The sequence below is a fragment of the Mustela putorius genome, unplaced genomic scaffold (genome assembly GCF_011764305.1).
Source record: "Mustela putorius furo isolate JIRA1106 unplaced genomic scaffold, ASM1176430v1.1 tig00000460_pilon_pilon_pilon, whole genome shotgun sequence".
NCBI lineage: Eukaryota > Metazoa > Chordata > Mammalia > Carnivora > Mustelidae > Mustela > Mustela putorius.
The window spans coordinates 17557433-17629521 of record NW_025421389.1 but is presented as its reverse complement, the minus strand read 5'-3'; positions in this window follow the sequence as shown (position 1 = coordinate 17629521).

Sequence of the window (72089 nt, the reverse complement as noted above, 5' to 3'; positions counted from 1 at the left end):
CTGTGTTTACAATACACGGAGAAAGGATCCCATTATTCATTTGATAAATATGTGTATGTCAATAAGATAGACATGAAGAGCACTCTAGGTAGGAGGTACAAAAAGAAAGATTTGGCCTTCCAAGAGCTTAAAGCCCAGAAAAAAAAATTTTTTTTAAATCATAAAATGAAAATAATCGCCAAGTGTTAAGTGAGAAGAGGACTGCAGGTCTTGGCATAAATTTTGTGGCCACTGGTATCTGGCATCTGCAGTACCAGAAGTATTTGTGAAGGACCCTTCTTATTACATTGTCATGACAGTTATTATCTAATGAGATGAGACAGTAGATGAGGAGCTTAAAATAGTTGCTACAAACACGAAGCTCTATGAAGACGTCAGGCTCATTATCTATGCATGGTTTGGATGGAAAACATTGGGAGGCTTCTAAAGACTAAAAATTTATTTCAACAGCTATGGTTAACTAAAGAGGATGTCTGCTGCTTTTTAGGGAAATAATAATGGTAATGATAATAATGATGATGATGATAATAATTAATAATAATAATCGTCACTACTTAACATAGCATTTAAGCAGTGCCCAGCAAGCTGCTAAGTGTTTTGGGCCTGGTAACCCACTTAATCCCCACAGGATCCCTATGAGGTACATCCTATTGTTATCATCATTGTTTTACAGATGAGAAAACTAAAGCACAGAGAAATCAAGCGACTTGCCCAAGATCACACAGCTAGTACATGGCTGCCACCAAAGTTCATACCCAGGTAATGTAATGCCTGAGCCCACTCTCTCGACCAGTTTGCACTTAATCGTCTTTCATCTTTCATTTCCTTTGTCCTTATATTCTCATCAATTCTAGCTTTCAGTACAAAGTGGGATGGAATGGCCAGCAAGCCAAGCCTCCTTTGGGTGAGCTCTAAGAGAAAAAGGGAAATAAAACATATGTTCAAGGAAAACACAGAAAAGAAGCAAAATGTATGAGTGTGAAGCTGCTAGAAAGCCTGCCTTTTTTCTCTAGCTTCATTTCCCAGCACACACACTGGTGAATTTATTTATTCAGAAAATGCCGCTGCGCATGACTACCTACCAGACACAGCAGGCTCCCACCCCATCGAAACTTACAGGCTGGTATAAGAGACTGCCATTAACACAGTGACAACACAGGGGCCTTAGCAGAAAAACTAGAATTGAGAAATCAGAATACTGGTTTTCCATCCGGGATGCTTTCATGAGATCAGAAATGTGTGGTTTGAGAAATTTCTCAGAGAGGAACACATCTCAGTAGAACTTTCTTCTAGTATAGGGCCCACCCTAGTCCCTTCTTTTTTTTTTTTTTAAAGATTTTATTTATTTATTTGACAGAGAGAGATCACAAGTAGGCAGAGAGATAGAGAGAGGAGGAAGCAGGCTCCCCGCTGAGCAGAGAGCCCGATGCGGGACTCAATCCCAGGACCCTGAGATCATGACCTGAGCCGAAGGCAGCGGCTTAACCCACTGAGCCACCCAGGCGCCCCCTAGTCCCTTCTTTTAATTTGCCTTCATGTTCTCTGTCGCAGTGTGATGTGCGCTACTCACCTGAACTCCCTCCGAACTACTTTGAAGATGCAGGTCCTCTGCTTCTCAACCTACCCTAGTCCCCTACTACAAGTGAGGGAAGGAAGACACCTTTCCCTCTGCCTCTCTCCCTTGATGTTTAACAGACACCCAAAAACATTTTTTTTTTCAAATAATGCAGGTATGCACATTTTAATAATGTTTATGACTTTTCCTGGTTATAACAGTAAAATGTTTGCTACCAAATTTTCATAAGAAAATAGCAAAACCTAAAGATTACAGTTAAAAATTATATTCTACGTTGGCTAACTGAACATAGTAAATAAATGAATAAAATGATCCAAAGTAATAACAATTAAAGATAACCACATTTGCTATTTCATCAGATTTTCTTCTATCTTTTATAGATTAGAACTTGTAGAACATTTGGATCATAATGTAAATAACTTTGCTTCCCACCCTTTTAATTTGACATCATTTTTGGTGTTTAGTATCTTTTGTAACATTATGTAATATTGTAATATTCTATTCTAAAGAAATGTGAGGGGTGCCTGGGTGGCTCAGTTGGTTAAGCAACTGCCTTCAGCCCAGGTCATGATCCCAGGGTCCTGGGATGGAGGCCCACATCAGGCTCCTTGCTCAGTGGGATCCTGCTTCCCCCTCTCTCTCTGTCAAATAAATAAGTAAAATCTTTTTTTAAAATGTGATTTAACTATTTCCCCAATATTTCATATTTAGGATATATTTTGGATTTATATTATACATAAGGTTGTAACAGACATCTTTTTTTTTTTTTTTTACAAAACTATTTGACCATTTTCCTTAGTACAGATTAGGAGTGGGACATTGGATCAAAGTGTTTTCTTTTATGTCTTTCAAAACCACTTTCCAAAAAAGTTTTGCCAATTAGCATACTTAACTATCGGAGGAAATTCTCAATTCTCTGCAGTATCACAAGCCTCAAGTTTTGTTTTATTTACTTTACTATGTAGTATTTGCTTAGCAATGCTGTTTCATTTTTTATTTCTGTGAATCTAGTAAGTTCGGATTGATATTTTAAGAACTCATTGACCATTTTAAAAATTTTATTAACTACCTGTGTCTTTTCTATACACATATATATGTATATCTTACACGCACACATTGTCAACTATTGCAAATACATTTTCCAAGTTGCTTATGACGTTTTAGTATACTGAACTTTAGTATTCTATATACAAACTGATATTTTCTTTTGTGATATCAGCAGATGCTTTTATATTCTGAGGTATGTCCCACTCAAAATTAAACACCTATGTTGTCTTCAAGTTATCTTACATGTAATCTGCCTAAAATATATTTGGGTGCATTTTGTAAGATAAGGATATAACTTGAGGGTTTTATTTTCCTTAAACTGGCGATTTTCCCAGTATCCATCCCCATTTCTATCGATATTTTAAGTATGATAAAGTACAAATTTTCAAACCTATCTCAGAGCCACCTTTTCTGCTCAGATGTTTATGCATTTAAATTCTTTCCAGTAAACGAGCTATCAGAGTATTTTTCTATTTCATCATCTCTAAGACTGAAAGACTTCTGCTCTCAGGGTGAGAGACAAAAATAGCCTATTATTAAAGACTGGGCTGAGTTGTATGGCCGATTTTAGGTGTGATAAGAACGCTGCTAAAACTAGCTGGCTCTCAGGAGTGGCCTTGATGGCCAAAGGGCTGAAATTGAATTCGAAGGAGTTGAGATTAGGGCAGAAGATTCCACCTTAAGGCAACAGGGAAAGGCAAGAGTCAAAGGGGTTAATCAAATAAAAATCTACAGGAGAAAGTCAAGACCCAGGCACTGATAAGAGCACTTTAAATTAAAGTTTGAAGAGACCAGACCAGGCTTGAGCTCATTCTCGCAGAACCAGATGAAGTCAAGAGGCAAAGCATCTCCAAGAGAAGAAGATAGAATATGAAAGTGTGCAGGGATGGGGGCCCCGGGCTGACATCCCAAGATGGCCCAGGGACAATGCACGGACAGTCAGAGTGGGTCACCTTCACTACAGTGAGTATTTTCCCCAAAACAAATCAATGTATTATAGAGAATAGATGGGTCATTTACATTCCCTTCTCTTTCTTCGGTACCAAGATTGAGTTTGGATGGAAATAAACAGAGGGGATTCCTGCCTCAGTTTACCTTCTCCCCGTGCAGGGCCAGAATCAGTTCCAGCGGAAAGCAAGAACAGTGAGCAGCTCATTCACCTGAAGTGTACTGGTATTGCAAACATGAAAGTTTCCGGTGGGGGGAAACAGGTCAATTTGATGATGCAAGGTTGTCAAAAGAAAGAACATTTGCCTTTTCCAAGGTACAGGGAGGAAAAGGCTGTGGCATAATGGTGGAAAAACTTGTCAGCTCTCTACTGCAGTTTTGACGGACCATCTGTCTGGCACACAATTAACTAGTCCCCCATTGCCACCTCACTGAATGGTCCACACAGGGCTTCTCTGGACGTGTGGGGGGCAGGTAATAAACTGTGGCTAGAAACATGGCCTCTAGAGTGAGCTGACCAAAGCTTGAGTCTTACTATAGTAGTAACTTGCTGTGTGATCTTTGTTTTTTAAGATTTATTTATTTGAGGGGCGCCTGGGTGGCTTGGTGGATTAAGCCACTGCCTTCGGCTCAGGTCGTGATCTCAGGGTCCTGGGATCGAGTCCCGCATCGGGCTCTCTGCTCAGCAGGGAGTCTGCTTCTCTCTCTCTCTCTCTCTCTGCCTGCCTCTCTGTCTACTTGCAATCTCTCTCTGTCAAATAAATAAATAAAAAAAAATTAAAAAAAAAAAGATTTATTTATTTGAGAGAGAGAGAGAGAGCAGGGGCAGAGGGAGAAAATCCTCAAGCAGACTCCCTACTGAGCACAGAACCCGACGCAGGGCTCGATCTCACAACCCATGAGGTCATGACCTGAGCTGAAACCAAGAGTCGGATGCTCAACCGACTGAGTCACCCAGATGTCCTTGCTGTGTGATCCTGAGTAAGTTCCTTAACCTCTCTGAGCATCAGTCTCATCACCAGCAATGTGAGCATAGTACTGCTATTCCCCTCACTGGGTTATTGTAACAGTAAAAAAGAAAACACCTATCTGTCTCTGATATGAGACAGATAACTGAATTGCATTCAAATTAATATTAAACCATATTAGGAGGCAATACAGGGAATGCAAGCTGCAGAACTAAACCTGAGTTCACCAGCTCTCCCACTTGTTTGTTCTGATCCATCCCTCTGTGCCTCATCCACCAAATGGGTATACACATACAGCAATCCCGACTCCACAGGCTGCTACAAAGGTTAAATGAAGTGATACATTCACACAGGCACTTGGAACAGTGCTTGTCTCTATAAAAATTAACTGTTATTGCTGTTGTTTTAGGATCCAGAATGTACAGCTGGATTCCCCAGGTCAAAAGTCAGCCAGAGACTGAAAACGTGAAATAAGTGGAAATGTCTTCCCTGCTGGAAATACACTATAACCAAATCTGATTTTTTGAGTCGATTCTCCCATCCCTAATGGAAAATCCACATTGCAATAAAACGGATTCCTGTGGCAATGCTAGAGGCATCCAGCATGTAATCACAGACGAGGCAGCACCTCTAAAACAGCTGGAATGACAGTTCCAGGAGTCTACTGAGTTCATCCAGAGGGCATAGAGATGTCTTTATGCTAGACTGTCACAGCAGGCATTCTCTCTCAACTGCTTTTGGGGAGATCCTATGGGTGGTCTCCCAGCCAGAAGCCAGGACTTGCCTCTAATAATAATCCCAAGGAGATCCTACAATGTCCTGACTATGCATCTCTGCCCACACTTTTACTTTAAAATTCATTCAACTATCCAACTATCAAGCATTTATTTCCATGCCTAGGCTAGGGGCTAAGTATATAAAATGAGCAAAGCAAACTCGGTTCCTGACTTATGGAGCTTACATTCTAGCGGGAGCACCAAACACGACTCTGGTAACCGCCCAGCTAAATACGTAATTGCAAATCAAGAGCGAGGTTCAAGTGAGAAGAGGAAGAGCCAACATGGGGATCTGCAGGGGAACATCTCCCTGAGCAAGTGGCACCTAAGCTGATGTGAAACACGATATAGAAGAAGCAACAGCAGCTTTGAGAATAAAATTTTCATAAACACTGGCTCAAAGGAAGCAATCCACAAGGTTGAAGAAGTTACTTATACTGCCCACCGGAAGTTATGCTGTCACTAGTGAGCACAGGTTCAAGAATGCAAGAACTCCGATGACTTGAGCCTACCAGCCCTCGGATGAAAGAGATAAAGGGAAAAGCAGACAGCAGCCTAGTACCACCGACCTCGAGGAAGGAAAAGCAAGGTGGGCAGACGTAGAGGCTTTGCCATAGAGACAGTTCCCCCCTAGAGCCCCTGATCTGTATCCCAGAGACACAGGGTCTGGTTTGGAGAACCAGCAGCACAAAGCACTGTCAATGTGAATTACAGAAGCCATGGTGGTTCAAGAAGGTTGGAGACCTGGGTCATAGGTAGATGGGACAGTCCCCATAGCTTGGCTCAGAGCAGGCTTGGAGGAAGAAAGGAATGGAAGCTTAAATCCCTAGGTAGTCTCCATAGAAGTTAAGATGTTCCTTCCAAATTCCTTTCATCTTCCCCAAAGCCAATTTATGACTGGCCTCGTTCCATGAGATTCCCCACTCCCCTGAGCGTGTGTCATTGCCCCAACTGTATCATACTTCCATGGTACTGTGCTGCCTTGCTCTCCAGTCTCTTCATGACTTCTTTTCGTGCCCACTCAATATAATATACTTCTCAAGGACAAGGACTATCCCTTCCCTTCTTTTGTGCTTTCCACAGTGCCTGGTTTAGTATTGTGCCCACTGAAGGCACTTAACATATCAGTGTCTGTTAGAGAAATGAATGGTTTAATTAATCCTTATATCGGGAAGATTTCAGTATGTTAAAGGAAGAAAGAAAGAGAGAGAAAGAACAAGCTTTGCATATAACAAAACCGAGCCATCCCTTGCTAGGGCTGGATAGTCATTTCTGAGAGTGTTTAATACTGCATATTGGTTATTTAAATGGAGGGCACAAGGTCCTATAGGTGGAGATTTTCACCTATTTAGGGTAATTAAAGAGCTTCTTCACCTAGCAAGATGTGATGGACAAGAAAGACCTTCCAAAGTCTTTCCATTTCTAATTCTGATTCTATGGATTCTGACTTGTCACCATCTCAATCCAACAGTCCATGGTATGAACGTTAGGCGGCCCTTAGAACAGGCCCTGAACCATCTCACTCAAAGGACACTCTGAACACATCAGAGCCTTCTAGGCTCTAGAACAGAACCCCCACTTTCACCACCTCCACCAGCGCTGGCACTGGGACACCCACCAAACCAAAGTGCATACTCCCAACCCACCAGAGTACAGCCATTGGTTTAATTTCCTTACTGCTGGGCTTATGTGGCGGGCGGGGGGTGGGGGGGGAGAAAGAATTGCCACCTTACACAATTTGTTTAAAAATAGAACAAGGACCACTTGGACTGCTGTGCAATGCCGTTTTACTCTCTTCCCGTCCTAATAAAGGTACTGTATCAGGAAACCTTTGGAAAAGTCTTGCAGGGGGTGGGGGGGAGATAAAAGTGATTTTATTGTAGTTGTGTTATTATTATTCTCATTTAAAAGTTTTAACTTTTACTCCCAGGTAGGCTTTAAGCACTCCTTTCTAGTTAGCTCTAACGAGCATTAATAAAAAACATCAGAACATAAAACTTGCCTCTCAAAAGGTGCCCATGGCCATCAACTCTGATGTCACTGCTTCAAGAAGCCACTGAAACAAAAGGCCAGGCTTCTCCGAGCCAGTCATGTCACAGGGTCCCGTGGCAGCCAGGCTGCAGGACAGAAAGGTCTGAGTCTCCATACAGAAAGCATCCATCACTCCCTGGACTCGTGCCCCAGCACAAAGGCCTCGGTTCTCTCTCGTTAGGCAGCACAGTATGCCCTCTCACAGACCCCTTGTCACACTCCGTGACCTCCTCTGTCGGTGTATTCTTTGTTTCCTTCTCTTACTTCAAAATAACTCAGCCAGGACAGAATTGAAGCCCAGCCAAGTTTTCATTTTACATGATGCCCCTCTCTCTTGAGAGTCTTGGATGAGTTTTCTGGTTAGGCAGGAGCTAGGCTTTCACATTGGAGGAAGTCATTGTTTTTGTGTGGAGTGTCTACCTGTAGCAAGGGGGAAAAAAAAATACACACAGCCTCGCCACAAAGAAGCAGAAGTGCATTTTCCCAGGACAGCTGCTGGGAGTCTACCAGTGTGGAATTATTTGACTCCCTTAGACTGTTCTAGTCCTGCTGAGTACCAACTCCCGTGCTCATGCACCCTTCACCCCCCACCCAACAAACCCAAACTCCAGTCAGAGTTCAACGAAATCAATTCACAGATGAAGGAAGAAAGTATTTAGAGAGATAGATTGCCCCCACACAGCAGAAACTGGCAGCATAAATCACAGGAAATGATTCGAAGGGGCCATGAAAAGCCCAGTGAGCTTCTTGGTCCATTATGCATTCAGCCTGGAATAATGACCCCTGATTTATTTTAGCCACATTCCTCTTTGGTGGGGATGCCCTTAATCTCACTCTGAAGATTTCAGAACACTTTTCTGTTGTTCTTCTTGCCTTTAAACCAGGGACTCTGGCTCATTTTCTAGCTGTGGAGTAGTTAATCTACTCAAACGTTTACCCCTACATAACCATCTGTTCTACCTTGCATTTTCTACCTTTTCACGCTATCTTGGCCTCAGCCTGCTCTTCCGGCTCATTCGGTGTTCTTTAATTTCTCCTCTGCCTTTATGTCTGGTTGCTTATGTTTTGAGACAGACAATGGAGGTGATATAGGCCATTATTCATGAGTAGCTTCAAGGGTAACGTGAGAAGGGCCTCATCTCCTGACCCCTCTTAGCATAAGAATTGCTGATAAAATTCTGAACTCAAAAGACAAGTTCTGAGGAAAATATCAGAGCAGTACTCACTCTGGAGCAGCTTTCTAGAGAAAGAACCTTGGGGAGAGGAGTCAAAAAAATTTTTTTTTCTACTAAATTTTAAAAAGCTTGCCTCACGCAAAGTTGCAAATGACTATAATCAAAACCGCCATTTTTCTACCAACAGCCAACTGTTTAATGGGTTCATCTCCAAACCTAATAAACTGTGGGTCGTTCCCACGCAGCCAAGCGGACTCTTTCGTTTTTTCCCTCCTCACCTTTGCTTGATTCAGCCTCGAATGCACAGTGACACGGCAGAAGGTGAGCAGTGGGGAGGAGAAAGCCTAAATCACCTACTCGCTACCTAATCGCTTTCTAATTACTCAGGAGTTGCCAGTCAGAGAAGTGTGGGGACCCTGTGAAATGCCTGGAACTGTGGTTCTTTGAGGAGCTTCATCCAACAATTATCATTCATGTGGTAATGCCCCTGGTCTCTGTAAACACAGGCAAAAGAAATGACTCCTTGCTACCCATCTTCCCTGGGGCATCTTTTCCAGAACAGAAGCTTCAGATCTTCCTACTTCAATGTTATCACATATTCATGTTCCCTTTGCCATCTGGGTCTCTCTCTGGAACAGCAACCAGATACTGCGGAAGTTTTACTAGACTTCTCCTGGTGCTAACAGTGGCCAACTATCCACCCTGTGGTCCAATCCAGAAACCTGGGAGTTACCCCAGCTTCCTCCTCGAAATTACTCTCATGCCCAAGAACCAATCCTCCCAAGTATGTCCAAATGCATCACCCACTTGGGTCAATTTTCCAGGGCCCTGCTGCACTCTCAAACCATATCTGCAGTTCTTCTTGCTTAGAGGATCCAAACTCTGCTTCTGATGATCGTATTCTCCAATCCTTCTCCACAAAAACACCAGAATGTTCTCTTTTAAAAAAATTTTAAAAAGAGCCTGCCATTTTGTTGTTATTTAAAACATGCACTATTCCTTGGTTACTTTGAGATGAATGTCCATCCCCTTAGCGTGGCATACAATCCCTTTACAATCTGACTCCTACCCACTTCCTCAGACTCAATTTCTGTCAACCCCTCAGACTCTCACTGAGGTGCAAACATATGGAAGTACTTGCATCCTCTGCGTGCGCCATGCTCTCTCACAGTTCTTTCCTGTGTAGACACTGTTCCCTCTATTCATAATGTCCTCTCTTCCTTTGGCCTTCTGTCTAGCTAACACCAGCTCATCAGTCAGGACTCGGCTCATGCATAACGGTCAAACTCCCCTGGGACTTAGGGGCCTCCTTCCTTATGTGTGCCAAGCACCTTGTACTTTCTTTCATTATTCATCTGAAAAATGTCTATGAAATGCCTGACACATTGTTTTTTATATACTCACCACACCCACTAGATGTGCACTCTCTAAGAACAAAGGTTGTGCTACCCTTGTGTTTTAGGATCTTCAATGAGTAGCACAGTGCCTAACCCAGAGTAGGTGACTCTCAGAGCCCAGTGGGTGAATATACTGGGCATGTATAGACCCAGTATTAAAGTCAATGGTCTACTCTTCCCCCAGAAGAAACATTCCTTCTAGTTTTCTTATACACCTTCAAGAACAGTACAGTGTATTAACAAAAGCACTCTTCTTTGAGTTAGAACCCCCAGGTTCTAGTCCAGCTCCATTATCAGGAAGGTGTGAAATCTGGAACAAACCACCAAAAAACATCCAACATTCATTCAACACTGATGATATGGAGGCTCCCGGCTAAGCATGTTACGGGCGTGATTTTCTTTTTTCCTCACAGCCAATGGAGGAGATAGATATTAATATATACACACTTTATCGAGGAAGAATTTAAGACACTCAAACCCCTGTTTGAAATTGCCCCTCTTTATCTAGGTTATTGAGGGACAAATTGAGACTTGGTATATAAAGGAGTTTTACCAACTGTTGAGAGCTATACACACATAAGTCACTGTAATCATGGAAAGCAATGAAGATTGTCTAAGTATAATGGATGTTCTATGACTCTAGTGGGAAGCCAGATTCTACCAGGTGAAGATCCAGATTACAGAGCTGAATGAAGAAGACATAGCTGAAACACACTGCCAAATCTGAGATACATAATAAAACCAAGGAACACAACGTGCCCAACCCCTTTGCATTTTGTGATGGTAGAAAACCAATGTTGAAAGCTGCAGAAAGCCACACAGCTCATTTGTACATAGGTTGGGACTCCTGGGTCAACACTGAACTATTTTTAGCCCACTTTGTGTGGAGGAAAGTTCGTGAATATGAATATGAAGTTTAGAGAATGATACTGATGGATCTGAGTGTTCCCTTTAGAGAGCACCTGGGTACTTCAGAGCCAACATTAAACTCACAACATGCTCCTGACCTCTCTCCTCACGGGCATTTTTAATTACCATGTCTGTCGTTACTAGGCATCCAACAGGTACCAAATTCAACAGGGCCAACACATAAAAGGCAGAAATAACATTTATCCAGGAAGCTGAGCTTAATAAGAAGCATTAGGATGTACTAGAAAGAGAAAACTCTTTCGCACCAAACAGATGTGAGGGGAAACCCTAAACTCTACCACTTCACTGGGTTGCCGGTAATCGAGCAAACCATTTTCCTGAACTTTGGTTTTCTCACCTCTGAAATGAACAAATGATGCCTCGTTATCGAAGGAATAAAATCTTTGCCACAGTGGGCAAATACAGGATGGCTTCTCTTCTGTCCATCAGCGATGTTCAGGTGATATATGAAGAGCCTTGACCATTTTGCCAACTCTACTTACCTCCCTACTCTTAAGAAGTGACAACAATGTTGGTCTGCTCTCACTCCATGTAAATATAGAACCATCAAAGACATAAAACATGTTTCTCCTTTTCTTATCACAAATAGCAAATCTACATCTGGGCAACTTGAGGTACCCTGAGGAATAATGGTACCCTTATTGAATAATGGGTTTAGTGTGTGTTGAGTGGTGCTGAGTTCTCCTGCATGGCTCTTTTCAGAAGTCTAAAGGGGTTGATCGAATATGGTGAAGAACATTAACATCGGTTGGATACGCTTTGAGGCCAGATTGTACGGACTGCAGGGCCCTGAAATCAGACTGACGGAATTCAAATTTCACCCCAGGTCTTGGGAAAGTTACTTTTCTTCAGACATGGAACGTGTCGTCTGTAGAATGGGCAGAATAATGGAACCTATTTACAGATACACAGTAAGAGTTAAATAAATCATTGCAGATAAAGTCGTTGGCACCAGGCTTCATGCATAGTTAAGCACTTAATAAATGCAAATGGTCATCAATACTCATGTCACATGCATCCTTAAGTGGGGAAGAAAAATCAAAATAAGAGAAACATAGGCTTGATTTTGTGGAAAGAGTTGTATTTTTGTCATCCTTTATTTGTATTATTTGGCAGCTGATACCGTAACTATACGTATTTTGTATGGGGAGTTCTTCAAGAAGTTAACTTGTTCTCATGTCCTCCCACGTTTCTCAAATTACATCCTTTGCCTGGGAAATTCCCAACCCCCGTCTACCTTTCATCCATTAGGAAGCCCTTAAAATGCCTCCCAATGACTCCTCGCTCCACAAAACCTTCCAGGAATCCCCAAAGGAAAACAGCAGCTGGTCCCACTTGTGTCTTATCTAAAACTGACGTTCTAGAGATCAACCACTCCCTTATCACAGCCCCATCAAGTGCACTTGGCTTTGGTATTGAGCCCTGTTTGAACCACCCATTACTTTCTCAGCTTAAGTCACTGGATCCATGGCAATAGCATTCCAGTTGGCATCAAGAGATTTGGAGTTCAAACCTTGGCTCTCTGCTCACTTTGACTTTTGTATGCTTTATCTCACTGAACCTTGTTTTCATCAAATGAAAATGAACATCATAACATGCAGACAATAGAACATTACTCAGTGCTAAAAAGAAAGATGGTATCAAGCCATGAAAAGACATGGAAGAAACATAAATACCTAAAGTAAGAGGAAGAGGCTAACCTGAAAAGGATACACACTATACGGGGCCAACAACATAATATGCGAGAAAAGGCAATACTGTGGAGAGAGGGAAAAGATCAGGTGCATAGGTTAAGGATGGAGGAAAGAACAGGCAGAGCAGAGCAGAGCAGATTTTCAGAGCAGTGATTCTCTGTCTGATACCCAAGTAGTGGAAGCGCGTCATTATATATTTGTTCAAACCCTCAGAATGTACCATCCAGAGTGAACCCTGATATGAACGATGGGCTCTGGGTGATGACGATGTGGCAATGGAGGTTCACCGATTGTAACAAATATGCCATTCTGGTGGGAGATGTTGACCACAGCATTCTAGAAAACACTAACAGAATTCTAAAAACAATTATTCCCTAAATATTGATAGTATGAGGATAACAATTATTCTGTGACTTTCCAGGATATGTTGTTTAAGTTCATTATCTTCTCCATCAAGGAAGCAGGCACTTTTTCTATCATTGAGACAAGTTTTTTTTTTTTTTTTGGCTTGGTTGGGGTTTTGTTTGTTTGTTTGTTTTCTATAAGGCACTTGCTACCAGTGCACACACAGATACACAGATTAAAATCAAGTGAATTAGGGCTGGGACTAGGGTCACAATCTGTGAGGCACTTGCCTCAGGCACAGATTTAAGGTAGATAAAAAATCTCAATAATCAAGATAAATAATGTATTAATGCAGCACGGTAAGAAGTAAAATTAATGCAAAAATTCCTATAGAAAAAGACAGGCTTAGTATTAGTGATTTGTCTTTTTGACTTAGGTCCTGACATGTCTTGGCACAGAACTGAAAAACCCTTGGACACCTGCCTCTGCTATTCCACAAAGGTAAAACTTAATGAGATCTTATTCAGGCATCCCAGCGGCATCACTGTCCTTCATTTGAGGATCTGTTCACTTTTATAATAATGTCCAGAACTACTCTTTAATTTTGGCAGTGTTGTTCATTAGAGGGCACATTTTAGGTGGTGATTTTAGTACAACACTAAAAATAAGAGCTGCAAAGCTAACTTCCCAATTTCTAACTTCAGCTCTCTTATTCTCCCTCCATAACATCCTGGAATAGTTCACTGGCCTTCGTCACTTTTGCCATAACCAAGAAAATATGTTCAGTCCGGTAACACATCCCAGGTCTTTGACTTGGGCAAAGGGCCCAGTGGCTTTACCACACACAAGCACTCAAGGAAAATGAATAGCAGACATTCACTATCCTGCTTTCTACTCTCTACAACTCAGTGACAGCCAGGAAGAACTAGGAACAAGCAGGTGTGGGTGTGAGTGTATCAGGGAGGTTGAGGGAAGAGAAACTTGAAAGGAGAATGGGGGCAAACCTCCATGATCTCGTATTTCTAGATGATCCCTAGTTTCATTTGTCAATAAACAAACCCTACAAGGACAATGAGCTGGCCCACTCTCTTTCCTGTGGAGATGATTCATCATTCATTCAATGGATACTTCCTGAGCACCTGTGATAAGCAGGGCACCAAGCTTTAAAGTGTTGAGGATACAAAGGGAAAGTGTTAGGTACAAGAGACAGGTTTGCCTTTCATAAGCCTAGCAAACCGACATAAAGGATAAAGTGTGTAACAAGAGCCTCCTTACTGTTTACGATAATTTCACACAAATACCATTTTCATATTTGATCTTTATCATCCTCTAACAAAAGATCGGTAAGTATCTATCACCACCCCCATTTCAAAGATGAGTAAGTCACTTTCACTTATAAAGAGTGAAGCTAGAATTAGGACCCAAATGTTCTGGCTTCTGCAAGATAATGCATATATGACAAGGTCCAGGGAGGTAGTATAACGCACCTACGTGTTGTAGAAGGAGATTAGAAATGCTAGAATTACTTCCGAGTGGGGTACAGAAAGAGGAACCATGAAGAAGAATGAGGACAGGCAAAAGGATATGGCAGAAGAGTTACAGCGAGATGAGAATGGACATGAAAGACAGACACTCTGAGCAAAAGAGTTGGTGTGGGCAGAGGCGAGCAGGTAAGCAATCGAGGTGCACATCGGCTCTAGAAAGCCACACCGATGGTACAGCAGGAAAGGCCTGCTTGGGAAGTGTTGGCTAACGTGGAAGAATAAGGTCATGGAAGTGGTACATATAGGGCTAAGGAGTTCGCAGTTTATGAGGTAGAAGAAAGGAAGATTAAAGTTTTATACAGATAAGTGGAATATAAGGAGAATGATCTAATTTTAAGAAGAATGATCTGCTTGTGGATGGGATGCAGGGTGGTTTGGTGGAGAGAAACTCTGGACCCAGGAAGCCCCGAAGGAGGCCATTTCAGAGGTCCAAGTAATAAGATCCTCAGCTGGTGATGGAAAGGGAGAAAAATCAAAAGGAGTGCTTGTCAGAAAACCTGGTTTCCATTCTCTTTTACTGTATTCATTTCCCAAAGGACTGGGGAAAACTAATACGGGCATGTCATTTGATGTATATTTTTATTAATCAAATTTCATAATGTACCACATGCCAGATGTTGTAGTAAAGCATTGGGATACTGGGGTGAAGAAGACAAGTCCTTGCCTTTGAAAGGCCAAGAGAGAAAGCTCAAGAAAAAGCAGCCAGCTGTCCCAGGCGAGTCAGGGAAAGCTTTATAGGATTGATGCCTGAACTAAGATCTAAAGCATGTGTAGGAAGTTTGTTAGGCAGAAAAAAAGGAGTGAGTATATTTTGTAAAGAAGGAGAGAGACAGGGTATATGGAAAGATATTAAAGCAGAAACAGCATAGGGAGTTTTAAGGAATCCAAGTAATTGGGTAGGGCTAGAATAAGGGTGACTTTGGGGGATTTTTTTTTTCAGCTTTATTGAGATAGAATGACATGAAACACTGTGTAAGTTTAAGGTATACACTGCGATGATTTGATATATGTATACACTGTGAAATGATCATCACAATAAGGTTAGTTAACACATACACTAGCTCACATAGTTACCTTTTTCTTATGTCTGGTGAAAATATTTAAAATCTGCTCTCAGCACCTTTCAAGTATATAATACGGTACTGTTACAGTCACCACACTGTCTGAAAGTCAGATCCCCAAAAGATAATCATCTTATACCAGAAGTCTGCACCCGTTGACCAGCATCTCCCCATTTCCCACGCCCCCCCCCCCACTGGCTCCTGCAACCACCACACTGCTCTGTTTCTAGGAGTTCAGCTTTTTTAAGATTCTCCATGTAAGTGAGATTATACAGATTTAGGGTGAATTTGGGCAGATGAGAGCAAGCAGGAGGAAAATGAGAAGTGGCTGTAGTGTCCACAGAGTATTGGGGCTTGCTTCCGAAGAGGAAGTGTAGCCATTAGAGCATTCCAGTGGGGTGATGGCACGACCAGGGCGGGGGCAGAGAAGGGTCAAGGACAAGGCCATGAAGAAAGGATGAGAGACGATCGCGGCTGGAGACACAGAGTCTGTTAGGGAAAACTTATCAATTTTCTGGGCAAAAAAACAGAGGAGAGGCAGGGCAGTAGAAGCAACAGTGACGGAGTGATATTTAGAAGGAAGAATCACTATTCCTCAAGGGACATGGCAAAATCCACTAACCATGGAGGACAAACACCTTCTAACTTGTATCCTACCTTCAATTGCTTGAAGTTTCCTGAATTTCCTGAAATCCTGTCTTGATTATCTGGGACCAGAGCAGGCTTCCGAGAGAAAGAGCACAGGGTGATCGGTTGTGCTGGCTGCCGCGGGTGTGGCACAGGGGACTGGTGACAGGCATGCCAGGTGTATCTGTCATTTCTGATGGCCAGGACACTCCCTGGGGACAAGATGAACCTAAACTAAGATAGATAACACAATCTGAGCTTTTTTTAAATCTGAGGGTCCTTTAAAAAGACCCTCAGATTAAAAAAAAAAAGCATGGTGTCACACAAAATCTCATTCTATGGTCTCACAATTTTGATTGTTCAAAAACTTAATCTCAGGGAACCTAGGTGGCTCAGTCGGCTGAGCGACCGACTTTTGGTTTCGGCTCAGGTCATGATCTCAGGGTTCTGGGATCGAGCCCCATGTCAGTCTCTGTGCTCAGCAGGGAATCTGGTTAAGGGTTCTCTCCTCTTCACCCTCTGTCCCTCCCCCAACTCATACTCTCCCTCTCTCTTTCTCAAATAAATAAATAAATGTTTTTTTTTAAATGGGTAGGAAAATACCTATTTTATAAGATTGCATGAGGACTGACTGAAACAATGCACAAAGATTTTAGTATACAATAAATTACATTAGCTCTAGCAATAATTGTATTGTTATTATAACCCAATACTGTCTTGGAACTAAAGGAACTTTATTTATTTTGTAAAGAGTCTGGAACTGCAGAGACCCTTTACTCCAAACTCTTCATCTTGTAGAGGGCCTGTCTCTGAGAAAGTTGACATGGCTCAGCAAGGCTCCCGTTCAGCCAGGAGTCAGAACGAGAATCTAGTCCCTCAGACCTCCAGATCTTCTTCCCACTCTATCCCATGGGATTGGCTATTTGCTTTTTTTTTTTTCTCCTCTGCATACCATGTAGCCCCTTCTAAACAATATAGTGCACCAAAACCTAGAACTCTTCCTCCATACCTTTGACGTTCTCAGGTCCCTGTCCATATCCTCTCACCACCCTCTAGAGACCTACAACCGTACTCGGGGCACAGCATGGGCGCAAGCAGTGTGATTGCCTCTCTAATGTTTTAAAAATGTTTCCTTTTAAGTCCTGCTACACAGGTGTGAATGTTTGTAATAAAAATTGCTGTTTCATCTGTGATAACAACAACTGACCAAGCTTTTAGTGCAACATTTGGTATTTTCTGTTTCGGCTCGTTGTTTTCCATGAGCCATATAGTATTTCGTGTCTGAGGCCGTGAAGCAGCTAGTGAGGGGTGGTTTCATGTCATTTATTTATTCAGAAAAGTTTACCTCGACAGCTATAAATTGAGTAGAAGCAGCAAAGACCAGTTTCAGTCCCAGAATAGCGAGTCAAAACAAACCTTGTAGGTCACAGTCTTTGAGGCTAATGAGAACCGTTCTTTTTTTTTTTTTTTTTAAGATTTATTTATTTATTTGGAAGAGAGAAAGAGAAAGGTGGGCATAGGGAGAGAGAATCTTCAACCAGACTCCCCGCTGAGCGCAGAGCCCAGCATGGGGCTTGATCTCAGGACCCTGAATGAGATCAGGACCCGGGGTGACATGAAGAGTCACTTAACTGCCTGAGCCACCCAGCTGCCCCAGAGGCTAATGAGATCCTTCTTGAGCAGACTCTCTCTTTCTCCATATCTTGGCATCATGGTGCCAATCCAGGTGGCAGCCTGGATTCAGGCATCTAACTACGGGTTTCATTTTATTCTTCTCTCCTGTTGCCTCCCCTCTCAGTCTCTGATTCTATCCTTTGTTTGTTTCCTCCTTCCGTCCAACCCTCTCCTCCGTCCTGCCTGCCTGCCTTCGCTATGTCATGTTTTTCAAAAAGGCCTCACCTTACATGTGTAAAGTTTTTCAAGTCATTAAGATATTTCCAAATGTTTCCTTGGTTTTCTGGCTTGATCCTTCCCCTCAGCCCCAAAGAAATAAGACAGAGCAGCCATTTTTACAACTATTATAAAGAAAAGCCTAGGAGGTCATCCAATGAATTGGTAACAAAGCTAAGGAAAAGGACCCACGTCATGGATTGCTTCATTCATATTGAGATCTGCAATGTAAACTTTATTATGGAAGTCAGACTCTGTCTAGGCCAGATTTCTACACCAGGACACTACCAGCAACAGGTGCTCCTATACCCCCAGCACTGGGAAGTCAGCAAGGTGGGATGAAGGCTTTTCCTAAAAGTTAGTAAGAAACACTAAGGGAATTTCTGGGAAAGTACAAAGTGCTTCTAAGAGAACACGAGACTTTCCATTTCTATCTTAATCCCTTGGTGCGACCAGGCATAGTGTACCTTTCATCAATCCAGAGATCACCCATTTCTCCCCATCATTCCTACATATTTTTAATTAGAGTATATACAATACTTCTGTCTAACTTCTTATGTCTATGTTTATCCTAAACTCTATTCAGGAGCCAAACTCTTAGCTCTTAAATAGTGAGACTTGGCCTGGCACCTCACATACTATGAGCACCTAGACAGTGTTTTGAATGAGTAAGTGGATTAACTGATTAATTAATGCACTACTATACCACACCATACTTCTTCCAGGGTAAAGCAGGAAGCTGGAAGCAGAAAGAAGTTAGGGCACAGTCTGAAGTACCCTCTTTCCTATTGAAGTCTCAAGTATTGAAGTCTCAAGTGAATGGCAAATGGACTGATTTTCATCATCAGACTTAGCAAGGGACTCAGTGGGACAATGCCAGAGGACAGCTTGCTGTTTGGCTCTTTGCTAATGTGGAGACAAAAAGGCAAAGGGAAAGAGTTCTTATCAGAGTATTTAATTATCTAGACTACCCCAGGACGTATATTATTCTTCCACAGATCTCTGAACGCTTCAAAAATGTTCAGTCACAGATCTCCACTTAGAAGCTAGGAAGTTTGAAGGGGCGCCTACATGGCTCAGTCCGTCGTTAAGTGTCTGACACTCACTTTCAGCTCAGGTTATGGTCTCAGGGTGGTGGGATCGAGCCCTCCACCGGCCTCCAAGCTGGGTGTAGAGCCTGCGTAAGAATCTCTCGCTCTGCCCGCCCCCAACTCACATGTGCAAGCAAGCTCCCTCTCTCCCTCTGAAGAAGAAGAAGGAGGAGGAGGAGGAGAAGAAGAAGTTAGGAAGTTTGAGAATGTTCTGGTACCTTCCTGGGTGTGAAAAAATTAGCATTGATTCTAAAGGAAATTAACTTCTTCTAGAAAAATATCTTTTACACTGGGGGACTCTATCCCCACTCTTAGGGCAATGTTTATGAAAAATCATCAAGCTAGAAATAACTCTGGAACAAAAAGAAGAGAGGATGGTTCTCAGGATTGGGGATTAAGGAAGGCTCTGCCAATGAACACTTCAGCCCCCTTCCATTTCTTCTGGCTCTCAGTTCAATTAATTTGAAATGTGGGGAAGGAGGCTGGTGGATGTACAGAAAGATACCTAACATGTCATCCAGTGCAGTTCACTTCCACTCTGACCACAGTCAAATATGTGACTTACAACAGACACGGGCTGCAGGGCTGGAGAGGAGAGATGTTATAACTCCCCAAGACAGTCCTGAGATGAGCAGGAAGCAGGGAGATAAATGCTAGAGAATGCAAATGAGATTGCCTGTGTGTTGAAGCCCTGGGAGAACAGGAAGGGATATGAATTATAATTTTTTTTGGCTTAATGCACAAATCTCTCAGATGAGGCAGCCCTGAGACATTTCCACAAGCTAGTGAAGGGGAAAATAAAAAAAGCAACTTTTGCGGAAACCCACAAGTGAATACTTGATCTTGCTCAATTTCAATCTGTTTCTTTAGGAACTTTTTTTCCATAAACGCAGGCCTAGGAGCTGAGCAGTACGTGCATGGGCCACATCTTCCAAGGGCTCAGAGAAAGACCTCCATGTTCTATACCCAAGCCAAGGAAAACAGACTGAGAAAATGATCCTTTCCAAGGAGCTGCTTTCCATCATCTTGTACTTTATGTCAGGGGGAAACATGCTTTCACAAAACCCCAGGGACCCAGACTGTGTATTGCCATCCTCCCTAGCAGAGTCCAAAAAGAGTCGAATCAGGTTTGGTTGAGCTACAGTTAAGCTTCCAACCCAGGTAACTAGACATGAAAATTTTAGGCACTGCCTATAACCAAAAAGATTGCCTTGTTGCATAATTTCATTGGCACAGATTTCCCATCGGCCCAGCCCCAAGATGACATCCCTGACAACAGACTGTTCGAAGTGCAAAAAACTTTGTCAGCTAAAACACTAGAGTCCTTGAAACTGAGGAGTAATGGATCATAGAAACAACTCCAGGGTTGGAAAGGGCTTTAGGAAACGATCTAAGGACACCTGAGGCACAAGCAACAAAATAAAAAAACAAATGGCACTACAGCAAACTAAAAAGCTCCTGCACAGCCAAAGAAACCATCCACAAAGCAAAAAGACAACCTACAAAGTGGTAAATAATATGAGCAAACCATATATCTGATAAAGGGTTAATATCCAAAACATACAAAGAACTCATACACCTGAATAGCAGACAAACAATTAACTAAAAAGGGTGCAAAGGACCCAAATAAACATTTCTCCAAAGAGGACATACAACAGGCCAACGAAGACATGAAAAGATATTCAAGATCACTAGTTTTCAGGGAAATGCAAACTCAAACCATGAGATGTCATCTCACACATCAAATTGCCATCATCAAAAAGACAAGAGATAATGAATGGTGGTGTGAACCCGGAGAAGAGAAAAGCATCATGCATTGTTGGTGGGAACACAAAGTGGTGTCGTCCCTCAAAAAATTAAAAACAGAAATCCTATATAATCTAGCTGTTCCACTTTCAGGAATAGATCCTAAAGAAACAGAACCCTCAACCAAAAAGCTATCTGCACCCCATGTTCTTAGTGGCATTATTCACCCACAATATGGAAACCACCTACATGTCCATTGATGGATGAATGGATTAAGAAGTCGTGTTGTATGTGTACAGTGGAATATTACTCAGCTGTAAAATAAACACAAGGAAATCTCACCATCTGCAGCCACACGGATGGACCTTGCTATTAAGTGAAATAAGTCAGGCAAAGACAAATACGATATGATCTCACTTATATATGGAATTAAAAAAAAAAAAAACCAAAAAGCCAAATTCATAGAAAAAGAAATCAGACTTGTGTTTACCAGAGGTGGGGGGGGGTGGGGAGAGGGGAAGTTGGAGGAAAGGTGGTCAAAAAGTACAAACTTTTAGTGATAAGATAAATACATACTGGGGGTGTCATATACAGCATGACAGCTATAGGTAACACTGCTACATGATATAGAGGAAAGTTGATAAGAAAGTCCTAAGAGTTCTCATCACAAAGAGAGGTTTTTTTTTCTTTTTTTCTTACTTACTGTTGTTTCTATTTTATCTCTATGAGAAGATGGAATTTAGCTGAACACACTATGGTAATCATTTTGAAATATATGTAAATCAAATCATCACGCCATATACCTTAAACTTGCCCAGTGAGGTATGTCAATTATTTCTCAATAAAACTGGGGAAAAACAAAAACAAAAGAAATGTAATGACCTAGGTCAGCACATAACATCTCACTAACATGGTGTCTAAGCAACACCCATGAGCTGGATGTTAGTCTAATTTTAATAGTCCTTTACGGAGTGAGTTAAGACCGACAAAGTCACTTTCTTGGCTGTCATCTTGCATTCACTGTGCATCTTTCCTTAGATAAACGCAACCTTGAAGGGTTCACACAATTGAGATCATTCAACCCACCTGAATAGGACTTAATACCAAGTTACACTAAGAGCTATTAATTCTTTTTTTCTTGACTTCATACAAAATAGTTCAAACAGAACAAGACCCAACAGAAAAGCTTTAAAAATAAATACATAAAATGATGTTTGCTGCAAATGAACTCTCCATTCTGTAAGAAAATGCTAAGTGAATATTCTTTAGAAGGTCATGCTATAGAGAAGTAATAAAAGGGAAAGGAACAATTTTGTAAGAGACATGCAAAATTGATTGTCAAGGCATTATTTGAAACCTTCCTTGACTTTAGGATAATATCAAACAGAACATCTCCTTCATGGTGATACTAATCTCTTTTAAAAAGAATCAAAGTAAAATCCCATTAATTTGGGTCACACTAATTCAAATTGAGGATAATTCAAACCAGACAGATAAACATACTTTCATATTGCCAATTCTCTTTAAAAAAGTCAATTAGAGGTTTCTGCACAGCAAAAGAAGCCATCAACAACAGAACAAATGAGACCTAAAGAATGGCATTCTTTAGGTCACTGGCAAACCACATACCCAAAAGGGGTTAATAAGCAAAATACACAAGGAAAGCTACAGCTCAATAGTAAAAAAAAACAAATAAACCAATTTAAAAATGGGCAAAGGAACCGAACAGTTGTTCTTCCAAAGAAGACAAACAGCCAAAAGGTACATGAAAAGGTGCTCAACATCACTAGTCTGGAGGGAAACGCAAATCCAAAAACACAATGGGAAGATCATCTTACACCTGTTGGAATGACTATCATCAAGTAGACAAGAGATTACAAATGCTATGAGCATGTGGAAAAAAAGGAATCCTTGTGTGCTGTTGGTGGGAATGTAAACTGGTACGGCCATTATGGGAAAAAAACAGTATGAAGTTTCTTTAAGAAATTTCTTTAAACAATTAAGAATAAAACTACCATATAATTCACCAATCTCACTTCTGGATATATATCCAAACGAAATGAAATCACTATGTTCAAGAGATATCAGTGCTCCTATATTCATGGCAACATTATTAGCAACAGCCAAGATATGGAAACAATCCAACTGTCCAACGATGGATGAATGTGTAAAGAAAATGTGATGTATACATATAATAGAATATTATTCAGCCTTTAAAAAGAACGAAATCCTGCCATTTGCAACAACAGTAATGACCTTGGAGGGCATTATGCAAAGTGAAATAAACCAGACAGAAAAAGACAAATACTAGGTGGTATTGCTTTTTTGAGGTATCTACAAACAAACAAAAACAAAACAAAACAAAAAACAAAAAGTCATAGAAACAGAGTAGAATGGGGGTTGTCACGGACCAGAAAGGGTGAGGAAAATAGGGAAAGTTTGGTAAAAGGGTACAAACTTCAACTATAAGAAGGAATAATGTCTGAGGATCCAATGTATAACATGATAACTCGTTAATAATACTGTATTGTATAACTGAAATTTGCTAAGAGGTTACAACTTAAGTGTTCTCAACATACACACACACAAATAAGGTAAGTATATAAGGTAATAGATTTGTTAATTAACTCCACTGTGGGAATCTTTTCACAACGTATACGTTTATCAAATCATCAGGGTGTATACTTTAAATATGTTATAATCTCTGTCAAGTAAATTACACTTAAATTTTTAAAAAGTCACATAGTACTAACAAGAAAAAACTAAAACCCAAGTTGGTTTAAAGCACTTTTGCAGCACCAATCACATACAAATGAGTGTCCCATCATACATTTTTTTTATCCATTCATGAAAAGTGACACAAAACTTCTAAATGGTGGTACTTCGTTCATTCTCAATACAGCACAGAGGGGAGCAGACAGCTTTGTTCTAGGAAGACAAGATTCTGGCATGACTTGGGCCATGTACCAGCCGCACACCCTTGGAGAAAACCATTTGATGTCCCTGGGTCTCCATTTCTCTGGAAAAAGACACCCTAGTCTTGCGTGACTCGGGGACCAGAAGCCTGCTTGAGCCCTCCAGCTTCTAGATCTCTAGTACAAACTGCCTGTGAGTATCAAAAATGTATTTCTTTTAGATCCCTTCTTTGGTTCAAATTTCATATTCCTTCAGATTGACCTTCCCACCAATTAATTTGAGCTAACAAGATTTTGTTGGAGTACATACACATCTCTCGGGCTGTAATGTGATGCACAGATTGACCAAAAGGATGTATTTCTCTTCAGTGCTTCTCTGAGCACAAAGTGATCAGCAAGCTAAACGCTGTTTGGTGACGATAATGTTCTTTCTTCTCTTCATTTCTGTGGTAATCTCCGCCATTTGGAATCTAGCGGAACGATTTTCCTTGCTGGTTAGCACTTATCTCTTTGCTATGTCATAACCAACTTAGAGTTGACATTTGAGAAACCTCTTCGTAAGTCAGCACCTATATGAATAATTCAAGTGAAACTTCATGCTCAAAAATCTCATATACCAGAGCAAGATTTACTATAGGTTAAAGCAGGTTTCCCATGTATATGATAGTATGTAGTGAAATTCTCACTTGAACCAGGAAAATTGATGCCACAACATGACTTACTTCTCACAGAGGAGAGCCTCTACATCCAATGAATTATAGTGTAAATAAGATGGGGGGGGGTGGAATTTGAACCACAAAAATGTCTTTGAAATCTAGTTGCCAACTTCTAACTGAATTTGTTAACTCTGCAGCTTTGGGCTAATTCCTTAAACTCTCTGTGCTTTAGCTTCTTTACCTATGAAGTGGGCATAATTACACCTGACTCACGGTGAAATTAGGGACTCGATGAGATAAGAGATAAGACAGCGCCTAGCATGCTCTGCCCCAGAAGCAGTATTTTTGAATAGTACTTCCCTTTCCTACAGAAACCCAGAAGCCTGAAGAATGTACAAATATTCATCTGCAAGTGTGACGGGTAGGAAATGACCCTCAAGTAAGGATTTTTATGAAGTTAGGCATTTTCAGAAAGCTTTTCTTTGATGTAATCAGAAGAATTAGACATATCCACAATGCGCAAAGCCAAGAAAACAAGTTTCCTGACTGTTTTCAGCCCCGGGTGCTGGTATTTGTTTCATTCCCTCTACTTGACTATTGGCTCTTAAAGGGCAGTCAGGAGCGTTATCTTGTCTCCTGCTGTGCCTTGCAGAATCCTTACATACAATATGTGTCCTGTGAATATTTGTTGAAATGAATTTATCTTAGGAATCTTCTGTCAATCAAGACCTAGATTGTTTCTAACTAATTTGGTATTTGGATAAAAAATGGTCAATTTCCATGACCCCGGATGGGTCAGTAGACCAGACACTACACAAAGAAAATACCTGATATCTGTGAATTCCAAATAAAATATTCATATAGTTTGGCCCTGTGTCAAAATACCTTTGTCTAAATAGAAAAAAAAAAAAAAAAAGGCTAGTGTTCTGAAGGCATGGGGAGGTTTCCTAATTGGTCCCTCTCCAGCTCACAATGGGTGCTCCATTTGCTGTTGACCGAAGACTGGACTAATTTATTACAGAATTCTGACCTACCAACCACTTGCAAGAGTCGTGAAACCTATGTCTTCCCTTGGCCTTTCAAGCACCCCCTTCCAAAGGAAGAGCTTCCACCCCTGGCCAACCAAATATCCTTTCTCTTTCAAGTATCATCAAAATTCATATTAATGAAATTTTGTGATGTCTGAAGATCACGCATTGACTCAATATAAATTTGAGTGACTACTGCATGCCAGGCCATGTTCTAGATGCTGGAAATTACTGTATGAACAAAACACACACAGGTGCACACACACACATACACACCACGCCCTCTTATGATGTACATTCCAGCAGGGCAGGGACAAACAGCAAATAAATAAGTTAAGTATGCAATAAATCCAATGGTGAGATGTACTTTACTTAGAAGAAAATATAGCAGGGGAGAGGGACCAGAAAAGCAGATGGAAAGTGAACTCTTATAAATGGCAAAACTACAGTCAGAAACAACAAAAACACTAGACCTCTATACATATATAATACACATATATATACATGTGTGTGTTGTATGGAACACACATATATATACATACATATGTATTATTTATGTATAGAGGTCATATGTATAGAGAACATACACCATATACATGTATATACATATGAAGATATATAGACTACTCTGTGTGTGTGTGTGTGTGTACTTATAAAACAACCCCTGGTGATTACTGCAACAATTATTATTCCTATTAAAATCTTTCTAAAAGGTGTAACAACTAAGCTTAAATACAAAGATAAGCAGAAGTCAGGCTAATGATTACACCTAACACTTACTGAGCTGAGCATCAGGCTTTCTACCAAGCAATTACATGTTACCATATTAATCTTCACAAGACTACAAAGAACTCATGTTCTCTTTTAATCTGCAAGAATAAGAAAACAGCACCCATGAAGCCATTGGCCTAAAGTCACAAAATTAGTGGCATGGTTGGATGTGACTCAAGGCCCCAGGTTCTTTATACCAAACTGCCCTTTGCCCCAAGTCTGCTATTATTTGACAGATTTAAATAACCATCTCCAAGATCTGTAAGAAATTCCCTATTTTCCACAAGATAGAGTATATTTTTGACGTTCCACTTATGGAGAGAATCCCATCACTTCATTCTAAATTACAATACATGATATCGTATTTTCTGGGATGAAAGCACACAGCATGTCACAGCTTTGAATTCTTCCTTAAGCTTCTCTGTTTAAAAAAAAAAAAAATCTGTTGCAATTTATGAAGACAAGATAAGACAAACCCAAAGAGTAAATGAACAATGAACGCAAGACAAAAGAAACACAAGGCCGATTAAATGAAGGTTATTTGTAAAGATGTGGGGAGGACTATAAGCCAAGACTCTATTCTCTGCTCCCTGAACACCCTAAATTCTGGACTGGCAACTTGCAAATGAGAGCTGGGGTCCTAGGGGAGACCAAGAGAAAGTACATGGACTGGTGCAAATTCCCTCCTCAGCTGCTAGACATCAGCAAAGCACAGAGTGTAAATTCTATGCTATGCTCAGGTAACTCAATTGCATTTTAATTATTGATATCATGCTTTGGTCCAGAAATGATAAGACAAACTAGATGTGGGAGAGAAAAAGGAGAAAAAAAGAAGGCTAATAACCATAAAATGGAGACAAGAATGGGGCTAATACAGAAAGACATACCTTAAAGACCTATACATTTGTAGGGGGACATGGGGTTCAAAGTTAGCTCTAAGCTGGCTGGCCACCAATCAAAGAGGAAAACCTGATCAGTTATACAACTCACAGTATCTAGAAGATAGAATATCTCTGTAGTCTCCATATAAAAAGGAATTTTTATTAAAAAATTTGTCTTCTCCCCACAGAGCAATCTTCTCCAACCGTGACAGAAGGCAGATGAGGATGAGCCCTGTTCTTTATGAGAAAGGAGACAGGATGGAGTAAAAAGAACACAGGTCCCCACCCTTCTAGAAGATTCTGATTGTTGCAAGGACTAAATGACACCATACTTGGGGAGTGCCTGCTGATATCTGACCCATGGGAGAGGCTCAACAACATGGTGACCACGATCAGGAAGGTGAGGCTAGAGGCGAGGAGAAGGGTCGGGAGTTGGGGGAAGACTACTCTGAGACTCAGTTCTAGCTCATTAGTCACTAAGTAATCTTGGTAAAAGTCCCTGTATCCCTGACCCTCATCCATAAAATCAGGATAACGTGACCTACTCCATGAGTTCATTGTGAAAATTAAATGCCATAATGTGTGTGAAAATTTCTTAAATGAAAGTACTTTTTACAAGTAGGGAACCATTGGTGGGAAACTGGTGGGCAGCCAGCACAGAGCCACACACACCACTGGTCCTGAGGGGTCTTCTTCTTTCCATGGTGATGAAGAGCTGCTGAGGTAAGACTTCTCCCCTCTCTGCACTCTCTGCTCTAGTCATGTTTGTTCTCCGTCATCTGAAGACCTTCATCCATTCTGCTCCTGCTGCTAAGAATAATCTTTGATTGTCACCCTTCACCTGGAACCACATACTCACCACTCAGAGCTCAGACGAGACTCCCCTTCCCCAGGAGTCTTCCCTGCCCTTCCTGATTAGGCTCTATGAATTCCTAAACTGCCCTACTTGTCTTTGGTAAGAAACTGTCTTATGATACTCAGTTCGGGGCAGACCATTCCAGTGGACTGGAAACTCTTCCAAAGCAGGAAATGCATCTCTCCTCTATTATCGTACCTGCAACATGGAGCCTTGTGCCAGCTCATAGAAGGCACTCGGCAAATACTGAGTTGTGCGACCAAAGTGGATTCAAAACCCAGAAGACTGGTCACATGGTTCTCATTTTTCTTAAGGTGTCACGATGCTTAACTGACTGCTATTCTTTCTTGCACAAATGTTGTACCATCCCCAGCATCAAATGGAATTATCAAGGGCTAGAAATTATAGTTAAACCTCTGCTCATTCAAGATTCAAAGCCATCTTCTAGAACGCTTAGCAACATTAAAAAAAAAAAAGTAGTTCAGATTAGAAATTTTTTATCCAAGAGCATTTAGAAGGGATTGATAAATCAGTTCAACAAACATTTACCTTGAATCAAGTCCTTTCTCTTCAAGCTTTGTATATCTTTGTATAATTCAAAAGAAACGTAATCCCTGATGGCCTCCCTTCATTTGTTCATAAAGCATTAATATGCTGGTTTGAATGAACTTTTTAAGATGAAGAAAACTGCCCTCTCATTGAAGTTGTTGGAAGCAGCTTTTCCTCTTAAATACAGACATCAGTGTTTTACTGAACAGAAACATTAATAGATCAAGATATTGTTGCCTCCTAATACCAAGTTTGTTACCTATGAATTCAAAGGCTCAGATTGGACTAAATTCATTTTCCTGTTGTTTATTTATATTTTTAGGGCATAGCTAAGATCGCAGTGGGCTATTGCAAACTACTCAGCAAGTCAGCTCTCAAAGCCCTCAGACAATGGTAAAATTTTCAGCGAAGAGTGAAAAGGGAGTCAAGTTTTGGTCATCTACAGCAACAAAGAGCTGTTGAATGGAAAAATAAAATCACTTGTGCTGCTCAGCGCAGCTCACACCCAACATATGACCTTTCTTCCCAGCCTTATAAATATCTTCTGCATCACAAGGACTGCCAGAATTGACGAGAGACATTAAAACAAGGCTCTTTATAGACAATGAGCTATTATCCTCTAGGACTTAACAAACTGGCTGTCAGCCAACCTTATATTTGGATACTCCTGGAAAGATAAAATATGACAGTTAATTGGTTTATGTGAGAAGAGTAGAATATCTTAAACAAAAATATAACCCATGCCAGTCAAACGTTCTAGAAAGAGTATTTTCTCAGGAAGTCATGTCAACAGTATCAGACAGATGGAAGCAAAATAGCTTAAATAATAGCTAATGATGTATTTCCTTTGGGTGTTCTGTCTCTCTCCCTTTACTTACAAGTTATGAACATGTACAATCCCTTCAAATGAACCAATCTTCATTTGGTATCCCCAAACCACTGCAGTTGATAGATAACCAAGCCAATCTAACAGACTGCTACAATGAATTCCCACAGATATGTTATCCCAAATCCATGCTAAGTTGGTCTATCTTGTACAGACCCAATCTGTAAAAGACCCCAGTGTGTAATGATTCAACTTGGCAATTTGTAGCTAAGATTTCAGAGAGGCTGTGACTTGTCCTTTGTCACACAGCAATGGCTACTAGCAAAGCTAGGTACAGGATTCAGGTCTCCCCATCTTTGCTAAGGTCTTAGTCCACTACTGCGCTCCGAGTCTGCCAGTCTAAATCTCTATTCTGCAGCTGTGTTTAAACACACATACACACTCACGTGCATGCACACATAAACACACACAACACAAAAGAATATCCACAGTTTATTAGATTAAGCAATAATTTATCCATTTTCCTGAATCTACCCAAAAGGAGTGGAGTAAACTATCACTTGAATGGGAAGTGTCATGGGAAAGTTTCTGGAAGCAAAAGAAGAGATTATGGCCTGACAGCTTGGTGATCATACTTAACAGGAGAAACAAAGGTAAAGCCAGAAGGGAAACCCCAGTCAGAGAAGATGGATAGTGTGCCTAGTCAGAAAAGCAAGAGGACGGGTATGGGCAATAAGGTCAGTGGAGAAGATGAGGTAAGAGTTAGGGAATGTTGAATTCTTGATCCTAAAATGGCAAGTTGTGGAGAGGAGGTGCAGTATTCCTTGGAGAAAAGTTCCATGCATCTCACTCATATTGGTGGAGGACAGTATTCCCAATGCAGGCAATTTGTTCAGAACATACTTCTTGGTCCCTGACATGGGGAAGCCTCCTGTGTCATCACATGTTGTCCCTGTGATTCTGTGATGGACAGCATGGTCCCTGCAGGATGAAGAGTCCAGTCCCCGCCCTCCCCTTGCAAGTTCAGACTTGCAGCTCATCTTTTAAACCGATCAATGCCCAAACTCCATAGAGACCAAGGCCAAACACCAGGTCTAAGACCCACAGGAAGAATGGAGTTTAAGGCTGCCAAGCCAAGCATTTGGAGATGGGCTGAGATCAGATCGGAACAAAAGCCAGCTGAAAACAGCTAATAATATGTTTGCGATGGGTGTTAAAGCTGGGTTAGGAGGCAGGGGAGGGAAGGTATTCAGCAGGCTTTCGGGAGCATTCAGCATGGTAGGCATGTTAAGGATGCCAGACAGGAAAATGTTTTTACTTAGAATCATTCTTCTGTACGCCTTTAAAAGAGACTGAATACCCTGTAGAGCTACCTGTTATGGAGAGATAGCTTCTGATTTGCAAACTGCTGTAGGATAACATGCTCCCAACTCAGAGGTGTTCTTCTTGGTTCAGAGAAGCAAGATAATAGGTTTAATTTTCTGTACTTCCAGTGGTTCCAGTTATTTCCAGTAAGGAACCTTAACCTAACCCAGGAGCCCTGATGAGTCATGAGGTCTCGAACCCCCAGGCACTTTACTTCTCTAAGTCCCTCTGGCCTCTTCTGCAAAGTTAAGGCACTGGCTCCAAAGACTCTCAGATCCTTCCCCTCCAGCCTGCGTACATCTGGGAATACACTCCATGTTTGGCCCAAGTACGTCTTTACGTAGGTATGTTATCTATCTTACTACAATAACAAGCACACGCCCCAGATGGGAAAACTATGCTGGGAAAAAAAAAAAAAACAAAAAAAAAAAACAAGGCTCTGTCAGCACAATGTATGGGTGTGGTGAAAACAGGCGACTAGATTGTGTGCAAGTCCAAAAAAAAAGATAAAAAAGCATACTCTGATAAATAGCTCAAGCTAATGGAAATGGAACATGGTTAAGAAAGAGAACATATTAAATATTCCAAAGATTCAGATCTGTTATCCCATGGATCACCCAGGGTAGAAAAAAATAAAATAAGAGAAGGGAAAAAATGATCTGAGAATGACCATAGCGTCAAGTATGGCTCACGTTACGGAGTCTACACTACTCTCATGGAGGTGGTTTTTAAATTTTCTCAATCCCATAATATCTGGCCAAAACGCATCGCAGCTTATTCCCCTCCCTCCAAAATTCTGCATTATTCTGGAGTGCGCCGTTTGCCTTTGAGGAAATTCTAAGCCATCAAGTGATTAGATTAGATTTGGATAAAATAAGAAGGGAAAAGAAACCTCCTTCCTAATTATTTCCACTCTCGATGCCTAAAAAAGATAGTCGCAAAGAACAGGGAAATTCTCATAATCCCCACCGTTCCCTAAAAATTTTCTCATAGTTTTGTTTCAGCGTTTGGAAGGGAAAAGAAACCACTCCTCAGCCCCAGTGCATGATGCAACAATCCCAGGTTCAAAGAAGTCAAAGAGCTTGACCACAGTCCCGCAGCTGAAAACAGGGGCTCAATCCTCTGGCTCTAGGTTTCTCCGAGACTATACTACCTGGCTTCACTCTTGTTTGGAACAAAATGCTAGGCAACAGAGCTCCCACAGGCAGCCTGTTGGCAGAAACCTGCTTCTGTTGGGGGTGAAAGTGTTGAACCCCAATTGCTAAGAATAGCTCAAAGCACCTTGGAAGGAGGGCTGGTTTCTAAAGAAATCCCTGCTTGGAGCGTGTTCTTCCTTCTCTTCGGCCCATCTGTCGTTATGTATCTCGGGTAACGCATCAGAGATCGTGCAATATATGGAAACATATTGAAGGTATTATATGTGTCAGAGTCATCTTCTCTCCTATTTCCATTAAAAGCTCTCAGCTATGCCAAAACTTTCTCATTCCCAAATGAGGTACATTTCAGTAAATGAGATGATGGATAGAACTTAAAGATCCCTCTAAGGAAGAGACAGAGCTGCAAAAAGACAGGAAGAACTTGCCAAAACAAAATTACAGGCAATCTCAGAAGCACGGATTTATTTCTCTAATGATACACAGTCTTTTAAGGCCTAAAACCTGCAACATACAACTTCCAATTCATGTCACTTTCCTAACATCTTTTTCTAAACTAGATCACAAAGATCCGAGGACCCAAAAGTAGAGAGAAGGGAGTCTGTGTGGGCATATGTGTGTAGACATAACGCGCGTGGATGCTTTCGTGATGGGGGATCCCGTCTGTTGGAAGGAACGCAATGATTCAAAAAGGGTTCATTTCCGAATCTTTTTCAGACTTAACTGATGGCCTCAGAATTTTACAATATGCATTTAAGCTTCAAAGAAATTTTTTGCTTCAGGGAAGACCATTCTCCGGCAAGTGTGTGTTTTTTTTTATTGACCTTATTCCCGTTCTGTTTTGGACACAGTGTGAGGAACCAAAAATGCAGGCAGACCTAGTCCTGCCCTCATGGGGATTCTACTCTATTAAGAAGGTCTCAAGATCATGTCTTCAAGGCATTTGGTTACAGATCTATCAAGGAGATCTAAAGAAAGTGTGTACGTCCTAGAGGCGGGAAGGAGTAGCTGCCCACTCACATCCCGTGGTCTCTAGCTAACCTCAACACTCCCAGTGCAGAAATGGATCGAGGTCTGAGCGTATCCGTGACAACACAACTGCCAGAAAAAAAGCAACAAAAACTACTTGGGTCAGTCCACTTCCCATTCATCTGAAATGGTTTTTGTCACTAATGCCTTAGGAATTACTAACTCCTGGTTACTGCTCAGTTTTTATTTTGCTTGAGCGTACTCTGTCATCGGCCAGTGAAACATTCCTTCGCATATGCTTCGGTATGCTTCCACATAGTAGATGCTCAGTAAATACAATGTATGATACAAAAATAGACAATAGTAAGAAATAGAAATGGCAGTTGCTATCATGGAGATGTGCTGTAGTCATGAGGCACTCAATTTTTTAAATGATCCCTTATTTTGGATGGCACAATTAACACTAAAACAAATGCCTAAGGGATGCCTGCATGGCCCAGTAGGTTAAGCATTTCTCTTTGGCTCAGGTCATGACTCCGGGTCCTGGGATCAAGCCTTGAGCTGGGAGCCTGCTTCTGCTCCATCTGTCACTCCCCCTGCTCTCACTCTCTCTCTGAAAAATAAACAAAATATTTAAAATAAATGCCTGCGACATGCTGTTAGAGAAGCGATCCTTTGTTACTCTGAATTTCACTACTCCATTTACTTGATGCTTTTTTACCCTCTACCTTCATTCTCTCATTCAATGGCTGTTCTGTTTGAGCTTCCGAAAGTACTCCTTGGAGCAAATTAGCAAGTGTTTGCTTTGTTTACTGACCGCCCAATGACACCTAGAACACACACAGGGGATGACATCAATGTAAGTTCACATGGCCGTGTGACGCATAAGACGCTGAGCACCCAAAATGCTAACAAAAACAAAACTGGTACCCCAGCTTAGTTTTAAGGTGCTGCAGGATATTTGCTTGTTATATTAATATTTTTCGAACTTTCCTCTGGTTCTAGGATCTTTCTTCCTCCCATAACCTCCCGAAGTTCTCTCACTGCCCCACTGCCCCCACAAACCAGCATACATGGGTCAAATAGCCCAATCTCCCCCCTTTCTCACACTAGCATTTAAGTCATGACTTCCATGTAAATAATCACTTGACTATATAATCAGCAGTCCACTGTCCTCTCTACTTTATAGAAGAGCCAGCAATCTATCCAATTCATATCTATATTCTATAAACCAGCTTCTCAATATTATAACCCTATTTTATACTGAAGCATCAGTTCTACTAATTAACACTGCCACTTGATGAATGTAGCCTAACTTGGTGTCTATAAAGGTAATTTAATTTTATCCTTGCTACTACTGAATAGAGATTGAGATAAAGTTACATCATTTGTTAAATGCCCCAGTATTCCCTTCATTCTTTGTTTTTTTAAGTTTATTTATTTATTTATTTGGCAGAGGGAGAGAGAGAGCACACAAGTAGGCAGAGAGGCAGGCAGAGAGAGACGGGGAAGCAGGCTTCCCGCTGGGCAGAGAGCCTGATGCAGGGCTTGATCCCAGGACCCTGAGATCATGACCTGAGCCGAAGGCAAAGGCTTAACCCACTGAGCCACCCAGGTGCCCCATTCCCTTCATTCTTTATTCTGGAACTAAATAAATGGTTTTAAACTATTCTTCATCCAGAATTCCAAAGACCCTGGCTGGCCATCCTCTGACCGACACAGCACTCTCATAACTGTCCTTCTGTAACTTTCAGAGAAGTTTGCTCCTCCAAAGGCAGCTAGAACAATATTGCTTTCCTATCTATAAGGAGGGATGAAAATACAGAAAGTTTCTAAACCGTCATCTTTTCTTCCCCCTCTTTCGTAAGGAAAAGTCATTATTACGCCTATTTTATAGATCAGAAAACTGACTTCAAATAAGTTCAAAGACCTGCTCTCATTGAAGTAGCCAGTAAGTGAGGAGTTAAGAAGCAACCCCAGGTCTTTCTATGTTGTCAGTCCAGAGACCTTCCCACGTGACAGTCCACTCTCCACGCTCCCCTGGGCCCCCTCAGGTGTTCAGAACATGCTTTCTCCCGAAAACACCTGTTCTTAAGGGAAAAAAGCTTTGTTCTTTCTTCCCTGTAAACTGACTACTTTCAAGAATTCCTTTCAAATTCGAAGACATATTTAAAGCAAAGATCTAAGGGGAGTTTTTCTTTTCTGTATCTGCTGTCTTAAGAATTCTACTTCCTGGGAGATATTAACTGTTTCTCAAATGCCATCCAGTGCTTGGCCTATGTGTGGAGTTTCAACATAATTTATACTCACTGAGGAATGAAACATCAGACAGGATGTCCCTGGAGAACAGGGTGTTAGGACGGAAGGCGGACCCCAGGATCTCCTGTCTCTAATCACTAGGCACCTCTGCAATGGTGCTATAAAATCTCCAGCATTTTCAGTTTTCTGGGGTATTCAAACACTGTAAAGAAAAGCCCTGACCACCAGTCTGCAGCACTACACGCCCATAGCTCCCCTGGAGGCAGCCACATTCCCCCTTCAACATCAAGGTCGGGTCTCCCTCTAACTCTGACTCTGGTGGGTCATAGGGCAGAAACTCTGCCTGATTGCTGAGCCCGAGGGCTGTATCTTATTCATTTCTGGGCCTTCAGTGCCTCACTCGGTGCCTAGAATGCATGTAATTAGAATTAAAACTTGTGGGAAAAGAATTACTCTTCCAGTGCGTTGGCCAAAGGTTTTCTACCTAAAGTGAATCAGACAACCACCTAACACTGGCCCATACAGGGCTTTTCTGGGTCTCAGACCTGGAGCCCATCACATAATAAAACTCTTTCAAACCAACATAGGATCACAGACCATCCTAGATGAAAAGAAACGTTTTAAGAGGCACTGAATAGACCTTGTTTGTGTCTTGATTCAAACAAATTAACTCAAAAAGCCACTTGGGGACAAATGGGAGTATTTGAATGTGAATGGAATATAGCAAAGAAAGATTATTGTGTGTGGGACGGCACTGTGGTTACGTAAGAAAATATACTTTCTAAACGTTAAACCAAATATTCGGGCTTGAAACGCCATGATTTCTGGGATTTCCTTTAATACATTAACCCCATAAAATAGTTAAAATCTAAACAATGAATATGTGCTGGATATACGGTGCACTATTCTTTCCTTCTATGCCTATTTGGAATTTTTCTTAATAAGCAATTTTTACATGAACGCAAAGCAACCACTCATTCTAATATGACAGCATTCTGCTTTTACTGACAAAAGTAGTATTTTCACATATGATCCAATATTAATGTACACATATTCCCTTAGAAGCAACTTGTGTTTTCAGATATTTCAAATGCAAGTTCTTCAAAGCAGAAAATTTAGGCATTTAGAGCAATTAAATGCATTTTAGTATGTACCAAAATAAAAAATAAAGCTTATACAATTCTACTGCAAATATGTCGGCTGTAGTCTGCATTCAGCGGTATACACCACAGGCCAATTTCAGACTAGCTATACTACAAGCAAAGTCGTTTCTTCAAAAAAATTTTCTACGAAACCCAAATCAACAATTCTCGGATCACATGCCAGTCACACAGAGAGCTGTTTGCTTTTGCAACCCTTAACAGTTTACATGCCACCATCATTAGATTTAACAAACATTTAGGATCCTTTCCATGAACCAGACACTCACCTATGTCCTTTCCAAATCTCAACTCATTGTTTTCCTAATAATCGCCCTTGAAGCCAGTGCTATTATTATTTCCCAGTTTGCAGATGAGGAAGCTAAAGTGCTGAGAGGCTCAGTAGCAGAGTTGGAGTCGGGGGGCAGAGTTGGAGTTGTGGGGGCAGAGTTGGAGTTGAGGGGCAGAGTTGGAATTGGGGCACAGAGTTAGAATTTGAATCTGGGTAGCCTTTCTTCCAGAGTCAGCGCTGAAGCTCCATGACATGGCACCTCTCTACTATAGTGATTAAATTAACAGCCCTTGATGTGCTTGCTACTTTTTAAATAAATGTGAAAATTTAAATGATCCATCTTTAGTAACTTACAATAATTTTTCAAACACCCAAGAACTGTAGAGAACACATCACGGGCAGAGTTTGAATCGAATATCCTAAGAGAGAATCCAATGGCTTTAAGAGAACACAGCTTACTTAAGTATGACTTTTCTCCAGGGCTCAACAGCCCTCGAAATGCCTTGGCCTCCACTCTTGCCCCTGTCTTTCCAGGCGTCTCTCCTCTCCCTTTCTTGCCAAGGAACTATTTTGAAAACCAGCCTGTCATCATTGCCTGTGAAGAGCTGACCCCAACTTGGACTAGAGGTCTTAGTCTCACCTTCCTCTGCATTTCTGGAGTTCTTGTTCCCTGTTATATCATATCTCAAAGGACATGGTAGGTGGCCGCTCCTTACCCCCATCTCATGGTAGTTTTGTGGATTCTCAGAAAGAGAAACCATGTCTTCATCTTCATTGTTACTGGAATCTGGTAAATCTCTGGTCTTGGAATGGGGCCTTGGCAAATATTTATTTGTTCACTGTATCTTGCAGTACATCAGGGTCATTGGAGCTGATTATTTCTGCCTTAACACTTTAAAAGCTTGACTAGGACTCCGTGTACCAAACTTCTCTTCACCATCAGGCTAAGTGCCTTGGGGACAAGGGAGGAGGCCACCACTTTCTTGTATCCCTCACAGCACCTGCCACAGTGCTTTGCTCATGGTCAATGCTCAAAGATAAATAATTACCAACATTAATTAATTCCACTGTAGATATGTAAAAGTGCCAATGACTAAAGTTTCTGTTGATGGAAGGACAGATAGACCAAATACTTGTGATGCTGTTCTCAAAAAAAAGAAAAAAAAATGAGGTCTTTAGCCCTGGGATGGGGTTCCAGGCCTCTGGGACGTGATCTGCAGCCACCTTTATGCCTCTGTCTCCTTTGGTCATGACTGCTGCCCTTTTGAATGATTTCAGTTGAGCCAAGATGAGAGGCTACAATAGAAGCAGAAGCCTTTTTCTTCATGAGAACACAAACACATACAAAGAAGCACAGAAGAGTATCTTGGGGGATGCTGACACCAAAAACTAAGAGAATGTGGGAACTGTGTACAGGGCAGCTGCCACAGGATTGGCTCAAATCAAACACGGTCAAATCCTAACTACTATCTGAAATCGGCAGTCTTGTCATTGCTCGGCTCAGGTATACTGGAGCTCAAGGTACAGCAAAACATAAAGCAAAATGAGGAGGAAGAGACCATAATTCATTCATGCTACTGTTAATTTCAATACTGAGCATAACCATCAGAGCCAACCATAGTTTTCAGAAAATATATATTAACACCATCTCGCTGGGACCCTTTAACTTCTTCCTATCCCTGAAAAAACCAAGAGATACTTTAATTGACAAGGAGAAAACCTTGAAAACTTGAGGTAATTTACCTCAGAATTTGACTTTGTGATAAATAATTCAGAATGCTTTTTCATTTGAAAATACACGTTAAAATATTGTCTACCCAAACCTATAGGCCTGTACTGTCCAAAGGAATGGCCACCAGCCATACCTGAAATGTGGCTAGTCCAGACGGACATGTTGTATCAAACACACATCAAAATTCATTGATTTGGTTAAAGAAATGGATAATATCTCATTCACTTTTTATATTGATTACATATGGCAGTGATAATATTTTGGATATAGTGGGTTAAATGAAATGTATTATTAAAATTAAGTTCACCTGTTTATTTTTACTTTTTTAGCGCAGTTACCATAAAATTTAAAATTAGACATGTGGCTCACATTTGTGTTGTGGGCCTGTTGGAGAACACTACTATAAACTATAAGACAGCAAAACCTAGTAAGACATAGCTCATGCTATAAATCATCTTCCCTTAACCCCCTTCCCCAGACACATGCAACTAGGTTCTAGGAGCAGTTTAAGTATGCGTAGTGCAATTCACCACAGCAGAAACTGGGAAAATCATAGCCAAGTATAAATGGAACGAACTAAGATGATACAGGGGAGAAGTGCAGATAATACAAAAGAATAGAAAATTCAAAAACCATACCCTTTGGCCCTAGAAATCAGAGATATGAAGGTCACTGAAAACCCACGCTCAGTCAGAAACCACTTCCTCCCAGCTCAACTCTACTGTATTCATCTCCCTGATGAAGACTCCCCCCCACCACCAAGGCATCTTTCCAGTTCCCTGTCTCCAAGAGACACTACACAGTTCAAAGTTTGGTAATGGGAGACAGACGTGCCTTCTGTTACCATAGCTGGGTAGTTGCTGAAGGTCCTTAATTTCTGCGGGAAATTTCCAGGTGCTCTATATGGAAGGAATGGGAGTCCTTGGTCCTTTCAAACGAATAGGTATCATTTATTTCTTATATTTCCATTAAAAGCACAAGAGGGGAAGCCCCAAAGGGAATAATACTTACGAAATAGAAAGCGATTATCTTTCTTTTTACTCCAACTTCCAAGACGAGGAGGAAAATTCATTGATGAGTATTTATTAACTAATGATGAAAGAGCACTTCAAAAATGAAAATGGCCCTGAAATGCACTGCATTATTCTGATTGCAGAAAATGGGAGACTAAAGAGAAAGAGCGCTCTATAAAATGGCTCCGTCTCTCATGGGCCTCTCAGATTCCTTTGTCCCTCCCACGATAATAACTTGTCTTCATGGCCATAGCCAAGAACACATTCTTTGTTTGGTTACATAAGCTTCTAAAAATAACAATTTATCATGGAAATGCTAAATGACCCTTGAAGATGGTGTTCTGATCGGCTATTAAGTTATTGCTGTGTCTATCTTCTGATACATATTATAATTAACAATAAAAAATCCTTTCTGATGCTTTTCAAACCTTAAAAGTATATCAATTTCATGCTTTGGGCATTTTTATCTTAAAAAAACATGAAGAAAAGTTTCCCGCAGTCAAAGTAGTTTTACCACAGATATGGAGATGAATTTTTCTCCTTATTAATGAGATTTTAATGAAAAAAAAAAAAGGAGGCTAATTCAAAGCCTAATTTATTTTTTTTTCTGTCTGTCTAGCTAGGTTTGATAAATGAATTCAAAGTAAAAGAATCAGAGAAATTAATTGGCAGAATACTTGAAACCTAATAATGCACAGCTCATTTCTTAAATCTAGCACTTTGAAACTGAAAGTCCCAAGAAGTAATCTAGTTGATGTCTCCCTAAGACCAGAGAGGTTGCGATGCTTGCCAAAGTTACACAGCAGTGCCAGCTTGCGCCCCCTACTCTGGATCACACATTAATTATCATTCTCTTTGACGCCAAGTGAATGAATGAAAGAAGTGCCTCAAACAGAACTTGCATACTCTTGGAGATACAGAAAACCAAGGTTTTAAGACAGGCCTACCAAAGCCAGAAAAAAAAAAGTAGGTAAGTCAGGGAGTCTTCCTTCACAAAGTTCACCAAATACCAAGATTATATAAAGATTCAGAAAGGCTTCCTATATAGTAAACTTATTCAGGTGTGGGTCTGGGTTTTTTTTTGGGGGGAGGGAGCATTTTTTTTGACTGAGGTAAAATGTACATAAAAATTAACCATTTTCAAGTGAACAGTTCATATTTCATTCTCAGTTCATTCTCAATGCTGTGTTCATCTAATTCTAATACATTTTTATCATTCCAAAAGAAAACCCTATACCCATTACACTGCTATTCCACATATCCCTCTCCCCCTAGACCCAGGCAACTACCAATCTGCTCTCTGTTTCTATGTATTTACCTCTTCTGGGTATTTTATATAAATACAATCATACCATACATGACCTTTTGTAACTGACTTCTTTCACTTAGTATGTTTTCGAGGTTCATGTACATTGTAGCTTGTTCCAGTGCTTCCTCCCTTTTTATGGCTGAATAGTATTCCATTGTGTGTCTCTAAGACAATTTTGTCAACTCTTTATCCTACATAAAGTATTTGTGGTAATTTTTGATCTTCAGTACTGTCTGAACATCTTACTCTCAATTAACACACTCTAAAGAATCCTTGCTCAGAAGCCAGTCATTTCTTGATCAACAAAATGGAAGGGAGTATTAATCCTGCACTAAGTCAGGGCACCTGGGTGGCTCAATCAGTTAAGCATCCAACTTGTGAATTTTGGCTCAGGTCATGACCTAATGGGTTGTGGGATCAAGCCCTGTGTAGGGCTCTGTGCTCAGCAGGGAATCTGCTTGAGGTTCTCTCCCTCTTCCCCCCCTCTCTTTCTCTCTCAAACAAATAAGTCTTTAAAAAAAAGTGCTGCACTAAGTCAGTGTCATAGGTCTCTTTGTGTAATGGCTATATTCTATGAACAATTTCTAACAACAACCCTGTAGATAGAGAACTATTATCATCATCTTTATTTTATAGGTGAGGAAGCCAGGACATAAAGAGCTTAAGTGGTTATCCAGTGTCACAGCAGGTAAACGGCCGAAGCAGGACTGGTCCTCCTCCCTCCCTCTCCAGTCACCCAGCATCAGAGGTCACTCAGCAACCCACATTAACCAAGACATATCTCATCTCATGGATTATAAATTGCTTCTACAAATTAAATTCGGAAGCCAGGTCCATACATTCAGACCAAAAAAAGCCTCCAGTCATAACCAAGCTGAGCTCTGAATATATGTTTGAAGTCAGTCCTTGCAATTCATAAGGCATTTTCCCAGCAAAGCATTTCCCAGTTGTATACATGGCTTGTAGGTTCTCGCATTAGCCCACCAAAAACCTAACCCATCAGGTACCAAAACCACATCATTCTTACATTCAGACTTAAACTTGATGTATTCTGTTAGTTTTACAACACACCACGTTCCAAGCTGAGAATGGAGATGTCTGAAGCTCGGCTCCCCTCCCCCACAGGGGTGCCCCCTGCACACAGCCCAGCCCCTCCCCACAGCACTTTGCTCCAATACTTACAGAAATTCCAGGAGCCATAAGATGGTGTCTCGTGATGAGGGTGCTTATATTAAAGAGGTTCCCAGGCAAACCTCCAAAGAAGAACAGGGCCAGGTGCAGGAGTGGAACATACTCTCAGAGCAAAGAGGCAGGATATTTATTTAGTGTGGGGAGACACAGAATAGAGTAGGGACAAGGTTTGTGTTTGGCATTTAGTGGTGAACTGTAGGTTGACGCCAAACCATAGCCCCAAATAAGTTTTAATATTAAACAGAAACATGCTGGAACATTATGTCATGATGCTAGCAGAGATAAATGAGATAACACCAACTGTCCATATGTTTTAAGAACTCAAAATAATACCAGACAAATTCTTTCCAGCACAGTGTTTTTGAGTTTACAAACATCTTAGCACCCATTGTCTCTTGAGGGTCATGCAACAACCCTGTGAGTTAGGATAGATAGTAATATACCCATTTTATGATGCAGAAATTAATTATGGCAATTAAATGCCTTAGCCACACAGTTAATAAGTTGTGGAACAAGTACTCAGAGGCAGGCCTTTCAAAAAAATCTGTGAGTCCTGAGTTCTCTCTGTAACAACAGGCCACCTCAGGCCAACTTATTTTGTAGCTCATTCATCCCTTCTCAAAAGCCCTAAATTTCGAGACAAAGGTTACCTCAGAGTGGGCAGGAATGTAGTCAGCCACATAGAGAGAAAGAGAGTCAAGTTTCTTTTGAAAGACCAGACATTGCCAGACCAAAATAACATCCGTTTTCCAGTGATATTTACAGTTACTTTTTATTCCTACACGCTGGACTTTTAAAATTTATCTACAAGATTATCTCTTCTTCTTTAATTCCAAGTATTTCCTCAGGATAGAAGACTTTCCACGACACCGTCGTGTTACATGTTTTTAAAAATGGAGTGGCTCAAGTCTGGGGCCTCCTGATTGAGGCTCTGAGGTTCCTTCAGGCTCCAAGATGGGTGCTGAGAAGATTTGCCTGGCCATCATGGCAGGCGAACTCTGCTCTTCCTCAGGGTTAGACAGTCACTGGTAGCCTAGGCTCCAATGATGAAAGACCTCTCAGCCCCGCCATCTTATTCTCCAACTAACATCACAGGAGCCCCTTCTACATTACACTGTGGAAAAGGAAGAGGTTCTCAGAATGTCTGGCATTTATAGACAAGAACTTCATCAGCCAGCTTCACAAAGAATTGCTATTCTAATTCCCAGCCCAAGATACATTATAATTAATGATCACACATGTGGAGATGACTGACTTTATTTTATTCCCTATAAAGAGTGAGAGAATCTGCATGTACATTGGGGTGGGGCTGGAGGCTGGTACATGAAAAGGAGAGAGAAAATGGTCACTAGTGAATGTTCTACCCTCCTTGCTAAGCTTTCTTATACCTCAGATAGACTGACCATAAGCATAAATTCTATGAGTGGACACATCGAAGCCTGTATATTTTGTTCAGTTCTGATCTATCCCTTTAGTGTCTTTCTAAATGGTTGGGCAAATTTTGGTCCTCATGCCTCCTACGGCCCAGCTTCTACTACTCAGTGGGCGATCTTGGTAAAGAATTGTGGGCTCTGAACTTCTGAGGTGTCACGTAATACAAACTAAATCTGGAGGCAGAAGCCCTAGACTTGAATCTCATATTTGCTATTGATTAGCCACGTGACCTTGGCAGGTAACAAGCGGGCTGATGAGCCAGCATTTCTTCGATTATGCACAGAAAAAAACAGTACCTTAGCATTGTTGTGGAAATGAAATGAAATAATATATAGGAAAAAGGTCTTGAGAACTCTCAAGCCCTCTTCGAATAGGACTTATCTACTCACTTAACAAACGTGAGTCATTATCCAGGGAAAAATAATAAATAATGACATCCATATTTTCTAAGATAAAAGTTGCTCCACAGTTGCGGGGGTGGGGGGTAGGAATGAAATGGACATTCGAATCATTCTCTGGTAAAATCAGGCCCTGGAAAGGGTCACTTGGTGTGTTCTAGGCATGGAGGGCAAGGGAGGTTTATGTTAAAGTGGTTTGATTTAATATCTGACATGTCCGTCACTATAATAACAGTGGCAGAAACTGACACATGAATGCCCCGTTGTTGAAATTCCCATAATGAAGAAGAGAATATGACTTCACTAGTCGCCTCCCTGACCCTAGTAGGAGTTTTCCATCATTTCATTTAAAAAAAAAAAAAGAAAAAGAAAAAAAAATGGCCACATACTGCTCAATATGGTGACTGGTTCCTGAACAGTCAAGACGTTATTTTCAAACACATTCTTTCGTTGCTTTTCTGTCCCCATGGGGCCCTGCTATAATTCCTGGCCTTCTGAAACCCCGTGGCTGAGCTTCCATCGTGCTGAGCAGATTTTCAAACAAAGTCCCCTCGCTGTGTGCACAGAACTGCCCTCCAGAGCCGCAGGCATGCCTGTCGGGGGCTCCGATGCTGAATTTACTTCCCACATCTTGGACACATCACTCTCTCCCGACCCTCCCTCCCTCCAGTCCCCACCCCTCCCTACCTCCCCTCCCCTTCATTCCTAAATCCTACAGCCATGACAGAAATAAATTAGCTAGAGGTACAGGTCACACCTTGGAGAGCAGTAAACGTTCTGTGGGAAATCAATAGAGAAGATGGGATTCTCAAACAGCTGAAGCAGAAAGAATGATGCATTGATGGCTATACATAAACCAAACAAAGGAGCCTGAGAACAGCCTTCCAAGGAGGGGGCCGGTGCGCTCGGGTTCATTTATTCCAACACCTGAACCCAAGATAGCACCACAGAAAAGACGCTCCCCAGACACCTGTGCCTCTGGAGGCTTTTTTTTTTTTTTCCTTCTAGAAGGTTAAAATGTTGCCATGCGAATATTTGTGAAAATTAAAAATGATGTTCATATTGTGGATGCTAAGGATGCCCCCTTCCACCCCACCAAGCCTCCTGGAGGATCCTAAGCTGTATGGGGGATACATGTATCTGTTCCAGAAAAACCTCCCTCCATGGCTGCTGACAGTGAAAGCAGCGGGGGGAGGGGGGGAGGGAGTGGAGGGGGTGGCTGGTTTACATAGTTAACTGAAGCAATGTAATTCCTAAAGCCTGAAGTGTGATGAAGCCCAATAAACTTCAGGCTCTTACAGACCTGGGTTCTAGTCTTGGCTTCACCACCCTGTTGGTAAAAGGACCTTGGAAAGGCCGCCCTTATAAAATCAGGCGAGAGGCAATTGAGGGGATTAAACGTGTGGTGTACATAAACACCTGGTACAAAGCAGGCACCCAGCCCCTGCTAGCTGCTGTTCCTCCCCTCCTCCACCTGCCTCTGAGCAGCTGTTTAATTTCTCTTGACTTCTGCATTTTTTCTCACCACAGACCTTTCACAAAGGTAGCCCCTGATAAGGATTTAATCCAATAGGAAATTCAAGGTCTAGCAAAAAGAGGGGGCTCAGGAATGCTTTCGGTCCCTCCACCTCGGTATCAGTGACCAAATGTCACCCCCAAATGAGAGTGGCACCCTGGCTGTGTGAATGCAATGTCGAAAGAGAACTTTACCCTTCAGAACCTCACGTTCAGGAATTCTGGAAATTGTATTTTTCTGTACCAAGAGCCTTTCTCTCTCCTGTATTTTCTCTCTCCTTTTTTTCCCCTCACTTCCACAAAGTGCATGTATTAAAAGGTTTTGTTCTTTTGTTCTCCTCTGTTTGAGCCTAAGTTTCCCTCCCACACCTGAATTTCAGGAATGAAACAAATAACATCTAGTGGGTAAGCCCTTACAAACTATCTCATATACTGACTTTTTCACATTGTCATTTTTTTTTTCATTTTCGATTGTAGTGGAATATACAGAATGTAAAATTTACCATCCTCACCCATTTTTAAATAAACAGGTCAAGAGCACTAAGCACGTTCACAATTTCAGGCAACCATGACTACCATCCAACCCCAGAACTTTCTCATCATCCCAAACTGAAACTCTATACCCACTGCCCCAGCCCTCACCCCATGGCAACCTCCATTCTACTTCGGTCTTTGTGAACTCTAGGTACTCTATATAAGTGGAATCATAAGGTATTTGTGTGTGTGTGTGGTGGGGGGGATGTGTCTGCTTTGTTTCACTTAGCATAATGTCCTCAAGGTTCATCCATGTCGTAGCATGTGTCAGAACGTCCTTTTTTAAGGCTGAATAATATTCCATTGTATGTGTATGTGCCACATTTTGTTTATCCATTCGTCCATTGACAAACACTTGGGTTCCTTCCATCATTTGGCTCCTATGAATAATGCTGCCATGAATATGGGTGCTTAAATACCTCTTTGAAACCCTGCTCTCAATTATTTGGGGTACACACTGAGAAGTAGAATTGCTAAATGGGATGAAATCCTATGTGTATCTTTATCTTTTTGAGGAACCGCCATATTGTATTCCTCAGCCACAGCACCATTTTGCATTCTCACCAACATTGTCTGGGATTCCAATTTTCCACATCCTCACCAACACTTGTTATTTTCTTTTAAGTAGTCACCCTAATGGGGGTGGTATTTCTCCCATCGTCTCAGGGAGCATGTGGAAATATATGTGTGTCAACAATTTGTCTGGTACCCTGATTCATTGTTTATCTTTCATTGCATATGGGAACTACTTACAGTCAACCAAATTCTGCTCTGGCTATATTTTCTGCCTAGTTTCCTGTCTTTTCAAAGACTTCCATCTTTTGCTAATCTGGGAAATATAAAGTTAATTTGGGCAATAAAAGATTTTCCAATATTCCGACAGAAAACAGTTTGTCCAGCTCAGCCAACCATGCCACCTTCCGAGTAGTAAGTGAAGGAGAAGCCTTTTCAGAACAGAAAAGCAGAATGCATGAGAACCCTCAGCAGCCACAGTGGTCAAACAGGCTAAATTTTTAAAATTCACTTTAACATTTCATCATCCCACCTGAGGAAATTCTCTCTGCCCTTCCAATTTTCAGGCGTGAAAAGTGAGGCACGATGAATTGGAATAATTTACTCAAAGTCACACAGCTAGGAAATGCCAAGGTCAGAACCCAAATCTCAGGCATTTCACTCCAAATTCTGTTTTTAAGTTACATGATACTACCTAATAATTACTGGGGTTTTCACTTCTAAAGCTGAAAAACTTTTAAGGACCTATTTGTGGGCAAAAAAAGATGCATTTCGATTTGCTGTTCAAGTAGAGTGGCTTCCCAAAAGCAGGTGGTGTGCATAGAGCCAAGAAAGTAGTAGCCCTTCATGGGAACAGACTTGCCCAACTCCGGGCAATACATGTTAACGGATCCAGAACTGGGTGAGTCTGGCATCTCCCATTGAAGGAACTTGCGGAAATGACAGTAGCTGAGAGACTCCTGGACCACAGCTGTCCACCTAAAATGGAGGTCTTCCTATCACACAAGGTACAGTATGTCAGTTGGTCAATCGTATGAACCCTCTTCACTTCGGTGGCCATATACACCTGTCTTCCAGCCAACTTCCTCCTCTTTAAACTTTTTAGGGATATTGTGAACTTTCAAGAAGCTAATGTTGGTAAAGCATAAAATCTAGTGGAGGGTACATAATAGATGCTCAAGAAACCAACACCTGTCTACATTTCCCATTCCCCTACAGTGGACAAATGACCAAAGGTCATGGTAAAGCCTCTGAACGCTAACGAATTTAGAATTATAAATAGACATTTAAAAATCTTTACTCCTCATCCAATTGTCCATGAAGTTGGCTTCACACTTCAGTGCCCGCACACCTATCTTGTGTCATAGTGCTCTGTGCCATTCTATGTACCATTTATTCAGTCAGACGAACGTGCTCTGAGGGGAGTGGCTCTGCCCTCTGGTTTTGCAGCCCTGTTATGGTGTGCTTACAGTTCTCAACTCAACTACAAAGCACTGATTTGGTCAGCCGTGGACCTTGGTGTTTTCTCTCTTCAAGAAGATCTTTCTAACATAATGCCATGTTAAATTCAGAGACTCCATCAGCCTCCACAGCCCAGTCAGTGCTGGTCTTCAAGGGCCAAGAAATACAAAACTCTCACAGCCTGTGAGCACAAGGGCCTTCACTTGTTTTTCAATACTCACTGGAGCTATTAGCCTAGAATAACCTCTGACGAGCCATTCTTCCCCTCAGAGAGGCTTCTCACATGCAAGAAGTCTGTCAGCAGCCAGTGAAGGCCACCAAAGAAGACTAGATTTGACTCAGCCCATACTGCTTATCCCAGTCACATCTGCCTGTGTAACCTCCCTCCAGCCACTCCCCGGGTGGAGACGAAGAACTCTGCTTTTGCCCTTGTTAGCTCCCTGCCAGCAGTCGGCACAGTATTTGTATTTTCAATAAATATGCCCTGAGTGCCATTCACAGAATGACGGTAAGTCGCCAAAACAACTGCCCTGAAAATCTGGGAGCTGAGCTAAGATCTGATTAGGATTCACAGTGAGTGTACCTGGCTCTCACCTTGGGTGATAAAAAAAAAAAAAAACAGACAAGAACAGGCGCCATTCAGAATGCTGTAGGGTTTTACTGTGCCCAAAGCACCATACTAAGTACTTTACATATGTCCTCTAGTAAAATCCTGGACCTGCACCCCCGTGCTAGGTATCCCTTTTCTACCTACAAGTGCAAAAAAGATGCAGAGAAACCTACCGAAGCCCAGAGGCTTCCTTACTGAGCCATCTGGCACACACCTTAGGGTCCTAACCATAGGATCCAGAGCCAGCTTCCCAACTCCCTAAGGGTAAGTGTGGACGAAGCACATGACTTTTCTGAGTTTTCTCCTTCGTGAGGGGACTCACAGTATTTAAAGCTTCTGACACACTTTGTACCTTCATGGACCACAGGACTCCTCTTTAGGTACCCTCCCTACCTCAGTACCCCCGAGCTCCCCACATAGATTCAGGAGGGTCTAGAATTTCAAACCTTGAGTTGGGCAACCTGAACTCCCATCCAGTCTCTACCTGACCCGAGGCAGCAACTCATCCAGGCTTTCCGTATCATGCTTTGTCTGGAGAAAATGTGAACACTGGTCCAATCAATTCTGATGGCCGGTACTGAAGATAAAAAGAAAGACGAGAAAGTTCCCTGGAAGGTCTCAAGTGCTTCTCCCACTTAAGATACCATTATGGTAATGGAGTCCATTGGAGAGATTATTGCACAGAAAAACTGCCATTGTCCAAAACCTCCAAGCGAATGGGAAACAGGCTAAGATGCAGAAATTCGCCTCAGATCATCCCTTCTAGCATGTAGGAGAAGTCTTATCCCGGAGCTTGAGAGCTCTGTGTGCTGATTCGAACTCGGCCACTACTTTGGATAAGCCACTGGACTTCACTATAAAATAAGGATATGATACCTGCCTGCCCCAAGACCAGTGGGCAGGGTGTGGGCAGGACACAAAAACACCCAGAAAACTTGAGACAAGGAAACCTCTAGGAAGTCAGTTACTACCTTTTTAAAAAATGTGACATCAGGCTTTTTTTTTTTTTTTCTCCCACTCACTTTCCCTTGTCACAATCTAAATTTTATCCAGATGTGAACATGAAGAGGCCTCTAGGTTTCCTTTGTCCCTCGAAAGGTTTCATGCCATTCTTTGAGACGGAGGTCATGAAGGGGAACAGCGTTGGGGAAAGGGGGAGTGATAGGAAAGGGGAGTCGGGGGAAAGAAAGCTCCAGAATGTGTGCCTCCTCTCTTTCTCTACAGACAGCCAAGGCAGTGAAAGGGTCCCTGACGCCAGACAAATGCCCTTGGCCATGCAAAGTCTCCCAAGCTGCACTGTTCCGCAGCCCAGCCCCAGGCGCATGCGCGCACTCACGATCGTGGAGAACTGTACTCTCCATCCTAGAAAGGATTTGTTGTTTCCATTAAACTTATCAAGATCTATGCCACATGTTAGGTAAGAAAGGAAAAACCAAAACAAGACTGAATTACTGAGGCTATCTCCTTGGGGATCAATCTGTAACAAATAAACCACCGTCTCTGCATCGAGGAGCTTTTACTTATGAAAAGCAGAGGCAGGTGCAGAATTGCGGCAATTGGTACTAAATCAAAGCCCTGGGAGCAGAAAGAAGTGGATTTAGATGCAACCACTTAGCTTCTCTGCTTAGGTCTAAATCACAGGATGGGGAGCGGATCAGAGGCCTGGCGGGGTCTGGCCCCTTCTTCCTCATCTCCCCTGAGGACCCTTCCCACGTTGCTCACGGTTTCAGCTGCCCAGTAAGAGCAGATGGACAGAAGTTAAAAAAGAGCGAGGTCAGCTCACCAGCGAAGCCTTATTTCACACCCTGCCCCACCTCTTATCGGCCCTTTCTGAGACATAAAGATGGAGAATGAGGGGCAGGGGTGCTCCCGCATCTGACTCCGGATGGAACTACGGTGTTTTCATTTCCATCCCCTGAATAGCTTGCTGGTCAGTCTGATTTACACATTGGTAATATGTGATGCTTTGTATCCCAGCAAATATTTAATCCCCGACTGATCAATAATCCTCGCCTGGCTGTTCTGATTTTGAAAAGAAATAAATCCCCCTTTCACTCTTAAAATTCTTGAATAAAATTAAACTGCTTTAGCCCAGGATGCTCTGTTCCTTCATGAAGCCATGTGGCTTCCTAACCTCAGTCCTCAGATGCATGCTTTCAAGGGACCGTCTTTGAGAACTTGCTTTCTCTGAGATCCTAACGTCTTTCTCACTGGAGTTTTTGGTGTCATCACAATAGATATGTAAGACAGCACACTTCAGAGTCTAAGCTCTTTGCTTTTAATTCGAAAGTAAAATTATTAATCTAAACTAAACCAGGGAGTACATGGCATGCAATATTTCTTTGCATTCACTACTTATATTGACCAAGAAGGTCTTGATTTAATTTCTTCATGACAAACCTTGCTTCTGCCTTTCTTAAGTACTGTTTCCCTCCAAAACCACATTTAAAAAAAAACAAAAACAAAAACAAAAAAAACTTGACTCCTACACAGATTCTGAAAAAAACTGTGTCCCCTTCTCAGAGTTAGAGTTGAACACTGTGCAAAACGCACATTACGCATAGAAAGAGATGACTTTCCTCTCCAGAAGGGTCTCACAATGCAGCCCCCAAAGCCCACCAAAAGTTCCAAAAACAACAGCAACAAAAAACAAACTCTCTTTCATCTTTGGCAGTAACAAAAGCAGTAACTTTCACCAAACCAGCCCATGCCAAGAATTAATATAACACAGAACACAACCACATTCAGACCATTATGGCTACATCAGCTCACCACAATATTTGTTTGAAAAACACATAATTTGTGGTAGAGAGACAGAGAGAGAGAGAACTTCTAATACAAAAAGAGGTTCTTTCAAATGCAAATTAACTCAAAGACATATTTTCCCTGTGTTTGGAAAATCACTCCAACATATGAAAAACATACTTTTTTCTGTGAGAAAAAAAAAAAATTGGTGTACACCCACTCACTTGAAAAAGCAATTAAATTTGCTGTAGATTACCTTCACAGTTGAGAAAAGTTAACTCCTGGTTCCATAAGTCCTTAAGGACTTTATTAGCAGTCACTGACCTAAGCAGTCTTCAGCTTTCAGGTAGCAAAGTTTCTTTTCTTCTCCACTGAAATGCTCAAGTGGACACTGAAGGTATTGTATTACTGAACTGATCAGAAAAGGATATTGTTTCCAATCTTCTGCCAGGAAGAAAGAAAGAAAGGAAGAAAGAAAGAAAGAGAAAAACAGGGCAAAATGCAGTCTAATCGAGTATTCTTCCTGGTGGTGGGAAAAAAAAAAAAAGTAAATCCAGTATTCTGGAACGAGTTCAAACATAGCTTGACAGGCTACAGGAGAATTTACACTGAGCATGCTTAGCCCCGCACTGCTTGCATGAGACACTCTTAATGAATATTACTTCCTTCCCACTGGCTATTCCTGCTGGAAGTCCACACCCACTCCTCTTTCAGAAGTCAGGAATTCAGCTTCAACCAAAGTCCAGAAAACATGCTTGTGCAGAAGCAAGGCCTCACCAATCCATAAACTTTCAGGTTGTGACCTGCAGGTCAGTTTGACAAACAGAACAGGGGGGTGAATTTTTTTCTGCCCTTGGTTGTGTTCCCAGCTTTGTGTCTGTCCTAAACTGCGGCGCCCCTGGAGAAAAGAAAAATAGACAGCTTTCTTGCTAAAGAACACCACGTCCTAAATGCCAGTGAAAGGCCTATCCGATCAGGCTTCCAAACCCAGATCAGAATGGGAGTCGTTTGCATATTCAAACACAATGTGAGGATTTAGCTTGTGGATAAAATTGTTAAAAATTTTCTACATAAAATGGATTCTTTCCAATGACTTAGTCATCATCACTCTCTAAAATGCTAAACACCGGGGCACAACCTAAAAATATGTTCAAAATTCAGATTCATCTGGGGTGCTGTCTAGGTCACACTAAAAAACAGCTGTTGTTGGTTTTTTGTTTTTTTTTTTTAATAGTGCTCCCCCTTTGCCTTTTCCTAAATCTCTCTGTCATCCTTAATGACAGGAGACCTGAAATTCCGGAAATTTAAAAATAGACGACTTCTCTGACAGTCAAAAGGCAGGATTCACACTCTGCAAATGGAAAGGGTTAAGGGGAGGAAAAGAAGAGAGTCAAAGAGAAGACCTAATATAGACAGCATAGGAATGAATGGAAAGGCATTTTATATTTAAAATGATTAATAATAATAATAGTAATAAATATCTTTTGTTGTCCTGGTATTTTCAGGGTGTCATTTATATGTGTCTATACTCTATCAAATTGCAAATGATAAAGATTATTAAATATTCATCTGGAATTAAAGTGCTTGTTTGCCTAGACATAGACACACACAAACACACACACACACACACACACACACACACAGGCCAATTTGTGTTTGAAAAGATGTTGCAGAGATTCAAAGGCAACAACAATTCTCTAGGTGTACGAAGAAACACAGTGTCCCCCAGCCTCTAATACAATGCCTGCCTAGCCAGCATCGATTGCTTCGATGAATAAAAGGGACTTCGATGTACCTTACAAGTAAACCCACTGCCTCTCCCTACCTGTACCCCATTCAGCAGCTACCACTGAACAGCTACGACGTGTTCCCCTTATCTGAGATCCTTGCCTGCTGTTGAATAAATAAAATTTCCTCAGACATATTTTCCTTCCTGTAATTATGAGGTTTTTGGAGAGTTTAGGCATGGGGGGGTTGTTTGTTTTTATGCTTTGCCAAGGGGAAGAATAAAATGTAGCCCCCGGTGCCCCCCCACCCCGTTCCAAGTCTGTTTATTTATACTGTTCCAGAGCACACTAAGTTTTCAGCAGTTAGATGAAGCCCAAGAGAAACTGAGTTTTGAAAGGCTAAATAATCCTCATGGCCCAGCATAAAGTAAGAGTAAAATAAGAAGGATATTTTTTCGTTTGACCTAAAATCATTGCCTAGAGATCAGAGAGGCCCCACAGCCTTGATGGAGGCTGGTGGTCTGACCTGTGGACAGCCTTGCCTCCCTGCCATCAGGGTACACAGCTTTATGGTCTTCTCCCACGAGGAAAGGACGAGCACACATCCCTAATTCTTAGAGCTCCGAGTATGTAAGCTGCCATGCTTTTCCCAGCTTGAATTTTAGAACAATGCTATGATGGTCTTTACGATGACATCACACTCATATAGTCAATTAACAAGTATTTCATGAGCCCCGCCCAAGACACTTACCTGACCTCAGGAATTGGGTAGTGACTAAGATGGATATAGCTCCCGTCCTCGGGGAGCTTACACTCTGGTGAGAATGAAAATACATAAAGGGATATGTAAACAGACAATAACGAATTTATTTGCAATCCATAGTAAGCAAAGAGAGAAGTAAAAAGGAAATGCTGAAAGAGTAAGTCACGGAAACCAAGGCATGTGTGTCAGAGGTGAGGAGCCACGGAATCAGGAAAATGGGAGGCATGTTTGGGGTAATAACCATTAGCCAATCCAACATATGTTAAAGAGAAAAACACATTTTGATTAAGGCCCTGAATGCAAGATTAAGGCATCTGGATTTAATACAGTGTGTAATGAGAAGACACTGAAGGATTTTTAGGGGAAGAATTATAAGTACCACTGCTCTTTTAAGAAACTGAAATGTTGGGGCGCCTGGGTGGCTCAGTGGGTTAAGCCTCTGCCTTCAGCTCAGGTCATGATCCCAGGGTCCTGGGATCGAGCCCCACATCGGGCTCTCTGCTCAGCGGGGAGCCTGCTTTCCCCTCTCTCTGTCTGCCTCTCTGCCTACTTGTGACCAATCTCTCTCTGTCAAATAAAAAAAAAAAAAAAAAAGAAAGAAAGAAACTGAAATGTTAGGCGTGCCTGGGTGGCTCAGTCGATTAAGCACTCAACTCTTATTTCAGCTCAGGTCATGATCTCATGCCCGCTTGGGATTTTTTTTCTCTCTGCCTCTCCCTCTACCCTTCCCTGTTCCCAATCAGGTATTCTCTCCCTCCCTCTTAAAAAAAAAAAAAAAATTTTTTTTGAAATGTTAGTAGAATATAGCCATTTAGAGGATACAACGGGGATTAACAATTAACATGAAAAGACCAGTTTTTGTAATAGCCTAGATGAGAGACAGAGACAGAGAGAGGACCCAGTCCAAAGTAGTGCAACAGTGACAGAAGATACGGATGGCAATATGGATGCAGAATTGACAGGCTTTGACAATTGGACAACTCACTGGACATGCAAATGATAATGAGGGGGCATTTTAGGGGAACTGCAAGAGTTCTGGCCTCAGAAGCCCTGAAACTGAGCAGAGATCAGGAAATCACGGAGTAGGAAGGATCATGTCCGGCATATGGCAGCTCGAACATTTACTGGACCACAGAATGCTGAGTTGTAGAGTTACAAGTCTATCCAGCCTACACTATTATTTAGTCAGGAATTACATTTAGATAGTAATATGACCCTGATTACAGTCTCTTCAACATGCTACAGGTTTATTTCCAATCCTCTGAAAGAAATTCTGAGGCTGATGTCCCAAAACGTGGCTGCCAGGGACCCAAGGCTTTCTATCTTTTTGATCTGTCACCCCTAATGCATGGTATCCATCCTCAGGTTTGCTTTATGGCCCACTATGAATGCTGGAGCGCTAACCATTACATCTGCATCCCAGCAATTAGAAGGAAGCAGGGAGGAGGAAAACATAAACATGATTGCTGTATTAGTTTTCTACTGCTGCTGTAACAAATTACCTCCAACTTAGCGGCTTAGAAAAAAAGCACACACAAATGTATTACCTTACAGTTTTATAGGTTTAGAAACCTGACAGGGGTCTCACTGGAGTATCATCAAGATGTCAGTAGGGCTATGTTTCCTTGTGGAACCTGTAGGAGACGACCAATTTCCTTCACTTTTCCATCCTCTATAGGCTACTGCATTCCTTGGCTCCAGGTCCCCTCCCCCATTTTCAAAGCCAGCAGCAGTGGGTGGAGTTCCCACACTAGGGCACACGGAACTCTTAACTCTTCTCCCTCCTCTTTTCATTTTCAGAGATCACTTTAATGACATCGGGCCTGCCCAGGTAATCCCGGATGCTGGTTAACATCATGAATGACATCTGTAGCCTAAGATAACATATTTATAGGTTCTGGGGATTAGGACAGGGACATCTCGGGGAGCATTCCACACTTGCCTTCTGCAGATTTAAACATCGTAACACAGTCTTCTCAAAAATCTTACAATATTCTATGATGCCTCCTATCTGCAAGGAAGGCAAACACAATTTTTTCCCTTTGACACCACAGAGACCTATTCCTAAGGAATAAGGGAGAGGGGATATTGGATAGGCAGTTAGCAGTGTCTGATGCAAATACCTAGCTTATGGAGCCAGAACTACCCCTGGACCATTGTGGTAGCATCTTAATTTGTTGGCCTTACTCTAGACGATCTGTGTTGTCCACACTCCTGCAAGGAAACTCCATTATGATTAAGACAAATTAGTGTTTAAAATCTCCATTAGCCTTGTATTTTCTAGGGGGCCAAATTCTGTAGCTGGATGCTGAGGGCCTTTCGCATGCTGGCCCTAAAGTACCTTTTCAGATTATTTTCCACCTTTGTCACTATATAGATGAGCTCTGGCTCATTCCATTCCCCACTATTCCTTGAACATACTAAGCCCTTTCACATCTAAGTACTAAACAGTTCAGTTCTATGATGCCTCGATCCCCCTGCCTCTCAATTCCTCCATCTGTTGTCTTCCATTGATGCTGTCCTCTACCCTACCTCAACCACTCAGCCCAAGGGCAAATTCTTGACCTTATCATTACAGATACGTGTAACTTCTCTAGAATGCTCAACATCCCATTCATCGTATTCAATTAGGAAAGAATGAAATCCTGAGACCTGGGATGGGGATGTCTGTGTTGATGTAATTGGAAATCTAGAATTCCTAGGTTACCCCGGACCACCTGAACCTGCAGTGGTGACTCCTCCTGGCATTTTATGGGGCGCCTGGGTGTCTCAGTCGGTTGAGCATCCAACTCTTTATCTCAGCCCAGGTCATGATCTCAGGATCATGAGATTGAGCCCAACATAAGGCTCTTTTCATGAGATGAGCCCCATATCAGGCTTTGTGTTTAGCACAGAGTCTGCCTGAGATTCTTTCTCTTTACCCCTCTGCCCCTCCCCCAGCTCGAGCACTTTCGTTCACTCTCTCTCTCAAATGTGTGTGTGTGTGTGTGTGTGTGTGTGTGTGTATTAAAAGTTGGCATTATGCCTTTTTTGAAGACAATCAAGAGGCCTTGGCTTTGCAAAGGATTGCATGCTTCCTACATGACCTATAGACAGCCATGGGGGTGGTTAATAAAAGATGCCTTTTGTTAATCCTAAGGTAAAGGTGATGGGCGCCAACAAGGAAGTTGCTTAACTCATAGGACCAAAAAAAAGTCAAAGATGGGTGATCAGGAAACTGAAGTCAAAATCTTTTCAACAGTTTCTGGAATAGATCAAGAACCCACTGACTGAAGGAAAGGCTAAGGTCCCATGAAGAAAATTAATGGAACACAGCAAGTATATATGGAAATAATACTCCCAGTTCTTCCCCCAAACGCAAAGTGATAGAAAGAAAGTCCTTTGTTAAGAAAAGGGACCGAGTAGGTACACAGAACCTACAGAAACACACAGAACACACAGAAAGCTGAGAACATACAGAAAGCTGAGCCTTCATGGCTACCCCACTGGAGTGGGGGCTTTGGGGACCAGGGAATATATGGAGTTTTGTCCCAAGTTCAAATTACAGTAACTCCATTTATTCACAGACCTACCCAGTGATCATTTTTCTGATAGTCAAATGGATGATGAGAACTTTATAATTGGCAGGAGGCACACATTGGCTCCTTGGACTGTGGAGTAAGAGTTACCTAGTGAGGAATCTAAGGAATCCTCTAAATCATATTCTCTAGCTGAAATAGTAAATCCAAACAATACTTTATCCCAGGGGGCAACAGCAGAGATAACATATCCTCAAGACCCAAAGAATGCAGGGGTGATGATCCCCATCATCTCCCATTTCATTTACCATTCTGGAACCTACAAAACCCAGATGGACTGTGATGGATGACATGATACACAGAAAATGTGACCAAGGAGTAACCCCAGTTGCAGCAACTCTGCCAGATGTGGGATCCTTGCTAGATATACAGCCTTAAATACACGGCATTTAGAAAGCCACTTATCCGACAATTGAGTTCTTTTCCATCCCTATCAAAACGTAGGATTGGAAACAGTTTGCATCCATGTGCAACAGACAAAGTACACATATATAAATTTGCCCCAAAGATACCCTACTTCTTTAATACCATCTAAAATTACCTACACAGCTTGGACATTTCATAGACCAGTCCATTATTCCAGTCTATGGATGGCGTCTTTGTTCGTCCAGCTGGAGGAGCAAGAAATGGCAAGTATCAGAAGTCTTAATAAGACATATGTGCTTCTGACAGCTGGAAATAAATATTACAAAGAATTAGGGGACCACCATACCAGTGAGGGTTTTAGGGGATCAGTGTTTTGGATCATGCTGGAACTCCGCCTCTGAATTAAAGTACACATAACTGCATTTGTGAGCCTTGTGCTGCTAAAAAGGAAGACATGCCTAGTAAATCTCTTCACATTCCACAGGCAGCATTTTCCACTTTTAGGATGCTGCTCTGACCCATTTATTGGGTAACATAGAAGTTCTCCAGCTTCCAGGGAGCCCTGGCACGGGAATTGAGACCACACTGCCGGGAAAACCAGCCACTTGGCCATATGCTGCAGGAGAACCAATGATACTAGATGTTTCTACTGCTATAAGAAAAGACATCATATGGACTTCATGGCAAACTTGGATAGAAGAATCACAACACAAACTTGTAGGGATCTGGAGCAAGGCTATGCTTTCTGTAACAAATACCTATAATTACTTCGACACAACACTGCTCACATTGCTACTGGACCCTTTTAGACACAGAGAATTGGACATTAAGTGACCATGTGGCCAGGATGACCCATTACGGACTGGATTCTATCAACCAGCTGTAAGAACTGGGGGGAGCCTATGTTTCTTAAGGTCAAGAGGCCCCAGGAGCAATTCACTGTAAGCTGGAAGTGGTACACCAAGATCAGGCATACACAGTACTGAAGGCACAAGCAAGCTTCCTGAGCAGATGGCCCAGACCCCTGGGTCATCTGCCATTGCTGCACGATGTCTAGCTCTGACCCATGCCCCATAACCTATGGCTGCATGAGATAGAGGATTCCTCGGCGGAAGATAAAGAAGGCTAAGTTTGGTTCACGGCTGTGCTGGCTCAGTATGTGGTCACGAGAGAAACATGGGCTGCTCTAGAAGGTGGCACCAAAAGACAGGGGTGAGTGGACCTTCTCCTAATAGGTGGGATTCAGGTGGAGAACCCGTCCACCTGCTTTGTGTGGAAAGAGAGGTGGTCAGACGTGAAAATACACATGGACTTGGAGGCAGTGATGATTGACTTGGCTTACTAATCAGAACATAGGAAGTCTGGAAGATTTGGGAAAGGGGGTCAGGAGAAAGGTCATTTGAATGGGAATATGGGAAAACTCACAAAATGTGAACATCTTTATTGCTGAATGTGCCCACAAGAGGGCATCCACATGGAATAGACATTAAATAACCAAGTGGACAGAAGAATTCCTCCAGCCACTATAAACCTACCCCAGGACCAGCCTAACAGGCTTATTAACGGAGCAGCAATGATGCTATTGGATGGAGGCTATTCATGGGCCCAGGAGCATGGAGTACTACTCAAGAGTGCCGCTCGAACTACTGATGCTGCCAAACACCCAACCAGTCAGTCACGGAGACAAATAGCCACCCCTTGATATGACCCTGTGGCTAGAGAAGACCAAGAAGACACTAGTGGCAAATTTATTATACCAAATCTCTTTTATGCTGGAAGAAACAGCAATTCCTCTCCACAGAAAACCCCCAAACCCAGTATGGGTCCAAAAGGCCTTGGCCAAGAGCATAGAGAACACTTGATCTATAGCACAAAATGCCACATAGTATTGACTTGTACCAAAAAACTTTATATAAAAAGAGGTATGGCAAAGGGCACATGACCATTGGATCAACTAGTCCTTTCATATACTGTAGCACTCCAATCTACCGAACTGATAGAGCAGTAGAACGACCTTTCAAAAGTGTAGCTAAGGCACTGGCTTGGAGATGGTACTCTGAATGGATGGGGTGCTATCCTCCAGGATACAGTATATACCACAATTCGAAGACTACCTTATGATCCCATGCCCCCAGTGTGTAGGGTGCATAGGTCTGGGCACCAAGGAGCCTTGCTTACCTGCACTCCCAGTGACCCACTTGGGAACCCACAGTTCTTCCCCACAAATGTAAATGTCCCTGTTTCCAGAATGGAAATCAACCATGGAACACATTATGGCCCCATTAAGCCCTAAGCTATGCCTGTCACCTGGTCACATTGAGCTCTTTGTACCAAAATACCAGCAGTTGAGAAAAGAGGTCACCAAACTAATAGAAGAAATTGACCTCAAACATCAGCAGAAGAAAAGGTGGTTCTTCCATAAGGGAAAAGGGAAAACTGTGTTGGGCAACTAGGTGATCCAATATTGCATTCTTGGTACTTCCCTGCCCAATTTTAATGGTAAATGGACAAATGCAACAGCCAAATCCCGAGAACAGCTTGATCACCCAAGAGCCAGATTACTCGTATATAAAAATATGGGTCATACCACTAAGCAAGCCTTCTACATAAGCAGAGGTGTGAGCCAGGAAAAGAGTATCTAGAATGGGTTTAGATTAGGGAGATGATGAATATCAATGGCAACCTCTAGACCAGCTACAGAGGTGGGATTAGTCTCAGTAACTTTCTAAGTCTGCCCAGAAAACCAAATGGAGTAGAATCCTTCTAGCTCTTTCTAGAAGTAGCAAACTGAGTAATACAAGCAAGCAGTACAAAGGGTGAACTGTAGTGAATTCTATGGAATGTTATCTGTTACCTCCCCTTAAGTCTAAGCACTCATTACCTCAGATTCTACGTGTAATGACTGCTGCCATCTCACAGTGAGGTCCCTGCTGGAGAATTCCCCTCTCCCAAAGGAAGCTTCCTTGCCCAAGTCTGTGTCTCTTCCCCAGAGAGATGCCTATAAATATCGCCAAAGGTGCACAGATGCCCAACCCCCTTGCCTCAATCTGGGACCACTCTGAAGGTTCCTGTCTCCCTGTAAGATTGTCTGAGACCCCAGTTGCCACAGTATTACCGTTCACCCTGTCCTCTGCCAAGTGCTCCCTCCCTTCCTTTCTTCACAGATGTTTCTTCTGAAAGAGGTTATGGCTCAGCAAACTTCCTGAACATAGATCTCCAACTCAGAGTCTATTTTCTTGGAACCCAATTGAATTTGGCAAAATTTTAAAACCCTAGCTAAATCCAATTCTTCACTTAGTCCAGGCCTGAACCCATGCAATCAAAGATAGCCGGAGAAAAAGACTGTAAGCATGCCAGCTGGTCTCCTGACTCTCCTGCCTGCTAAACTGGATACACGTCCTTCCCTCTCCCCAGAAATCATTCTTTTCTCCCCTAAACCACTCTTTGTTCATTCTCCAGGACAAGTATTTCAGTGTCTCCTCTAATTTCCCACCTCTCCTCTCTCATCCTCATTCTTGGCTCATCAATCTTGCCTCCTACTATCATGGAGGACAAATGAAGCAATTAAAAGAAAATCTGTGAAAGTTCCAACCCCAAATCTACCCACCTACTGGAATAAGAATGAATATACTCTACTTTCTCTGTTATAACTGTAGACAAACTATCCAGACTCCCAGCAAGGCAAATCCCTCCTCCTACATGCTCCGTGCTCAATTTCCATCTTCTCTTGACCTCCCAAAAACATTGTTCCACCACGTCTCCTCTCTCTCCTGTATGACCAAACTTCCTCTTCCCCTTAGATCAATTGCAACGTTATAAAATATGCTGATATTCCTCTGATCTTAAAAAGGAAAAAAAAACTCCTTCTGTAATCCAATTTCCCCATCCCACTACTGCCTTATTTTTCTCCTTTCCTCAAACCTCAAAATTCTTCAAAGAATTTTTGAAAGACTCCTCTCCTAGTTCTTCCTAATATCTCTCTCCCATTCTTTCTTTTTGTAAATTTTTATTGAGATGTAATTTATATACCATAAAACTCGCCCATTTAAAATAGGCAATTCAGGGGCACCTGGGTGGCTCAGTTGGTTAAGCGACTGCCTCCAGCTCAGGTCATGATCCTGGAGTCCTGGAATTGAGTCCCACATCAGACTCCCTGCTCAGCAGGGAGTCTGCTTCTCCTGCTGACCTCTCTCCTCTCATGCTCGCTCTCTCTCTCTCTCTCTCAAATAAATAAATAAAATCATTTTTTAAAAATATAAAAAAATAAATAAAATAAAATAAAATAGGCAATTCAATGGTTTTTTAGAATTCACAGAGTGGTGGAACTATTAACACAATCAAATTTTAGAAGATTATTATCAGCCCAAAATGAAACCTCCTACCAATTTGCTTTTATTCCCTATTCATCCCTGTCTCCTATCCTCCAGACCCAGGCAACCATCAATCTACTTTTTGCCTGTACAGACTTGACTATTCTGGACTTTTCATATAAATGGAGATCAACACATGGTCTTTTAACTACGTTCTTTCACTTACCATAATGTTTTAAGGTCCATCCATGTTGTATCATGTATCAGTGATGCATTCCTTTTAAATGTCCAAGTAATATCCTCTGGTAAGGATGAAACACATTTTATTTATCCATTCATCAGCTGATGGGCATTTCAATTTGGGACGATTATGGAAAATGCTGCTATGAACATTCATGTAATAAGTCTTCGTGCAGACATATGTTTTCATGTCTCTTGAGAAGATAGGAAGAATGGAATTCCTAGGTCATGTGATAACTCCATGATTAGCTTTTTGAGGAACTGCCAGGCTGCTTTCCAAGGTGGCAACACCATTTTGTTTTCTCACCAGGAGTGTATGAGGGTCCCAATTCTCCAAATCCCTTCCTTTCCAATTCATGTTACTATCTATCCTTTCTGTTATATCCATCCTAGGGAGTATAAAGTGATAGCTCATTAGGTTTGGGTACATTTCTTTGATGGCTAACAATGGTGAACATCTATATGTGCTCCCATATTTCTCAAGCACTTTTCAAGTTTCTGTCCCCATCACTTCCCTGAAATGGCTCTTCACAAGGCCACCAATGACCTCCAACTGCTGTCTTCAAAGGTCATTTCTCAGTCCTTATCTGTGTTTACCTAGCAGTAGCTTTTGACGTAAATGAAAACTCTATTTGAAACACTTCATATTCTTGGCTTCCAGGACAACATATCATCTTTGTTTCCCTCCTCCGTTTCTGGTTGCATCTATTTATTTTCTTTTCCTGGGTTGATCTCATCTCTCTGACTTCTAAATGTCAGATTCCTCCAAAGGGCCCATCTACAATGTCTTCTTTCTCACCCTCTGTCTTTTTACGTGATCTCATCTATGATCTACATAACCTCCTCTAGATTCATGACTTTAAACGACATCTACATGGTTATGAGACTCTATATAGGAATGATGACCCTCAATATTATATTCTCTTCAGCCTGGATCTCTCCCCATATATTTAAAACTGCCTATGTAACATCAGCACTTGGATATTTAAGAGGCATTGAAACTTAACATTCCCAAACTGAGTTCCTCTTGTTTTTCCCAAAGCTAGTTCCTTTCCTTTCTCAATGTATGGCAACTTACACAGGCTTAAAAATTGGAAGCTCTTCTTGATTCTTCTCACTCCGACCTCTCGTGTCCAAAGTACGGTGAACCTCTACGGCTCAACCTTCATGATCAATCTAGAATTTGACCACTTGTCCCCCACCGCCACTATTCTGGTTCAAGTCACTACCATCTCTCACCTAGATTGTCAAAATAAGCTCCCAAACAGCCCTCCTGTTTCTGTCCTGGACTCCCTGCAACCATCTCTCAACACAATAGCCAGAGTGCTTCTGTTAAAACCTAAATCAGAATATATTTCTCCTTACTCAGACTCCTCTAATGGTTTCCCATCCTGCTTGGAGTGAAAGCTGGAATCCTTACGGTGACCCACAAAGCCCCAAATTATCTGCCTCCTCCTTACATCTCTGAGCCCATAGTCCCCACTCAATCTTTGCATTCTGGGCATTCTGACCTCCTTTCTGTCCCTCCAAGACTCCACGTCCATCCTTAGCTCAGGCCTTGGCTCCTTCTACTTCCTCTGCTTAAAGCATTCTTACCCCTGATAGTCATACAATTAGTTCCCTAACTTCCTTAAGAGCTTTACTCAAAAGTTAACTAACAACAAAAATTTCCTGTCCCCCACCCCACCTAAAATACCAGTCCCCATCCCAACATTTCCTATCTCTCCTGCCTGCTTCAGTCTTTGTCATTACCACATATCGTATGTAAGTTATTACATATTTTAATTATTCGTATTTCTTATTTTCTGTCTCCCTAACTAATACTGAACTCCATGAGCATGGACTCTGATCTGCTCATTCACCCGATACATCCTAGGCAATTAGAAAAATACTCAGCACATAGTAGGTACCCAATAAATACTCTCTGGGAAAATCCCTTTGCCTCATCCTCCCTCCTTAGAGTATCTTCCCTCCTTTTCTCCACCCAGAAAACATATTTACCCATTTAGACAGAAATTGAATATTACCTTTTCTCTGCATCTTCCCTATTTTGCTGACTTCGTTTCCCTGTCAGAGTCAGTGGCTCCTTCCTCTATGCTCCAAGAGCATATTATATTTAACCTCTGCCATTGTACTTAAAATATAGCTTTGTGCCTTTCAGTTTCTAATTTTCCCACAAGATAATGAGTTCCTGTAATGGAGAATCATCACCTTATTTTTTTTTTAATCAGCCTTGGTGCCTGGCCTATAGTAAAATTCAATAAAAATGCTGAATGAACCACCAAACATACTCTGTCTTCTTTCCACTTCCTCCCTCCCCTTTTCATGACCTCGTAACACTGCTCCAAATTCTGGCTAACTGCTCTGCTCCCAAATTACTCATGAACCCCCACTCTGACCAGACTTCATACATGGTACCTGTTCCCAGATCGTCCCCTTGGCCATCCCTACCTCTGATCAGACAGTTATTTCCTCAGGGTTTTACTAAGTATCATAATTTGACAAACTAATAAATGCCTAGATTCCCACCAAGATTTAATAGATCAACTGTTGAATATTACACTATAAAGTTACCACATATCTTTTTAACCCAGGCAACTGGAACAACATGCTGCTGTAGGAAGAAATTTGAGGATCAGAGACCCAAGTACGCTATTTGAAGGTGCTGTCTGATGGCTTCCTGACTCCTGCGATTTAGAAGGTTCTAAAGGAAGAATTGCTTTGAGCATTATTGATCATTCACTTCTGGATGAATTAACTTATCAGATTATTTCCTGAGAACAGAAAAGTTTGGAAATTTTTAAATTTTTTTTGGCGGGGGGAGAAGAAAAGAGAGGGACAGAGAGAGAGGGAGATAGAGAATCTTAAGCAGACTCCATACCTACTGTGGAGCCTGTCATAGGGTTCGATCCCAGGACCTTCAGATTGTGACCTAAGCTGAAATCAGGAGTCAGACACTTAACTTACTGAGCCACCCAGACACCCCAGAAAGGTTGTTTTTTTTAGAAGAAAATAAAGGAGAAGAACAGGGACATACTGCCTATCTGAGGAAAAGAGAGGGTAGTTCCACCAAAAAGCTAAAATGAGAAGCTGGGTTATATCATCCCCAAAGATAGACCCAGGGGTGTTCTGGCTTCCTTTCCAGCCACTCTACTTTGGCCTTCAGTAGGCTCAATCCTAGGGAAAACCACTGTCCAATAAATCGAATACAGAAATGGCCCATTTAAAGGAAGAGGACACATACTATGAATTCTGTAAAAATGCCTTGGAAACCAGAGAGCATATTAATTCATACACACACACACACACACACACACACACATTCATTGAGCACTGAAAGATCAAAGCATCTCCAAATTTGAGTATTGAGTTTGAGTGTTAGGTACATGAAAGAATCAGGCACCAGGGTTACAAAGAGTAAAACAAATCCTTAGTCTGAAAGGAACTTAAAAGTCTAATAAGGCAGACATCATTTCAAACTAGTAGAGTAAGTACTAGATAATAGAACGTAGAAACACATTATACTACAGTAGCAGCACTCAGTCTCATTAGGTAGCTCTGGCTATAAGAGAAACCATTACATAGTAGGAAACAGTTGAGGTAGGTCCTCAAGGATGAGTAGGAGTAGGAAAACGGTACAAGAAACAGCATATAAATGGCAGAGAGTCACAGAAGCACCTGGCTTGGGTGGAAATATTAGTCATATGATAAAGCTGGATTATAGGCTTTGAAAAGGTGTATGATGGTAGATAAAATTCAGAGAAAGTAAGGGATCCAGTTATGAAAGATCTTGAATGTCCTTTTAAAAGTTGTGGACTTTAACTTTTTAGACAATGATGAGCCATTTAAGGATCCTATGCAAGGGATTAACACATGCGGAAGTTCACTTTTGGAAGATAAGTCCAGCTACAGTATGGAGAATGGATTAGAAAGTAAGGAAGACCAACTGAGAACTGCATTATCCAAGCACAGGTGAATGAGAGTCTGAGTTAGGTAATAACAGTAGATATGGACAAGAATGGACAGTCTACACACTTCACAACCAATTGGCTATGATAGGGAAGAGTCGTGACTGGCATGGTCAATTGTTTTCACTCATCTCAAGAATTTGCTGATACAGGCAATACTGAATGCAGAGAGTCTTTCCTTGGACAGTTCTATTTCTGAGTTGGGGTATACGGAGTCTGATGTTCCTGTCAAACACCCAGGTAGAAGTTTGGAAGACAAATGGAATATGGAGAGTCAGTCAGGAGATAGATCTGATTTGGAGACTTAAATTTCAGAATCACACCAACTTATGACATAGGTGGAAGCTGGTTATAGGTAAATTGTCCAAAGGGAGTATGTTTAGAGACAACCCAATACACTCTGTTCAAATGTGCAGACTGGTTGAAAAGAGGAAGCCAGGCAGAGACTCAGATTATATATGGAGACATGAAGAAAATATAGAGTTCTCACAAAGAAAAGAGAGGAGAGTTTAAATGGAGGAGCATCGAACACAGAGAGAGGCCAAAAAAAAAAAAAAAGATCTTAAAAGGCTAAAAATGTCTGTTGGGTATCAAAGTATACAGGTCATTGAGACCTTGGTGGAAACACACTTGGTGAAGGAATGGGGACTTGGTGAGTGAAGAAAGACATCCAGGGAACAAAATTTAAGGTGAAATGGACTCTCAAAGTTGTGCGAGGGCACAACTGCATCTGGTAGTGAGTATAGCCTTAAATCTGAAACCCTAGGTGCCTCTTTTGCATTACACTGGTCCTATCCATGCTGAAGAGTAAATGAGAAGGAAGGGAGTAGAATCAGCAAATGTAGTCTCACTGCTGATCTCCACCCTCATCTCCTAGAAATGACCCTGAAAAGTAGGCTTCAGTTACCATAGTTTGTCTTATCTGAACCCCAATACAGGACTCATTCGACTGGCCCAATCCTGGACATCTAATTCAAGGGCAGCTAATCCAAACCGTCAGCATGCCAGACTAATTATATTTCCTCTCCTGAGACTCTGAGCAAGGAAATATCACAAGAATTTATTAGTTGACAGTAGAACAGAAAGTAAAGAAAACTTATATTTTAGAGGCCAGAACAACCATAATGGGCCATATTAGGCCAAAGTTATGGGAAGACTGACTTCTAAGTAAAGCTAAGGAACCTACTGGTAGAGAGAGAAATGGAATCCAGTAGTAGAGAAAAGTGGGTCCACCACAAAAGGCAGAAGGAATCATCTGTCTCTACAACCCCCTCACAGAGCTTTTCTTCCCAGTGCAAAACAATTTTATATTAAGCTCCTTTTTCCTCAAATTATTTTGAGTTGAACACCTCTCTTCTTTGAAATCAGTAGAGCCTAAAGTTATTTTTAAGGGAGCGCCATCTGCCAAACAAGCAAACAACCAAACAAAAAAGGTAAGGCAATACAAAACAGGATTATGTGAAACAAGGGCCAGTTGAGGTCTCTGTGGAGGAACGGGCTGAGATAAGCTTCTTTGACTAACTTGACCAGTTTGTTCATCTTACAGACTGCTCCTGAAACTCTGCACTGAGAGACAAAATGTCCACTGCTTGCCCAACTCATTTGGTTATTTACTAGGTGATTTCACTAGGGTCTTCGTCTCCTTACCTACAAAATGGGGATGTAAACATCGACCTACTTGTCTCATGGAAGAGACAGTTCTATTGAAAGATCGTGGATCTTACTGAAGAGTAACACGTCAGGTGTTAATAATGCGACTACTCTCAATTTGTAGAAGTAATGGTTTCCATTTTCTCTGGAATAAGATCAGTCCAGGATTTCCTAAATGGTGCTACACCCACCCCCATCTCACCTACCTGCCACCTGTTTCTGTTACAGTGCTTGAAACCCTTTGTTTATTCTGTCACTGCTATCTTTCACTTTGGGCTGAGTTTTATGAATTCCCAGTAACTGAATAATTAATAAATCTCACCTGAAAAAGCTCCACCATTATTCGTTCACCTGAAAACCTTTTAGGAATGATCCCTGTGAGGTGGTTGTGGCCATAGCAGTAATGGAAGTGGGTGCAGTTGATAAGATTAGTAGTAGTTCGGCCATGTCTACACTCTAGGAAATTATATGTGGTAATCTGAAATTGAGCTTAACTCTTACTTCCTTATGCCTTACCAAGAAGCCTGTGTTGACCCTAAAGGGGAGCAGATTTTGCTACCCCCAAATATTTCTCTTTGGCATAAGGATATTTTGATCCCGAGGGAATCAAAACCCAGAAGATTCAGGAAAAAGTCCATTAACTCCCTATCAATTGCCTAAATTTACATTGGAAAGGGGGGTCTCTACCAGGAAGACAACTATTATTAGAGATATCTTTTCACCTAAAAACTAATCTGTGTAACAGGGCAATCACTGTTCTCCCAACATCTCCTCTTGCCTTCCTGGGGAGGTCTTCCCACCACCTCTCATTTGTCTTCTCAGACCCCTGCCCATTTCCTTATTCAGAAGTCATATAAGCTTCACTTACCTATTTGTCTACTGAGCCCTGTAACTTTTTTTTGGTATGGCCAGGGGAGATGAGATCGGTGGAGGGGCAGAGGGAGAGCAGTAGAAAGAACCTTAAACAGGCTCCATGCTCAGCATGGGATCCAACTCAGACTTTGATCTCACAACCCTGTGATCGTGACCGGAGCTGAAATCAAGAGTTGGATTCTTAACCAGCTAAGCCACTCAGGTGTCCCTTGGGTCTCTTAAGTTCACGGGGCTCCTGTATGTGTGGCATAAAATTTGTTCTTCTCATGTTAATCTGTCTTATGTCCATTTGATTATTAGACCAGTCAAAGAACCTAAAAGAATAGAAGGAAAACTTTTCTACCCCTTCAGTTGACAACCATGAAGGGAACTGCGCTGGCCAGACACTTTGCCTCAGGGCTTTTGCTGCTGAGATCCTGGGAGACCTCCAATAAAAACTGGCAGAGGTAAGAATTCTTAACGTATCAGTCTTCCTGATCTCTACCTGCAGGGTCTGGTGGAAGTGAGAGTGATGGAGTTCTTTTACCTTTTTCTAGATTTAGATTATCAGGAGAGAATTTGTGTGAACTAGTTCCTTGGGTATAGAAACTCTGGTAAAGCTCTGTTATGAGTACTCTTGTTTTCTGCTGATGACCACTGTTTTCCTTTGTCTCTGTCTTTTGTGCCACTTGTCATAAGGAGGAAAACCACAGGGTATAATGCAGGCACAGGTCTGCATTATAAGCCTGCTGTTCAGGCCAGTCTCACAGAGTGGTGAGTTCACCATTCTCACCAGACCACTATCTGTTCAGACAAATTTTGCTGTGAGTTAATGTGCACACGAGGTAAAGTCTATTGCTAATGGGAATATCAGAAGCAACAACCACAAAATTGGTGAGCACAGGTCAAGCACTTCAAAGCTATTGGAATGCTCACCACCTAACTCAAAGCCTAAAAATATAAATTGGTCACAGAACAGGTTAGACTGACACTAGGTCACCTGCCAACCTCAAGACAATTTCGGTGCAATGAGGTACACTATAAAACACCACACTATTCCCAAGCCGGTGGCATAACCCTCTAAGGTATTAAGTTGGCCCTGAGAGACTTAAATAAAGCTGATAATGTACACATGAAAAAAAAATCAAATGAGGTATTCCTCTATACTTATTCTATGTCTCGAGAGCTCAGCTAGTGAGAATATGGTCTCTGGTCTCTGCGACCTTCAAGGTGCATGTACCAGTGTGCACTGGATGGCCATTGGGAAAGACTGGGATTCCTAGCAGCTATAGCTGGTTGATCAGAAGCACAGGAAATAACCTGGACTTGTGACTGGTGTCTGTGTCAGCTATCAGGAGAGTTTTTCATAGGTGTCCTAGTCCTTTAAGATGCCTCTTGCATACATAAAAAGGCTTATTGGTTTGAGTTACTATTGAGACTAATAGAAGATTCTACTTCTCAATGGGTCCTTTGAATTGGCTATACATAAAAGAAAAAAAAAAATAGAGGCCTCTCATTCTTAACAATTGTCTTATTGGTACCTTGGAAGGACCAAGTTAAAAAATGAATACAAAGGAATACAGTGGTTGGCCTTAAAGACTCCCTTAATAAGATGGAAGAATAGAAATGAGATTGAGAACAAAATTAAAGTCCGTATCTAAAATAAATTCCCCTTCTCCACCCTCTCCTACACCCTTTCATTCCCCCAACTCCTTGTCCCTGACCTCTCCCTGATGTTTTGGATCTCTGGGATCCCTGTTTAACCACCTTTCAGAAATCCAGCCCCATGGCCTCAGCAAAGTCTGCTAGATCCCCAAATTGTTCCAAGTTCTCCAGAAAATCCCTTAAATATCCAGTTGCCTGTTTTGACTTCCTTTGAGATTTACAGAAAGCACTAAGAAAGAAACAAAAAGAGAACTCCAGCCTGATCTCCAGGCCCAGAGTTCACAAGTTCCTCACGTAAATTCTGAGAGCCAGGAAGTGAATGTAGCAGAATTTGAGACACTCTGTAAGGCTCCCTTGGCTGTCCCTTATAACTCCTCCTACTTTGGGGGGCTCTAAAATTAGGGTCTGTCAGTTCAGTCCTTCCTATATCATGTCATTTGGACCCCCAACACAAAGAAGTTATGTTCCCTAGACAGCAACAGATCTTCTAAATTATAAAGCCCTTTTCTTCCACTTTCAGAAGACCCTACCAAATTTAGAAAGGAGTTAGCAAGATTAGTGGCCATTCACAACCCCATACCTGGGCACCTAAATTGGCTGTTAAGGAGTGTTCTTCCCCATAATTATACTGTAGTTATAAGACAAGCCAGGTGGTCCCTGGGGAAAACCCAGAGGAAACAAATGGCCAGAATTTCCCCCAGACATTCCTTCAAATGACCAGAAGATATCTAAGCTGGAAGTTGACACTCAGGGGCCAAAAGAAGCTGCAACCCCCCTCCCCCACCACCACAACCACCATGTCTAAGGTTGAGTCATGTACTTGAAAGAAAGAGAAGATTCAGAGACATGTGTTGAATGTCTTATACAGGTTTTCTAGAGGCATAGTACACTAAACCCTGAAGCTTCAGGAGATAGAAATCTTTTCATTCCACCTTAGTAAGATATTTCCTCCCTGATAAAAAATGGAAAATCCAGAACAGTGTAGTTGAGTGGGCTAGTCAACCTCTAAGCATTATAATAGAAGCAACTACCCAATCTGCAGAAAATAACTTAAAACAAAAGCATAATGCTGACAGCAACCAAAAGTCCACTTAGACCCTTTCCAATGTGCCTTAGACATTTGCAAATATTATAAAAAATCAGACACTGGAAGTACAATTGTCCTGCACTTAAGGAAAAGAAGAAAAAATTAAATAGTGATTACCTTTGAGGTTAGGAAAATAGGTCCCCAAATCTTCATCTTGGAGAAAACTTGGATACTTTCTCTGTCCTCTGTGATATAAATTTTCTATCCCCATCTTATACAGGACCTGAGTCATTCTTTAAAATGCAAACTTCAAGGAAATGTTTCTTATGGGGGGGGGGGGCGGGGAGTATTTGGTAATTCGACAAACAAAAAATCTTAAGTGTCTTCTCCACAAATATTAGTAAAAAGCTTTAGCCACCTGAGTAGAACTTAACTCATTTCAACTGCCAAGACAAAATTTGATGCAGCTGTTCCTTTATAAACTAGTGAGTTTTGTATTATTGTACCTGATTCATGGTTAAAATTTTAGAACAAAGCCTGTAAGGTATCAGTTTACATCTGTCTGGACATTTGTGGTCTATATATAAATATGCTGTAGATGTATGATGTCTTTTTATGTACAAACAGTATTGCTGAAATTAACTTGTAAAAGAGCTCTACTTGGTTCATTTAAAAGAAAAACACTTGTAAGGACTGGGTATTCCAAAACTCTAAAAAATAACTATCCCAAATGTTTTTCAAATCTGCATGATCTGAGATAATCTTTGGCAAATAAAAGCTAAAAGAAGTTTGTTGCTTTAACTAAAATAGGCCTGTCTCTGAGTTATCAATGTTAAATATAATGCAGGTATGCAACTTTTATTCTAGCTGGGTGTGCTAGTCATAAATTCATGTTATCTCTTAGAAATTTTGCTAGCAAGGAAAGTATCTTGGGATGATGGCTGACTTTGCCTAATGTCTCATTAACTATTCATGGGTAGTC